The following is a 72,089-nucleotide window of genomic DNA, read 5'->3' on the forward strand; positions in this document are numbered from 1 at the left end:
TAGATTATTGAAAACAGATGCTAAGGTCCTATACTTTGCTGTTCATGGTTCAGAAAGGATGAATGACTGATATGAATAGATGAATCAATGAAGATAAAGGGAGGGCAAATAAGATGGAAGTTACACGAATATTCCTCCTTGCAAGGGTTCTGGAGATATCTTCAAAATTATGTGAGCTCATAGCCTAAAGGCCACCTGTCTTCAACCACACCATTCCATTTAAAGGGAATTCAGAATATTTTGCAGGAAGAATAAGCCGATAAGAGCCCTAGGTGAGAATTCCATTTCATACTTGGCATACTGTTGGATAGTTGTCAAGCAAGAGACCTGAGAAACTCGGTATTATACACCACTAGAATCTTGTAATGTTGTTTCACTTTTCATTTTGGTTTTCAAATGAAGACGGTTATATTAGAAATAATTACAGTGTAACAAAATCCTTTGTGTAACAGCAAATAGGAGCCAAGGCAGTCCAACTGATTGCAGCAGAGTTGAGCAATCATCTAACCAATATAATTTTGCTAGTAAATAATTTGTATTGTATAGTTAGCATGATGATCACCCCAGCTGTTATAGCTGATTCACGGAAACAGATTTCACGCTCCAAATTCATCATGATGCTGATTGGGCACCAGTCACTTACATTTGCTAAATTTTATGAGAAAATTTCCTCACCCACGAGGACTCGAACCAGCACACATTCCATAATGTGAGTCCAGAAATGATGCCTCAGATCATGATGCTATTGCGCGGGACATTTACACAGTAGTCCAGCACTGTGGGGTAACAGTTTGCCTGACTATGAAATCGAACCTGTGCCCGAACACAACTCCAGAATGGCAGACAAGCGGTCTTAGCCGACTGAGCTATGCCAGTGGCTCTCAGTGTCTTAAAATATATGAAAAAATAATTTATTTAAAGTTGAAAATGGAAATTGAAAATAAATTTCAGGGAGAACAACACAGTTTCAGACCAGAAAGATCAACAATAGACCTCATATTCACGTTTAGACAATAGGGAACAGATGGGAATACAAAGAAGTTACTTTCATTGCATTTAAAGACATAAGTAAAGCTTTTGACTCAATTGACAGGAATAAAATGTGGAAAGCTTTAGAGAAACTCAGAGTTAATAGAAATATGATTGCATGAATTAAAAATATATACCGTATTCACATTGCGTAAATTGTGTAAGAGTAGAAAATAATAGAATTTAACACAAGAAAGTCTTATCATACATATTCTGAAGAAAATAAATGTTGTGTGAAATGTCAAAAGGAGTTAGACAAGGAAGTGTACTCTCTCCATTTTTTTAAATCTATGGCAAATCCTCGGCCTCATCTCGCCAAATACCATCTCGCTCTCACCAATTCCTTCAACTCTAAATAAACTCGTAGTTGATACAGCATCATCAGATAACCAAGTAAAAAGAAAAAGATATTGAGACAATAAATATCCTTATAATTTCTACTAACTTTTTTGTAACCCTTTTTGTAAATAGGTCTAAAAATTCCTTTTTTCCAATCTTGTGGTATTTTTCCTTATTCTCATTAAATGATAAAGCCACTGCATTCCCATTGGTCCAGCCGCTTTCATCATCTCAACTGTCACCTCATCTTCACTGGGTGCTTTCCCGTTTTTTATTTTTTCCAAAGCTATTTCTAAAACCAACATTGTCAAATTTTCTTCTTCATGCTTCTGTCAAACAATTTTTCTTCTCGATTTACCCTATGTCCACGCCATGGGAGGTGGGCAATGCTCAAGTAGGGGATCGCTTGTCAAGGTGACGTATATCTGGGACATAGTCCCTGGTACCTCCAAGATAAATGTAAAGGATTGACAAGAACCCTGAGAATGAGCAGCTAAGGGATCCAGTGAAGCTACGCCAGGTCCAGCAATTCGGTAGTGGATTTTAGAATGCTTTCGAAAGAAGAACTAGCCTTGGAAATGGGACTGTTAACCATAAACGACATGGCAAAAATTCTAGATTTCGGGTTGGAAGTGATTTCCAGTGTCATATAAATTAGTAAGGACAGTATGCCTTCTTCTTCATTTCTTATCTGTAACACTTCCTGTACCGATAATTTGGAATTAATTTTTCACAACATCATGGATCATTGGACGACTTGGAATGTTAATGCCAGGGATTATTTCCTCATATTGTCCTGGAATTTCGCGAGGCTAACTCATTAACATGTAATATTGTACATAAATACTCACTCTTCGGTACTATATCGGTGTGTCTTTTGAGTTATAAATTATAAATGCGAACATACACATACAAAACCTAATCTTGCCTTGACTTCACTAAACGCAAAGTAAGCTGTAACTGAGACAAAATCACTGTTAGCAATGTTGTCTAATTTACTTATTGATGACATATGAAGAGTATACAGAAAAAAAAGATGAATGTCACTGATATTAAGGGTGATGTCAGTATCTAATTCAATAGTTTACTACAAATTTCAGTGTTGTTCTTATCAAATCTGGTAAAAAGGAGAATTATCATCACGGACAGTCATCCTTTCCTTAATTTTCAATACGAACAGCTGTAAATTTTGCAGTGATATATTGAATTAGAGCATTATCTCACTCTTCACATTCTCTGTGTCACCGACGTATGCGGTGAATCAACTGATAGTCAAGTTTTCTCATTGTGGCAAGGAAATAATCTACTCACCCATATATGCTCTACAGGCTTTATAACCCTGGACATCTTCCCTTGCTCAAGATTAAAGAAGTTGAACATATTTAAATTTGGAAAATTTCTAAAATACCAGTATCTCAGTTTCCACTATTACGTTTCACATCCATTTAACTTAAACCTACCTCTCTTTTGCAACAAAAGAGTTTAAGCAATATTTTCTTTCGAATTTAATATAAATTAACACTGACCAAAATTTCAAAATTACAGTATTCAATATAATAAGAAGCACTGGAAGTAATGGAATTTAAACTTTTTAATAACCAAAATTTCATCCATATGATAACGGTATAGTGTGTGGAATAAATAGGTATTTTTGACAATTTTTGAGGTTATATACAAGAAATGTGAAAGTGAATTTAATTATTTTTTTATTACAGTTAATCACCATAAAGGAGCCATAGATTATTGTCACCTGGAAGACTGAGCTATCTGACGCAACTCTCCTCACTCCTGAAGAGACGAAATGAACGAAAAGAACAAAAATATTGTTTAATTGCATATTAAGGTCTTGTGGTACTCTGTGTCCTGGTTGTAATTCTGGATGTCCAAGCAGAATCTTAGGTTGTGTGCTTCTTCAGTCTCGATGAACAGTATCATATGAAGATCAAGCTGCTTAGCTTCCCAAGATGGCCAATCTATTCTATGCTAAGAGATCCCATCTTTCAAACAGGTTATATGATATAAAATGATAATAACGACGTGTAGGCAAATAAAATAATTAATAATAATAATAATAATAATAATATTAATGATAATAATAATAATAGTAACAATGATATATTTTGAAATACTTCAAACTAACTTTCTAGAAATGTTTACTTATGTTTGTTTTAAATGAAGCTTTCAAACGAAGCTAGTTCAGCAAACAAAAGCATGTTTCAGAAGTACGTACAGTTATGCCACTTAAACATGGACTATGTGAGAAACTTTCAGAAGCTTGCAAATAATTTTTCATCTTGGAGAGGTGAACCTTGCTGCAGTCTCTTTCATAGCCAGCAGAAAAGCGTATCAAGATTACATCTCTATAAATCCTTGCTGGCAATGATATTGACTACGTGTGTCCAAAATTTAGATAAATTGTTCACTATTTAATTGTTACATAATATTAATATTAGCACTATTTTTCAAGGTATACATGGTTTCAATAATGATTTGGCTAATGATTTTATTAGAAATTAGTTGTTTTTGTATATAAGAGTTATCAATTCATGACATATTTGTACCTATTAAATGTGATTGATTGCTCATTTATATTGTAATTTTGTGTGAAAAATATAGCAAGCATGCTCTATACAACAAGAGCACATATTATAGTTTTGTTTCAAGTTTCACATAATAAAGAAACATAAGATGATGAATGTATTTTTTATTATGTTGATGGGACCTGATCAGTAAGTTATCCTGCATTTTCATTCCCTCATGCAATGCTACTAACTTCCATATTGAGAATTTCAGGAAAAGAAAACTATTTTAACATCCCTTATATCGATATAGATGTTTACGACAGTTTATCTGTCTGCAGTTTACCTGACATTCTACCTGCAGCCTTTCCTCTCAAGTTATTAGACGAAATTTGTTGATATACAATATTTACAAATCAACTTGCCTGAATAATATGCACATCAAATGTTTAACTTTTACCCAAGTGGGAACCATAGCTTATTTTAGACCTTGTTTGCTTTAAGTTATAACAGTGAATTCGTCCATTACAGAAACTACAATAACTACATGCTGTTTTTGTAGGTGAGTTGGTGATATGTTGTTCCCTAACTATGCAGACTTACAGACTAATTTTCTAATTAACCATTCACTTCATTAAGAAACGCATAATAGTTTGTTTTTTGTTTATTTTAATGTATTCAATTGCCCCCTTCAGTCTGCAGAGTTATATTATCACTACCTCTCTGTGCTCATAGTTTAGAAATAAATGAAAAATTGTCTATAGTATCTTCTAGTAGGCTAGAAGAAGGATTGTCGAGTGAATTTGCTGTACCGGTATGTAGTAATATATGTATAGAACTAATATATATTTATTTTAAATACATACAATGCAACATCTCATCAGTCACATCTTGCCTCCTCAACTTTCAAACCCACCACCCGACACTGCAACAGCATCATAAACGTGATCATAATTTGCAAAAATAAAATTCTGTGAATGACCGTGAATACATCTAACTTTGATATTGGTAAATTGGAAAACTTATATCCATCAGTTAATGAATTGAAGAAGCAGTGCTCCTCAGTGCCATCCCTGGTCCTCACGAGTTTATTGATAATGTTTTTGTTAAAATTGTGGTTTTCCCAATTCAGTATGTAGCCAGAGACTGGCTTGCTAGGAGCAAAGAAAGAAAACTATGTCTCTTTGCGTGCCTTGTCGACTATTCATCAAACTTCCAGTAGCCCATCACCTACATCAACATTGTCAGAAGTTCTCGTGGATCCTCAGAAAATTCTAATTCCGCCACTGCACATCAACCTTACATCTAATGAATAGTTTTGTCAAGGCAGTCAGTGAAGAAAGTAGAGCTTTTGCTTTTCTAAATCAGAATTTTCCACGTGTCATTGAGGCCAAACTAAGAGAAGTTATTTTTGATTGCCCAGAAATCAGGGAGCTTACGAATGATGCTAAATTCTATGATAATATATGAAAGATAAGGATGCTTGGCTTGCATTGAATTCTAGTATTAAGAACTTTGTGGGCAATCACAGGAGCCCAGAATACGAATATGGTGTTCAACTCTTGCAATGCTAGCAGACTGCTGGTGTACGTATGTCCATAAAGATGTAGTGGCACTTCCTCAGCGCGCATTTAGATTACTTTGTTGAAAAGTGTAGGAGGAGGAGGAGCAAGTTGAGTGCCTTCATAGAAACATTCGAGTGATGTGGAGAGGTACCAGGGTCATTGGAATGCGAACATGGTTGCAGACTATTGTTGATGCCTCAAGAACATCTCGTTCCAGATACAAAACAGGCATGAAAGTCCCTGAAGATGTCCTTTCTTCCACAACAGCAGTAGCCTAATTGTGTTTAATTGCAATGTATTTTATTATTCCTGCAAATTTAAGTCTGATATGAAAACGTACTTAGCATGTTTCATAACTATAGGATATAATTTATTTCTGAAATATTATCTTTTTAAAAATGCTATAGCAAGAAAACCTCACCTGATTGAGCAAAATGAGCTATATTTTTTAATTCGCTCTTAAGAGGCCTTTGAGGCTTAGCTTGCCCAAAAAATATGAGTTATTGGGTCAAGTGAATAAAGTCTAGCAAATGCTTTTACTAGTACATTTTAGGCAAAAGCTACTAATATTAGTGAATAACATCTAAGATAAAGCTTTTGCTAAATAGAAAGATCTAGCGGTACTAGTAAAAGCTAAATTTTCCAGCATATACTAGAAAAAGTGTGAATAAAACCAAGCATTGTCTTGATTTTATTAGCAATTGCTTAAAAAATTTTAAGTGTGGGTCAACGCAGACTTAAAGGCTTCAGTCTTTTTCTAAACTTTCATCTGAGATGGCGGGATTTATGCAGTTGAGGTCTCCCAAGTTCTACAGGGAACGAGTAAGGACCAGGGAAGAAGACTACTATGATTTCTATACGTTTAATGAGGGGAATGTGGAATGGATTGCTAATTATTTTCTTGGTGCGACGAACGAATCCAGAGGTGGTGCCTTGTCTTCCAAGCAAAGGACGGAAATCTTTCTTCGCTCTGTAAGTGACCCTGGATTTCAGGAAGGTATTGGAAAGGACATTGGAGTGCATAGGACGACTGTCTGCAAAACGGTGAGTTTTGTATTTGGCAAAATTGTGAAAAGTCTCACTTATGGATTAAATTCCCTAGAGGTAATAATGAACTCAATACTGCCAGAAAAGAATGGGCAGAAAAGTATCAATTTCCCAGTGCCGTAGGAGACGTAGATTGTACTCATGTCCACATTGTGAAGCCATCACATAATGGGGATGAGTATATAAACAGAAAGGGCGAGGCTACTATCAATGTGCAAGCTGCCTGTAATTCTAGGGAACAATTTACAAGTATAGATGCTCAATGGCCGGAATCAGTCCACGGTAATAGAATTCTGAAACGCTCTGATATCTACCGTGCAATGAACAACCAGGAGGATTATGTACTTCTTGGTGACAGTGGTTACGGAATAACTCCCTGGCTGTTTACACCGTATATACGACCCAACACTCCTCAAGAAATAGCCTACAACAACTTGTTTACAAAAGAGCGGGTAATAATCGAGAGGTGCTTTGGGCAACTAAAAATAAGATTTCCTATCTTAAATCATGTGAGAGTTAAACTGGATAAGGTACCTGCTATAGCAGTTAGTTGTGCCGTACTTCATAACATAGCCAAATACTTGAGGGATCCCAACCACTTTGAAGGAGATGAAGGAAATCAGATTGATGAATTTGAAGATGATCTTAAAGAAGGATTTGAGACATCTGGGACAAAGGAAGAGAGATGACATAAAGGAAGTTATTTATAATTTAAGACTTTACTTGTATTTCAATCCAAACTTATGAAAATGTCATTGTTTTTACAATTATTATTAATTTAAATTCAAGAGATGTTTTCATTCTGTGACCATTCACAAAACTGTATAAGTTAAGTAATTACTCTCACTGTTACTTAGCCTATCGTTTTTCAGTCCCTCTAATATTAACATCTCTTTTTCTTTTTGAATTTTTGTCAGCTGTAATTGTTCCAATAAAAGAAGTCAAGTCACTTGTCGTCAAATTCTTCGTTTCCTCTGTTTTTGTGAGAAAGAACTTGGACTTTTTTTAGGTGGCGATGGTGGGGAAAATTCTGAAGTAACTTGGGGTGCCTCAGAACAATTACCAACAGTTAGGACTCCTAAAATGAAAAAAAAAAAAAACAGTAATGTAAACTTTCAAAATTTTTAATGTCTCATACTTGTTTAAATAAGTAAATAAAATTATTTTGACTCGTATGGAATTTTACTGAAGACAGGATTTTGATCCAAAGTCAGTAAATCTAGAAGCTCTTTTTCCCATGGCTTTAGGACGATTTTCTTGTTACCTGTCACTGTTTTATCCGTTTTCTTTTTTACCACTGCTTTCATATTCTGGACTTTCTCCTTCAATTGCTCCTGAAGTAGTTCTTGCTGATATTCATTCACGATCTCTCCCCATGCTTGTTCTTTTTTACCTTTGATCATAGGAATCTGTGATTTATTAAAAATCACAGGATGCTTGCTCAAAATAGTCACAAGCCTTGCTCGGGAATCGCTTCCACAATCGTCAGGATATTTACTTTCGGAAGAAGACATTTTTAAAACTACACATCTGAACTAACCCAGAGTCGAACTAAATAAATATTAAAGAAAACATCTGAATTAACCCAACACAGAGTCAAACTAAAGAAAACAAGTGTTAATTAAAGTAATTTCAACAATCGATAATTGTATTGTCGTCAATACATGCCACACTGCAAATACAGGTGTATAGCCAGCAAAAGCTGAGATTTTCCAGCACTTTCTACCTAGCATTAGCAAAAGATTATTCACACAATGTTAAGCTAATGCTAATGCTAGTACTGAATGCTAGATAGCAATTGCTTTTGCTAATACTTAATTCTAACAGCTAATGCTTACTTTTTATTCACTTGGCCCATTATATCTAGTAACAGTATACGTCTGTAATAACAATGTAGCATAAGACTTGGTTTCATTCCGATCCTGCCATATATTAAATTCACTGTTGGCAGTCATTCTACTGTGAGAGGCTTGTCACAGAAAGCCTCGTAGCGAGGCGCAACAGCCTCGCTCACAGGCAGAGACACTCGCAAGCTTGAGGGGAGGTTGAGGAGGAGGAGAGTATCGATTCACTATGACTTCGTAGGTCTTGATAGCAGGATGCGAGGCTAGCCTCAATTGTGATATAATATACCGCTGCACTACATTTCTTTTTCTGTGAATGTGCCGCATTGTTGACTGTTAGTTTAATCAAAAGTGCATGCGTGTGTTACATAATAATATTGTGTAAAATGGCTCATATTGAAATAACATTGAGGTCATTATTTGCAGAATTGAAAGAGAAACCGTTTTCAAGTTGGGCGTATGAAACAAAATGAGCTTAAAAAGATATTAGATCAACACTACATTTACATATTAAAATAGCTGATGGAGGAAGACAAAATAGAAAATTTAAATTTTCTGGTATAAGAAATATCCTTGGCTAACAGAGTTATAAGTTATATTGTTATATCTGTATTCTGTTTTGGGGTGAAAATGAGTCCATCATCATCTACCTGTAGGGTTTGTGTCACAAAGAATTGTTATAGAAAAACCGAGAAACATCTGTTGTGTAAAAAGATACAAGGTAGGCAGATATTTTCAGCCTACCCGATATTTACACCTTAGCTTCGCCACTGGCTTCCATCTAGGTACCTGATGAAATTAAGTTAAAAGATATACGTTACGGAGCTGTGAAAAGTGGCTTATTTGCTTTCATGAGTTAACTCTGATATATTTTATTTTTCAACTTAGGTCTAAATACCGGTAATATTATTTTGGCATATTAATACATTAATGTATTCTACATATTATTTGTGGATGCCATATTTTTTTTTCAATTTCTTGAAAGTTTTCTTTCAGTAAAATTGGGAATTAGCACTTAAAATCTTCCCTCCTATACATAAATATCCTCAGCTTCGATTAATGGTTTCTTTATTATCTCGAAGATTAAGCTACCTTGTACCTTCTTTTCACACTAGCGATTTTTAACTGCATATGCGAAGAGGCCATGATCAAATCACCGAATTTATAACTTGTTTAATGCAAGCCTGTGGTCCAGGCAATAGTCTCGAGATTTCCCCAGGTAAGTTACTCCAATTACCTTGTGGCATCCTAAAAATTCTCCATAATAATAGTTACAATAATAATCATAATCATCATCGACATCATTCATTACTAGAATAATGAAGAGACACTGTCTGTGGTGTACGTTGAATAATCCCTAAGGAACTAAGTGGTCTAGTTTTCTCGATACTAATGACATCTATGAGCCACTTTCGTAAAGTCAGGGTGAACAGTGGCAATTTAATATAACTGCCATTACAAAAATAAAAAAACTGGTGCCAGAAATTCAAAAGAAAGATAGCAATGGCGAATAAAAAAAACATCTTCTAGGAAATTTGGAAAAGGAACTAAGTAAGATACTAGTGGAGTGCTTTGTATGGAGTGTGGCATTCTATGAGGCAGAAACACGATCATTATGACGAAGTGAAGAGAAGTGACTTGAAGCATTGGAAATGTGGAAATGGAGAGGAATGGAACATGTGAAGTGAACAGACAGAATAACAAATGTAGCTGTGTTGGGAAGAGTTGATGAAGAAAGAAATATGCTGAAACTGATCAGGAAGAGGTAAAGGAATTGCCTGGGTCACTGGCTGAGAAGAAACTGCCTGCTCAAAGATGCACGGGAAGGAATGATGAACGGGAGAAGAGTTCGGGGCAGAAGAAGATATCAGCTGATAGACGACATTAAGATAATGCATCATAAGAGGAGACAAAGAGAAAGGTAGAAAATAGGAAAGATTGGAGGAAACTGGGTTTGCAGTGAAAGACCTGCCCTTGGGCAGAACACTGGATGAATGAATGAAAAACATAGCTACAACTATTCCGATCACCCTTCTTCATTGTGAAACTTGCGCATTACGTAATACAAAATTACTATGAGGATTAACATAATTGGTGGAAAAAATATACAGCTTCTGCAATTCAGACCTGTGAAGATTGGAAATATTAAAGTGATAGATAACGTAGAATTTATGTTCTTGTGACAAGGATTAAGCTATGCTTTCAGTACTCCTTTTGTTCTTATCTGAAATACATTCTAAGAGTAGACCTACAATTTCTTCAGTGACACCAAAACAGTTTAATTAATTTAGGTTCCGAATGAATTCGTTTCAGAATTTTATTTAGGCTACTAAATTACTATGATATAACAAACTAAAACTAAATCTTTCGTCCGATTTCTGGAATTGAAGATTGGGAAATAATCGTTCAAAATATTTCCCTACTTGTTTTATAACATACAAGAATGTGAAATGAATCATGCTCATTAATTACGAATTTGTAGATATGAATACAAATTATATAGGTATAATACACAGAGGCTATAACTCTTTTTGTTAGAGCGATTAAATTTCCTATAAATACGTGAAACAGAAAAAAAATTATTAAATATACATCACCAATTACCATACCTGATATGAGAAAATTCGCACATTAATGTTGGCGACACTGAAGGAGAATGTAAAGACGCTTCCATCGCGTTTTTGACCCCTTGATGAACAGATCTCTTTTAAAGTAATTTGTGAAATTCATACTTATTTAGTTTAAAGTCTTCAGCTACTAGTCCACAACACAAAATATGACTGAAAGTACTAAGAAGAAGGTGACGAAGGCTGATTTGTCTGTTAAGATGGAGGCAGCAACACACAAAACAGAAACAGACCTGGGGCTCCCTTTGGCGAACAAATCTTTTAACAGGTTAGTTATATAAATATATTGTAATATATTCCGTGTATGTAATGAATATAATTAGTTTAGGACAATTTCACTTAGATTCTAAATATTGCCAAGAGAATTTTCCATACAAATATTATTGTATAGGTTTTGATATGTACCTGGAATATAGTTTCTTTCTAAGTAGGTTATTTCAGTAAATAACGCATTTATCTCTTACACTAGACGCTGTTGTCTATGATTTTATTGTTCAACATAATCTGATCGATAGTCAGAAATACAATAAGTTAATCACAGTTAATATTATATTGTGACTCAGTTATCATGAACTTTAAATGTGATTAGTATGTTTCAAACCGTGCATTACAGGTGTTTTATAATAGGCTATATAGAATTCATAGGCCTCCATAATTCTCTATATAAAACATTGAAGTTGGAATAATATATTTACTGCTTACAAGACGCACTAATAGGTCTACATAGTACTCCATATATCATATTGAAGTTGGAATACCATATTTGCTGCTTAACTTATAAGACGCACTTTTCAAGCTAATCATTTGTCTACAATACAGGGGTTCAATAGCTACTCATAATACTCTATATCAAATACTGAAGTTGGAATACTATATTTTCTGCTTACAAGACGCACATTTTAAGCTAATCATTTGTCTACAATTCGGGGTGCAATACGCCTACATAATACTATAGGCCTATGTAAGATATTGAAGTTGGAATACTATATTTGCTGCTTACAAGACGTAGCCTACCGGTAATTTTCAAGCTAAAAATTTGTATAAAATACGAGTTGCAACCGGACTACCTAGTACTTCATATCAAATATTGAATTTGAAATACCATATTTGCTGCTTACAAAAAATTTTTTTCAAGCTAATCATTTGTTTACAATACAGGGCGCAGTTCATATTCCGAAAATTGAAATATCCGATGTAATTTTCATGCCTATGTTCCATATGAGTCTGACCTACGACGTTATATAGGACCATTAAAATCTTGTTCTCCCGAAAGTTCAATATATAGAGAAGTGGCCCTTAAATTGCTGGCGTCTTATAGGCCGGCATAGGCCTATATGCCTATAGGTTAGTGTTTATTTGGCTACTGAAAATTCAATGCCTGTTCGATAACTTGACTATTCCGGAAGTGTCTAGAGCCACATAAATGGGATAGATCACACTTAAGGCGGAGTCAGAAATATATTAATCACCGTATATGCTATATTGTCACTCAGTTCTCATGTAGGCCTACTTTAAATATAATAAGTATATTTAATACTGTATTGGAGGTGTCTTATAATAGATAGACTCCATAGGCCCACATAATACTCTTTATACAATATTGAAGTTGGAATACTATATTTGCTCCTCATAAGACGCACTTTTCAAGCTAATCATTTGTCTACAATACGGGGTGCAATAGATATAGAAAACACTCTATATCAAATACTGAAGCTGAAATACTATATTTGCTGCTTACAAGACGCATATTTCAAGCTAATCATTTGTCTACAATACGGGGTGCAATAGATATAGAAAATACTCTATATCAAATACTGAAGCTGAAATACTATATTTGCTGCTTACAAGACGCATATTTCAAGCTAATCATTTGTCTACAATACGGGGAGCAATAAGCGTAAATAAAAGTCTATGCTTATATAAGATATTAAAATTGCAATAATATATTTACTGCTTACAAGACGCACTAATAGGTCTATACATAATACCCCATATAACATGTTGAAGTTAGAATAATATATTTGCTGTTTATAAGACTCAATTTTCAAGCTAATCATTTGTCTACAATACAGGGTGCAATAGGCCTACATAAATCTATAAGCCTATGTAAGATATTGAAGTTGGAATACTATATTTGCTTGTTACAAAACGTACCTATAATTTTCAATCTAAAAATTTGTATAAATTATGGGGTGCAACAGGCCTACATAATACCCTATATCAAATATTGATTGTGAAATACAATATTTGCTGCTTACAAAAAACATTTTTTAAGCTAATCATTTGCTTACAATACAGGGTGCAATTCATATTCCGAAAACTGAAATGTCCAATGTAATTTTCGTGCCTATGTTCCATATGAGTCTGACGTATGACGTTATATAGGACAATTAAAATCTTGTTCTCCCGAAATTCAATATATAGAGAAGTGGTCCTTTAATTTCTAACGTTTTATAGGCCGGTATAGGCCTATATGCCTACAGGCTAGTGTTTATTTGGCTACTGAAAATTGAATGCGTGGTCGATAACTTGATTATTGCGGAAGTGTCTAGAGCCTCATTAATGGGATAGATCAGACTTAAGGGTGGATTCATTACTTCCGAAGACAGCATGACTGGCGTAGGACATGGAAAGTGCAACACATTATCTGATAATAGTGCGATAGGGTGATGCTAAAGACGTTTCGAGCCGGATCATAGAAAGCCAAATGCTACCAGGCGCCTTCTGAACTCCCTTCCACTAATCTCATCAGAGGTGAACGATCATCCACAGTGTTGTGAGTACGATGATCCCTCCCTGACGTTATAGATCTTTCCAATATCAGATATCACTATTCGTGGCACAAATTCCTGACGTTGCCATGTGGGTATCAGTTCCATACACTGACTGAAATCTAATGAGAATAGCTCTTCCCTCGTGAGGACTCGAAACAGTGCACATTTCGTTGCCTATCGCTAGAATAAGACATGGCTCTTTAGGTTTAGAATACGCATGCCGGCAAGGGACAATAATAGGATGATAGACTGGGTAATTTCATTGCTGAGCTGGGACATATGGAACGCTGAATTTATTAACAATTTATAGGATAATGTGCAGGAGAACACAGCTTCTTGGGTAGAGGAGATAATTATAAGGGGAATTTTTAACGCCAGTGATAAAACGATAAGTAGAAAAACATTAGACTCTCTGAAATAGGATATAGGCTATCAGGCGAAATTTACTAACTTTGATGGTATGATGATAGGCTAGAGATCTCCATTTCTAATGTTGAAACTCCCAATCCTCGATATATGCTAATGTGAAAGCAACATTTCTGAGCTGCTATATATATATATATATATATAATTTATTTATTTATTTATTTATTTATTTATTTATTTATTTATTTATTTATTTATTGATATATCATTCAGACGCTAAATAACCTAGATGTTGATACAGCTTTGTAAAATAACCCAAGAAAATAAAAAATACATATATGATGGAATGCATTATCTTCAATTATATCAGGATAAGCTGTAAATTGGTATTTATATTGTGGGAATATGTATGAAAATATCATTACCCCCGATGGTATATGGAGGCCTGTAGGAATGAATGACAAATAAAACCATAGCTACAACGATACCAGTTACCCAGCATTATCATTTGGAAACTTGCGCATGACGTAGTACAATATTACTATCAGTATTAGAACACTTGGTGGCAAAAATATAAAGGTTTAGCGTTTCAGAACTGTGAAGTTTGGAAATATTAAAGCGCCAACTAACATAGAATTGATTGTTCCAATGACAAGGAATAATCTATGATTTCAACACTCCTTTTTCTCATCTGAAATACATTCTAAGAGTAGGCCTACACATTTTTCAGTGACACCAAATCACTTCAATTAATTAGGTTCAGAATGAATTACTTTCAGAATTTTATTTACTGAATTTATAGCAAACTGAAACTAAATCCTTCGTCAGATTTCTGGAATTGAAAATGGGGAAATAATCGTTTAAATTATTTCCATACTTAGTTTATAACATATAAGATTGTGAAAGGAATCATGCTAAATTGTAGATATGGATATAAATTATATGTAATAATAGGTATATATAATACATAGAGGCTATAACTCTTCTTCTTAGAGCGATTTTATTTATTATAAATATGTAGAAATACACATCACTAGTTTCAATATCTGATATGAGAAAACGCGCATATTAATGTTGTTAACACTGAAGGAGTTTGTAAAGACGCTTGCGTCACGTTTGAACCCCTTCAAGAATACATGCTATTTTCAAGTAATTGTTAAAATTTATTCATACAGGGAAATGTCTTCACCTGTCACTGCAGAAAATATGCCTGAAAGTAATAAGAAGGTGCTGACGAAATCTGATGTATCGGGAAAGATGGATGAGAAAGAAGAACCTAAGACAGACATAACTAGAGAAGACATCCCTGAAAGTAGTGTGAGGAAGCCGACGAAGGCTGATTTATCGGTAAAGATAAACGTGTCAGGAAAACGGAAGGTGGAAAATGACCTGAGGCGAGCTGTATTAATCAAACTTTTTAACAGGTTAGTACTATATATAATTATATTGTAGCATATTTCGTGTATGTAAAGAATATAACTAATTTAAACAATTTCACTAAGCTTCTAAATATTATCAAGAGAAATTTTTATACAAATATTATTGCATACGTTTTGATATGTACCGGAAATCCAGTTTATTTCTAAGTAGTCTATTTCAGAGAATAAAGCATTTATCTCTTGAAATAGAAGCTCTTGATTATGATTTTATTGTTCAACATAACCTGGTCATTTGTCAGATATACAGGGACATCATTTTATTTTTACTAACATTTTTAATATTAAACTGGCTATAACTTTAGAGAACCGGAAACACAGATTTCTATCCGCTTCCACGACTGTAGTTCGATGATACTGGCGTAAAACGCAAACAAATGACTCCACTAGGTATAGGAGGGAAGAAAAGTAGATCATCCATTTACGTAAACTAGGATTTTGAGTTCTATAATTTGCATTAGGTTTTTTTTTAATCTTAATACAGTACTGTATTAAGAATAAGTGTTTTTACTCACGAACTGAGTTAGCCATACGAACGTATTCATAATGCAGTGTATATTATACTTTCTACAGCACATTAGCGTACAATATAGAGAATCAAGTTAAATTGAAAAATAATCATAATATGGATATTTAAACACATTTTTGAAAATGGTGGTCGTTCATTTCGATACAGGCTTCAGTTCTTTTGTGCATATTATCGCACTATAGACTATTGTACCTAATTCCAATTGCCAGTTTCGTCCTTCGTACTAGTAACTCATGTTGAAATAATTTTGTACCTACTCTATAAAAGAGTACCTTACGTACTGTAAATTCAATCTTCACTTCTGCCCGACCCGCACAGATAAAATTACTCAGACATGCTATCTACTGTCCGTCCAAATGGTTATACCGCAGGGTGGTAGAAAGGGAGGAAATCACGTGACAGTTAATTACTTAACGAGGCCCTTTTATTTAATTTCAAAGGCATTTTTTTCAAAGGCATATTGGTTCCGTTAAGTACAATATTAATTGAAAAATGAGTTCTATTCAGTCAATACTTAACATAAAACACAATAAAACATGTTATAATAACATTTACACAGATTTATTTAAGTTATTTTAAACAGTTAAATGGGTATAATATTACGTAGACGTCCAATTCCTAACAGAAATGAATGTAGGTACTCAGAAAAGAGCTAAGACAGCCCAACCACTAGCCTTTACAGGACATTTTACGTAGGAAAATGAACGACAGTACCTGTGCGAAAATGATTCAATATTGAAAGCTCTTTCATCACTGGAAAACGCGAATATGTTTTTGGAACGTACTGTTTACCCTGAACGTAAAGCAACTGTGACTGTATATGCTGTCTTGGTTCTGTGTGGAGGATGGTTGAACTGCATTAGTAGAAGGGGTGGGAGTGAAGTACATTGAAAAACTCAAGTACAATGAAAATTGAAGTAAAAATAAAATGATGTCCCTGTATATTAATCACCGTATATACTATATTGTTACTCAGTTCACATGTAGCTAGTTTAAATGTGATAAATTAAGTATATTTCATAATGTATTGGAAGTGTTTTATAATAGATAGAATCCATAGACCCACATAATACTCTTTATAAAATATTGAAATTGGAATACTATATTCGCTACTTACAAGACGCATTTTTTAAGCTTAACATTTGTCTACAATACGGGGTGCAATAGCCCTACATAATACACTATATCAAATATTGAATTTGGAATACTATATTTGCTACTTGTAAGACGCACTTTTAAAGCTAAACATTTGTCTGCAATACGGGGTGCAAAAGGCCTAAATAAAAATCTAGGCATTTATAAGATATTGAAGTTGAAATACGATATTTGCTGCTTACAAGAAGCACTTTTCAAGCTAATCATTCGTCTACAATACGGAGTTTAATTAGCCTACATATAAAATATTGAATTTGGAATACTATATTTGCTGCTTAAAAGACGCAATTTTCAAGCTAAACATATGTACACAATATGGGGTGAAACAGGCCTACATAATACTCTGTATCAAATATTGAAGTTGGAATACTATATTTGCTGTTTACAAAAAACTTTTCTCAAGCTATTCATTTGTCTACAATACGGGGTGCAGTTCATATTTCGAAAACTGAAATGTTCAATGTAATTTTCATGCATGTGTTTCATATGTGTCTGGCGTATGACATCATATAGGACCGTTGAAATTATGTTCACCCGAATGTTCAATATATAAGGAGTGTTTCTTAAATTGCTAGCGACTTATAGGCCGGCATAGGCCTATATGCCTACAGGCTGGTGTTTATTTGGCTACTGAAAATTCGATCCTTGGTCGATAACTTGACTATTCCGAAAGTGTCTAGAGCCACATAAATGGGATAGATCACACTTAAGGCGGGATTCATTACTTCCGATGACAGCATGACTGGCGTAGGACATGGAAACTGCAACTCATTATCTGATAATAATGCGATAGGGTGATGCTACAATGGTTTCACACCAGATCATAGAGAGCCAAATTCTACCAGCCGCGTTTGAACTCACTTCCACATATCTCTTCAGAGGTGAACTATCATCCACAGTGTGGTGAGTACGACGATCCCTCCCTGACGTTATAGGTCTTTTCGATATGAAATTTCGCTACTCGTGGCACAAATTCGTGACGTTGCCGGGTGGGTATCAGTTTCATACACTGGCTGAAATCTAATGAGAATAGTTCTTCCCTCGTGAGGACTCGAAACAGTGCTCATTTCTTTGCCTATCACTAGAATAAGACATGGCCCTTTAGGTTTAGACTGCGCAACAACGGCGAAAGACAATGATAAGGTGATAGACTGGGTAATTTCATTGCTGAGGTGAGTCATATGAAAGGCGGAATTTATTACCCAATTGATATGATATGTGCAGGAGAACTCAGCTTCTTGGGTAGAGGGCATATAAGGTGAATTCTTAACTGCAATGATAAGAGGATAAGTAGGATTATACTTTCTGAGAATGGAATACAGGCTATCAGGCGAAATTTACTAACTTTGATGGATAATGATAAGCTAGAGATCTCCATTTCTAATTTGTGAAACACCTAATCCTTGAGGTAGGCTGATATGAGAACAACACTTCTGAGCTGATATATATCAGGTGGAATGCATTATCTTCAATGATTATGCCAGGATAAGCTTTAAATTATTATTTATATTGAGGAAATATGTATGAAAAAATCATTACGCCCGATGGTGTATGGAGGTCTGTAGGAATGAACGGGAAAGAAAATCATAGCTACAGCAATTCCAGTCACCCTTCATTATCATTTTGAAACTTGCGCATTACGCAGTACAATAATACTATCAGGATTAAAATACTTGGAGCCAATAATATAAAGATTCAGCGTTTTAGACCTGTGAAGTTTGGAGATATTAAAGCGCCAGATAACATAGAATTGCTTGTTCGTCAGACAAGGAATAATCTATGCTTTCAGTACTCCTTTTGTACTTTTCTGAAATTTTTCTAGGACTAGGCCTACACCTTCTTCAGTGACACCAAATCAGTTTCGTTAAATAAGGTTCCGAAAGAATTCCTTTCAGAATGTGGACTGAATCATGCTAATATGTAGATATGGATATAAATTATGTGTAATAATTATATATATATATATATATATATATATATATATAACATATAGAGGCTATAATTCTTCTTCTTACAGTGATTATATTTACTATAAACATGTCAACAAGAAGACATTATGAAATATACATCACCAATTTCCGTACCTGATGTGAGAAAGTGCGCACATTAATGTTGATATTACTGAAGGGGTTTGTAAAGAGGCTTGCGTCACATTTTAACCCCTTCAAGAATGCATACTATTTTCAATTAATTGGTAAAATTCATACATACAGGAAATTGTATTCAGCTGTGCCTAAGGAATATAGGCCTAAAACTATTAGGCAGGGGCTGCCGATGGCTGATTTATCGGTAAAGGTGAATAGACGACAAAAGGAGACAGCAAAAAATGTCCCAAGTGGAACTTTGGCCATCAAACCTTTCTTCAGGTTAGTACTATATAAATATATTGTAGCATATTTCGTGTATGTAATGAATATAATTAATTTAAGATAATTTCACTTTGTTTCTAAATATTGCCAAGAGAATTTTTTTATACAAATATTATTGAATACGTTTTTATATGTACCGGAGAACCAGTTCCTTTCGAAGTAGTCAATTTTAGAAAATAAGGAATTTATCTCTTAAAATAGAAGCTGTTGACTATGATTTTATTGTTCAACATAACCTGGTCGTTAGTCAGAAATTTATTAATAATCGTGTATACTATACTGTCACTCAGTTCTCATGTACTTTATGTGTGATAAGTATGTTTCATACAGTACTGGAGGTGTTTTATAATAGATATAATTGGTTAAATTTGCTGCTTACAATACGCAATTTTCAAGGTAATCATTTGTCTACAATACGGGGTGCAATAGGCCTACATAATACTCTATATATTCAATATTGAAGTTGGAATGCTATATTTCGTTGGCTTAGTGGGCACATGTTGTAAGTACTAATTTCTTAATTTTTTAGAAAAACAAATTTTAATATTCAATACCCAATTTCACAACAATTAACATCTAATCTCAGAAAGTAAACATAACTTAAAAAAATGTGCATTGTCTGTTATTAATTTGCAGTCCAACAATACAGTCCTCTAACAATGCATTCAAATTAATCTTGTATGAAATAAATTTTTGTGTACACTTAACACATTTATCAAAGTAAATATGTTCACTTACCACTTTTCTGTATTATTAAATGAAATACAAATACGTTTAATAGAAGGCAATAATATTAATTTAACTTCAACAGTGCACTGAGAATATCTGGAACACACATTTGCTTAATTTTCATTTATCTTCTAATTCGTCTTCCTCCTCTGACACCTCTGAAATTTGGTTAGTAGTTGAAATACGTTCAATGAAATGTTTGTATTTCAGGGATCACTCTGCTCCGTTATTTACTTACAAATGTCTTTTATGGAACTGGGACGTTCATTTCCGTCCTCACATAGCCTGATATCGGTCCTTATTCTGAACAAGATTAATACAGTCCCTACCATCATATCCCACCTCCCTCAAATCCATTTTTATATTGTCCTCCCATCTACGTCTCGGCCTCCCCAAAAGTTTATTTCCCTCCGGTGTCCGAACTAACACTCTATATGCATTTCTGGATTCACCCATACATGCTACATGCCCTGAACATCTCAAACGTCTGGATGTAATATTCCTAATTATGTCATGTGAAGACTACAATGCGTACAATTCTACGTTTTGTAATTTTCTCCATTATCCTGTAACTTCATTCTTCTTAGCCACAAATATTTTCTTAAGCACCTTATTCTCGAACATCCTTAGCCTCTGTTCCTCTCTCTAAGTGAGAGTCCAACTTTCACAACTAAACAGAACATCTCGTAATATAACTGTTTTATCAATTCTAAATTTCAGGTTTTTTCATAGCGGACTGGATGACAAAAGCTTCTCAACCGAATTATAACAAGCATTTCCTATATTTATCCTCCCGAGTGTCAGTTACATTTGTTACTGTTGCTCGAAAATATTTGAACTTTGCCACCTCTTCAAAGGATAAATTTCCAACTTCTTTGTTATATTAATGTACTAATGATTATCTTTTTACGTCGTGTATTTACTCTTGTATATCTTTGAATTGATTATTCCTCAAACATCTCATTAATCTTTAACAGGATCCATTCTTTCATTAAGGTGCATTCTTGTACATAATTCATGTGAATTGTAACCTTGATCACAATTTTGTATTATAATTTTATTATTATTTATTGCTTATAAAATATGTATTTTGATTCCAACTATAACCCTAATATACCTCAGGGTCAAATAGGGTTTATTAAATTGGATTATAACAAAAAAATCCAATTTTTATATTTCTATTTCGTTCTATGTTCTGGTCACGAGACATAATCATACACTCTGTTCTGTATTAGTGATAAAAGACTTTTCTTCTTCTGTTCACTTACCGGCAATTTATTGCTGTACATTGATTTTAGAGAAACGTTAGACCAATTCACTAGGTTTTTCTCCTGCAGTCTTGTTCTTTTTTCTTTGGCTTATGTCAAATTAAAAAAATAATGTTCCTTCGAAGAGGTCATATTTGTACTGAATAATCTCTTTTGCTCTTCTGCACTCTGATCCATTTCATTTTCATCCACTATTTCTTTTTTTACCATCAAACGTTTCTGTAACATTATTTACTACGATCCTTGTCAGCTCCTTAAGCTCATAGAAGTCATCATAGTGCATTACAGTAACTTGATAAGGGGAAGCATTTCTTTTGCTGCTGAGATCAGAAGCGCCCATTCACGAGTGGTGTACACTTTCATGTGCTTCCTTTTACGTTCATTTGTTGCATGCATATTTTCGACTTCCCAGTAAGAATGTCCTGATTCTATAATTTCCTTCCGTTTTACCACATACAACATTGCAGTAGTGACGAACTGATTCCTGTTCTGTCCTCCACAAGTGTCACTGAATGTTGTTAAGTAAGTAACAGACACAGGCAAACTGTAAATTTATTTCAGCAGACAACAACCAATCTCTACACTGCCTTTTCTCCCACTACACTCGTTCTAAAGGAAACAAAACCCATCATTTTCTTGGTATCCATTATGGTGGAATTGTAAACATTAAGTTTACGTGTATAGTAAATGTCACATTCACCTGCATGAGGTACACTGAGAATAGCTTGCATATCGAAAGTGATGGATCTGAAGGTTATACCCCCATCTGCAATGGATTTTATATTGTCCTCGGATTTCATTTGCATTGCCTGATTTTCTCGTTTTTTGTGGTTGTCCCACTCTTCTTGTAAGGGCTCTGTATTACTGACTGTTTGATGTGCGTTGCATTTAAAGAATTGGTCCTTCTTTCGAATATGAAAGAACAGTGGTGGATCATTGATTTGAAAATACTTCGATAAACGAATTTAGAGACAGGTGTGACACTCCTTCCATGACGGTACTGGTCCCGATATAAGCGGTACATAAGTGCCAAATTCAAATCATGCGCTAAATACAGCTTTCAAGAATATTTACGACAGTAATGGACTCTAAACGAGGAAATGAATCAATAAGAGTTTTTATATGAAGATTTTGTTCTTTAGTGTGCTGATTGTCTTTGTGTTAAATTCAGTAACACTGCACTAGAAATAAAGCTTAGAACTGAAAATAATCATCTGTAGTTAAATCAACAATGAATGAAAATGCCACCAATCAAATCACAAATGTTGAATAAGTGTAGAAAAGTTTAACCTTAACAACACAAATGTTGGAACTGTGCACTTAACACATTTATCTATTGGTTCTTAAATACACAGAAGTGGCAAGCGCATTTATCACATTTGTGCACGTGGGCTACAGTAAATACAGCATCTTGCCAACTCAGAACTATTCACTTCTCACATTTGTACACAGTAAAGATACAATTTAGAGGACTCCGATTTTGTACTTAACTCTATTTGACCCAGAAATATACTTATCGCATGTGTGCACTAAGCCACCTATTTGCTGCTTAAAAGACGCACTTTTCAATGTAATCATGTGTCTACAATACGGGGTGCAATAGGCCTACACAATACTCTAGAGCTATATGAAGTACTGAAGATGGAATAATATATTTGCTCCTTACAAGCAATTTTCAAGCTAAACATTTGTATACAATACGGGGTTCAACAGAACTACATAATACTCTGTATCAAATATTGAAGTTGGAATACTATATTTGCTGCTTACAAAAAATATTTTTCAAGCTAATCATTTGTCTACAATACGGGGAGCAGTTCATATTCCGAAAACTGAAATGTCCAATGTAATTTTCATGTCTATGTTCCATATGAGTCTAGCGTACGTCATCATATAGGATCATTAAAATGATGTTCTCCCGAGAGTTCAGTAGGCATATACAGAGGAGTGTTCCTTAAATTGCTATCGTCTCATAGGCTGGCATAGGCCTATATGCCTACAGGCTAGTGTTTGTTTGGCTACTGAAAATTCAATGCATGGTCGATAACTCGACTATTCCGGAAGTGTCTAGAGCCTCATTTCTGGGACAGATCACACTTAAGGCGAGATTCATTACTTCCGACGATAGCATGACTGATGTGGGAAATGGAAACTGCAACTCATTATCTGATAATAGTCCGATGGGGTGATCCTACAATCGTTTCGAACCAGATCATAGAGAGCCAAATTCTATCAGCCGCATTTGACCTCACTTTCACATATCTCATCAGACGTAAACGATCATCCAACATATGGTGAGTACGACGATCCCTCCCTGACGTTATAGGCCTAGGTCTTTTCGATATGAGATTTCGCTACTCGTGGCAAAAATTCGTAACGTTGCCGGGTGGGTATCAGTTCCATACACTGGCTGAAATCTAATGAGAATATTTCTTCCCTCGTGAGGACTCGAAACAGTGCTCATATCGTTGCCTAGTGCTAGAATATGACATGGCCCTTTAGGTTTAGAATATGCAACAACGGCCAGGGACAATGATAGTATGATAGACTGGGTAATTTCATTGCTGAGCTGGGACATATGGAACGCTGAATTTATTACCCAATTGTTAGGATAATGTGCAGGAGAACTCAGTCTCTTGGCTAGAGGACATATAAGGTGAATTTTTTTAAACCAATGATAATACGATTAGTAGGATATCATTATACTTTCTAAGATGGGATATAGGCTATCAGGTGAAATTTACGAACTTTGATGTATTGATATCTCCATTTCTAATATGTGAAACACCTAATCCTCGAGATAGGCTGCAATAAAAACACTTCCGAGCTGATATGTATATATATATATATATATATATATATATATATATATATATATATACATATATACATATATAAGGTGGAATGCATTATCTTCAATGATATCAGGATAAGCTGTAAATTGTTATTTATATTGTGGGAATATGTATGAAAAAATTACTACACCTGAAAGTAGACCTATATGGAGAACTGTAGGAATGAATGACAATGAAAACCATAGCTACAATGTTTCCAGTCACCCTTCATTATCATTTTGAAACTTGCGCATTACGCAATACAATATTTATATCTGGATTATAATACTTGTTGTCAGAAATATAAAGATTTTGCGATACAGAGCTGTGAAGTTTGGAAATATTAAAGCGCCAGATAACATAGAAATGATTGTTTTTTTTTTTTTGACAAGGAATAAACTATACTTTCAGTATTGCTTTTGTTCTTGTCTGAAATGCATTGTAAGGGTAGGCCTACACTTTCTTCAGTGACACCAAACTTTTTCAGTTAATTAGGTTCCGGACGAATTACTTCCAGAATTTTATTTACTGAATTTATAGAAAACTGTAACTAAATGATTCGTCAGATTTCTGGAATTGAAGATGGAGAAATAATCGTTAAAAGGATTTCGCTGCTTAGTTTGTAACATAGAACAATGGGAAATGAATCATGCAAATATGTAGATATGGATATACTGTAAATTATATGTAGTTATTTATATATATATATATATATATATATATATATATATACATACATATACATATATATAGAGGCTATAACTCGTGTTCTTAGAGCGATTATATTTAATATAAATATGTATAAAAGAAGAAATTATTAAAATTACATCACCAATTTCCGTATCTATTGTGAGAAAATGTGCACATTAATTTTGGTAATACTGAAGGAGTTTGTAAAGACGCTTGCGTCATGTTTGAACCCATTCAAGAATAGGCCTACATACTATTTTCAAGTAATTGGTAAAATTCATACATACAGGGAAATCTCTTCATCTGTAACTACAGAAGACATGCCTGAAAGCGATCAGAACATGCCGAAGAAGGCCGATTTATCGGTAAAGAAGAATAACCGAGAAATACCGAAGACAAAAAATGACCCAAGGCCAACTTTGGCTGTCTCGAGTTTAAACAGGTTAGTACTATATAAATATATTGTAGCAATTTTCGTGTATGTAATGAATATAATTAATTTAAGACAATTTCACTTAGTTTCTAAATATTTCCAAAAGAATTTTTTATAGTAATATTATTGCATACGTTTTGACATGTACCGGAAAACCAGTTTCTTTCTAAGTAGGCTATTTCAGAAAATAACTGAATTATCTCTAAAAATAGAAGCTGTTGACAATGATTTTATTGTTCAACATAACCTGGTCGTTAGTCAGTTATATATTAATTACCGTATAATATTGTCACTCAGTTTTCATGTAACTACATTAAATGTGATAAGTATTTTTCTTACAGTTTTGGAGGTGTTTTATAATAGATAGAATTCATAGGCCCACATAATACTATTTATAAAATATTGAAGTTGGAATACTATATTTGCTCCTTAAAATACGCACTATCCAAGCTAAAAATTTGTCTACAATACGGGTTGCAATAGTCCTAAATATAACTCTTGGCCTTTATAAGGTATTAAAATTGGAATTATATATTTACTGCTTACAAGACGCACTAATAGGTCTACATAATACTCCATATAACATATTGAAGTTAGAATACCATGTTTGCTGCTTATAAGACGCACTTTTCGAGCTAATCATTTGTCTACAATAAGGAGTCTAATAGATATACATAATACTCTATATCAAATACTGAATTTGGAATACTATATTTGCTGCTTACAAGACGCACATCAAGCTAATCATTTGTCTACAATACGGGGTGCAATAGGCCTACATAAAACTATAGGCCTATGTAAGATATTGAAGTTGGAATACTATATTTGCTTCTTACAAAAAGTACCGGTAAATTTCAAGCTAAAAAGTTTATAAAATACGGGGTTCAACAGGCCTACATAATACTCTATATCAAATATTGAATTTGAAATACAATATTTGCTGCTTACAAAAAACATTTTTCAAGCTAATCATTTGCTTACAATACAGGGTGCAATTCATATTCCGAAAACCGAAATGTCCAATGTAATTCCCATTCCTATGTTCCATATGAGTCTGACGTATGGCGTTATATAGGACCATTAAAATCTTGTTCTCCCGAAAGTTCAATATATAGAGAAGAGGTCCTTTAATTGCTAGCGTTTTATAGGCCGTTATAGGCCTATATGCCTACAGCCTAGTGTTTATTTGGCTACATGCTTGGTCGATAGCTTGACTATTGCGGAAGTGTCTAGAGCCACATAAATGGGATAGATCACATTTAAGGCGGGATTTAATACTTCCCACGACAGCATGACTGGCGAAGGACATGGAAAGTACAAATCAATATCTGATAATAGTGCGATAGGGTGATGCTACTGCCGTTTCGAAACAGATGATACAAAGCCAAATTCTACCAGCCGGGTTCTGAACTCTCTTGCACATATCTCATTAGAGGTGAACGATTATCCACAGTGTGGTGAGTACGACGATCCCTCCCTGACATTATAGGTCTTTCCGATATCAGATTTTGGTACTCGTGGCACAAATTCGTGACGTTGCCGTTTGGGTAGCATTTCCATACACAGGCTGAAGTCTAATGAGAATAGCTCTTCACTCGTGTAGACTCCAAACAGTGCTCTTTTCGTTGCCTATCGTTAAAATAAGACTTGGTCCTTTAGGTTTAGAATACGCATGCCGGCAAGAGACAATGATAGGATGATAGATTGGATAATTTCATTGTTGACCTATGACATATGGAACGCTGAATTTATTAACCAATTGATAGGATAATGTGCAGGAGAGCTCAGCTTCTTGGGTAGAGGACATATATTATAAGGTGAATTGTTAACGCCAATGATAAAACGATAAGTAGAAAAACATTAGACTCTCTGAGATATGATATAGGCTATCAGGCGTTCCATTACTCTTTCATCGTATGATGACGCAGAATATCTGCATGGAAATAGCATATGTACTTCGGTACATTAAAGTAATATATATGAAATTTACTAACTTTGATGATATGATAATAGGGTAGAGATCTCCATTTCTAATGTTGAAACACCTAATCCTTGAGATAGGCTGATATGAGAGCAACATATCTGAGCTGATATATATATATATATATATATGTATATGTGTGTGTGAGTAAGATGGAATGAATTCAATTATATCATGATAAGCTCTAAATTATTATTTATATTGTGGGAATATGTATGAAATATTTATTACTCCCGATGGTATATAGAGGCCTATAGGAATGAATTACAAAGGAAACCATAACTACAACGATTCCAATCACTCTTCATTATAATTTTGAAACTCGCTCATTATGTAATACAATATTTCTACCAGGATTAAAACACTTGGTGGCAAATATATAAAGATTTTGCGATTCAGACCTGTGAAGTTTGGAAATATTAAAGCGCCAGATAACATGGAATTGATTGTTGCCATGACAAGGAGTAATTTAAGCTTTCAGGACTCCTATGTTCTTATCTGAAATGCATTGTAAGAGTAGGCCAACACTTTTTTCACTGACAACAAATCTTTTCAGTTAATTGGGTTCCGGACGATTTAATTTCAGAATTTTATTTATTGAATTTATAGCAAACTGTAACTTAGTGATTCGTCAGATTTCTGGAATTGAATATGGGAAAATAATCGTTAAAAAATTTCATAGAAGAATGGGAAATGAATCATGCAAATATGTATATATATATATATATATATATATATATATATATATATATATATATATATATATATATATATAGAGGCTAAAACTCTTCTTTTTAGAGCGATTATATTTAATATAAGTATAAAAGAAGAAATTATTAAAATTACATCACCTATTTACATATCTATTGAGAGAAAATGCGCACATTAATTTTGGTAACACTGAAGTAGTTTGTAAAGACGCTTGCGTCATGTTTGAACCCCTTCAATTATAGGCCTACATACTATTTTCAAGTAATTGGTAAAATTCATACATACAGGGAAATCTCTTCAGCTCTAACTACAGAAGACATGCCTGAATGTGATCAGAAAATGCCGACGAAGGCTGATTTATCGGTAAAGAACAATGACCGAGAAAAGCGGAAGACAAAAAATGACCCAAGGCCAACTTTGGCGGTCACACGTTTAAACCTGTTAGTGCTATATTAATATATTGTAGCATATTTCGTGGATGTATTGAATATAATTAATTTAAGACAATTTCGCTTAGTTTCTAAATATTGCCAAGAGAATTTTTTATACAAATATTATTGAAAAAGTTTTGATATGTACCGGAGAACCAGTTTCTTTCGAAGTAGTCAATTTCAGAAAATAACGAATTTATCTCTTAAAATAGAAGCTGTTGACTATGATTTTTATTGTTCAACACAACCTGGTCGTTAGTCAGAAATTTATTAATAATCGTGTATACCATACTGTCACTCAGTTCTTATGTACTTTATATCTGATAAGTATGTTTCATACAGTTTCAGAGGTGTTTTATAATAGATAGAATTCATAGGCCCACATAATACCCTTTATAAAATATTCAAGATGGAACACTATATTTGCTCCCTAAAAGACGCACTTTCCAAGCTAAAAGTTTGTATAGAATACGGGGTGCAATAGTCCTAAATAAAACTCCTGGCCTATATAACATATTAAAATTGGAATAATATATTTACTGCTTACAAGATGCACTAATAGGTCTACGTAATACTCCATATAACATATTGAAGTTGGAATACAATATTTGCTGCTGGTAAGACGCACTTTTCAAGCTAATCATTTGTCTATAATACGGGGTGCAATAGATATACATAATATTCTAATATATCAAATACTGAATTTTGAATAGCCTACTATATTTGCTGCTTACAAAAAACATTTATCAAGCTAAACATTTGTCTACAATACGGGGTGCAATAGATATACATAATACTCTAATATATCAAATACTGAATTTGGAACACTATATTTGCTGCTTACAAAAAATATTTCTCAATCTAATCATTTGTCTACAATACTGGGTGAATTAGATATACATAATACTATGATATCTCAAATACTGAATATGGAATACTGTATTTGCTGCTTACAAAAAACATTTCTCAAGGTAATCATTTGTCTACAATACGGGGTACAATAGGCCTTTATAATGCTATAGGCCTATGTAAGATATTGAATTTGGAATACTATATTTGCTGCTTACAAGACGTACCGGTAATTTTCAAGCTAAAAATTTTATAAAATGCGGGGTGTAACTGGCCTACATAATACTCTATATCAAATATTGAATTTGTAATACTATATGCTGCTTACAAAAGAAATTTTTTAAACTAATCATTTGCTTACAGGGTGCAGTTCATATTCCGAAAACTGAAATATCCAATGAAATTTTCATGCCTATGTTCCATATGAGTACGACGAACCCTCCCTGACGTTATAGGTTTTTCCGATATCAGATTTTGCTACTCGTGGCACAAATTCGTGAGGTTGCCATGTAGGTATCAGTTCCATACACTGGCTGAAATCTAAAGAGATTAGTTCTTCCCTCGTGAGGACTCGAAACAGTGCACTTTTCGTTGCCTATCGCTAGAATAAGACATGGCCCTTTATTTTTGGAATACGCATGACGGCGAGGGACAATGATAGGATGGTAGATTGGGTAATTTCATTGCTGAGCTGGAACATATGAAACTCAGAAATTATTAAACAATTGCAAGGTTAATATGCAGGAGAACTCAGCTTCTTGGGTAGAGGACATATAAGGGGAATTTTTAACTCCAATGATAAGAGGATAAGTAGGAAAACATTATACTTTCTAAGATGGGATATAGGCTATCAGGCGAAATTTACTAACTTTGATGAATGATGATAGGCTAGAGAACTCCATTTCTAATGAGTGAAACACCTAATCCTCGAGATAGGCTGATATGAGAACAACACTTCTCAGCTGATATATATTTGGTGCAATGCATGATCTTCAATGTTATCAGGATAAGCTCTAAATTATTATTCATATTGTGGGAACATGTATGAAAATATCACTACGCCCGATGGTATATGGAGGCCTATAGGAATAATTGACAAATAAAACCATAGCTACAACGATACCAGTTACCCAGCATTGTCATTTGGAAACTTGCAAATGACGTAGTACAATATTACTATCAGGATTAAAACACTTGGTGGCAAAAATATAAAGATTTAGCGTTTCAGACCTGTGAAGTTTGGAAATAATAAAGTGCCAGCTAACATAGAATTGATTGTTCCAATGACAAGGAATAATCTATGCTTTCAATACTCCTTTTTGTTTTCTGAAATGCATTCTAAGTGTAGGCCTACACCTTTTTAAGTGACACCAAATCAGTTCAATTAATTAGGTTCCCAATGGATTACTTTCAGAATTTATTTACTGAATTTATAGCAAACTGAACCTAAATCCTTCGTCAGATTTCTGGACTTGAAGATGGGGAAATAATCGTTTAAAATATTTCCCTACTTAGAATGTGGGCTGAATCATACTAATGTATAGATATGGATATAAATTATATGTAATAATATGTATATATAATACATAGAGGCTTTAAGTCTACTTCTTAGAGCGATTTTATTTACTATAAATATCTAGAAAGGAAGAAATTATTAAATACACATCACCATTTTCCATATCTGATGAGAGAAAATGCCCATATTAATGTTGATAACACTGAAGGAGTTTGTAAAGACGCTTGCGTCACGTTTGAACCCCTTCAAGAATACATGCTATTTTCAAGTAATTGTTAACATTTATTCATACAGGGAAATTTCTTCAGTTGTTACGGCAGAAAATATGCCTGAAAGTAATAAGAAGGTGCTGACGAAATCTGATGTATCGGGAAAGATGGATGAGAAAGAAGAATCGAAGACAGATTTAACTACAAAAGATATGCCTGAAAGTAGTGAGAGGAATCCGACGAAGGCTGATTTATCGGTAAACATGAGCGAGTCAGATAAACGGGAGGCGGAAAATGACCTATGGCGAGCTGAATTGATCAAACGTTTTAACAGGTTACTACTATACATAATTATATTGTAGAATATTTCGTGTATGTAAAGAATATAATTCATTAAAGACAATTTCACTTAGTTTATAAATATTGCCAAGAGAATTTTTATACAAATATTATTGCATACGTTTTGATATGTATCGGAGAACCAGTTTCTTTCTAAGTAGTCTATTTCAGAGAATAACGCATTTATCTCTTGAAATAGAAGCTCTTGATTGTGGTTTTATTGTTCAACATAACCTGGTCATTTGTCAGATATATATTAATCACCCTATATACTATATTGTTACTCAGTTCTCATGTAGCTAGTTTAAATGTGATAAATTAAGTATATTTGATAATGTATTGGAGGTGTTTTATAATAGATAGAATTCATAGGCCCATATAATACTCTTTATAAATTATTGAAATTGGAATACTATATTCGCTACTTTCAAGACGCATTTTTCAAGCTTAACATTTGTCTACAATACGGGGTGCAATAGCCCCACATAATACACTATATCAAATATTGAATTTGGAATACTATATTTGCTTCTTGTAAGACGCACTTTTAAAGCTAAACATTTGTCTGCAATACGGGGTGCAAAAGGCCTAAATAAAAATCTAGGCGTATATAAGATATTGAAGTTGAAATACGATATTTGCTGCTTACAAGAAGCACTTTTCAAGCTAATCATGCGTCTACAATACGGAGTTCAATTAGCTTACACAATAATCTAGTTCTATATAAAATATTGAATTTGGAATACTATATGAGGAGCATCGTTTCAAAACGTATTAAGTCCCCCAGTGGACGAAATTAAATTGGTTACTTTCTATTAATTTATCTTTCATGCTCTGAAGTCTGATGGTTCCAAGTCGTCATATTTGTAAACTGTTAAACCAGTACTTAAAAATGGTTTTGTGTAGTGTTTTGAAAACTTCTCCGGTTTACGAGTAATCCAGTTTTTCGTCGTTCGTGTAAAAAAAATTGCAAGGGGTATATAATACGTTTTGAAACGATGCTCCTCATATTTGCTGCTTAAAAGACGCAACTTTCAAGCTAAACATATGTATACAATACGGGGTTCAACAGGCCTACATAATACTCTGTATCAAATATTGAAGTTGGAATACTATATTTGTTGCTTACAAAAAAAAATTTCTCAAGCTAATCATTTGTCTACAATACGTGGTGCAAATCATATTCCGAAAACTGAAATGTTCAATGTAATTTTCATGCATGTGTTTCATATGAGGCTGGCGTATGACATCATATAGGACCATTAAAATTATGTTCTCCCGAATTTTCAATACTTATATAGAGGAGTGGTCCTTAAATTGCTAGCGTCTTATAAGCCGGCATAGGGCAATATGCCTACTGGCTAGTGTTTATTTGGCTACTGAAAACTCAATGCGTGGTCGATAACTTGACTATACCGGAAGTGTCTAGAGCCACATAAATGGGATAGATCTCACTTAAGGCGGGATTCATTATTCCGATGACAGCATGACTGGCGTAGGACATGGAAACTGCAATTATTATCTGATAATAGTGCGACAGGGTGATGCTACAGTCGTTTCGCACCAGATCATAGACAGCGAAATTCTACCAGCCGCCTTCTGACCTTTCTACCACATATCTCATCAGAGGTGAACGATTTTCCACCGTGTGGTGAGTACGACGATCCCTCCCTGACGTTATAGGTCGTTCCGATATCAGATTCACTACTCGTGGCACAAATTCGTGACGTTGCCGTGTGGGTATCAGTTCCATACATTGGCTGAAATCTAATGAGAATATTTTTTTTTCCTCGTGAGGACTCGAAAGAGTGCTCATTTCGTTGACTATCGCTGGAATAAAACATGGACCTTTATTTTTAGAATACGCATGACGGCAAGGGAGAATGAAAAGATGATAGACTGGGTAATTTCACTGCTGATCTGGGACATATGAAGCGCTGGATTTATTAACCAATTGATAGGATAATGTGCAGGAGAACTCAACTTCTTGGGTAGAGGACATATAAGGTGAATTTTTAACTCCAATGATAAGAGGATAAGTAGGAAAACATTATACTTTCTGAGAATGGAATACAGGCTATCAGGCGAAATTTACTAACTTTGATGAATAATGATAAGCTATAGATCTCCATTTCTAATTTGTGACACACCTAATCCTCGAGGTAGGCTGATATGAGAACAACAATTCTGAGCTGATATATATCAGGTGCAATGCATTATCTTCAATGATAATATCAGGATAAGCTTTAAATTATTATTTATATTGTGGAAATATGTATGAAAAAATCATTACGCCCGATGGTGTATGGAAGTCTCTAGGAATGAACGGGCAAAGAAAATCATAGCTTCAGCGATTCCAGTCACCCTTCATTATCATTTTCAGATTTGCGCATTACGCAGTACAATAATACTATCAGGATTAAAATACTTGGTGCCAATAATATAAAGATTCAGCGCTTTAGACCTGTGAAGTTTGGAGATATTAAAGCGCCAGATAACACACAATTGCTTGTTCGTCTGACAAGAAATAATCTATGCTTTCTTTACTCCTTTTGTTCTTTTGTGAAATGCATTCTAGGACTAGGCCTACACTTTCTTCATTGACACCAAATCAGTTTAAATAGATAAGGTTCCGAAAGAATTCCTTTCAGAATTTTGTTTACTGAATTTATAGCAAACTGAAACTAATGCTTTGTCAGATTTCTGGAATTGAAGATGGGGAAATAATCGTTCAATATATTTCCCTACTTAGTCTATAACATAGAATAATGTGGAATGAATCATGCTAATATGTAGATATGGATATAAATTATATGTAATAATTATATATAAAGCACATAGAGGCTATAATTCTTCTTCTTAGAATGATTATATTTACTATAAATATGTAAACAAGAAGACATTATTAAATATACATCACCAATTTCCGTACCTGACGTGAGAAAATGCGCACATTAATGTTGATATTACTGAAGGGGTTTGTAAAGAGGCTTGCGTCACATTTGAACCCCTTCAAGAATGTATACTATTTTCAAGTAATTGATAAATTCATACATACAGGGAATTGTATTCAGCTGTGCCTGAGGAATATAGGCCTAAAACTATTAGGCAGGGGCTGCCGATGGCTGATTTATCGGTAAAGGTGAATAGACGACAAGAGGAGACAGCAAAACATGACACAAGTGGAACTTTGGCCATCAAACCTTTCTACAGGTTAGTACTATATAAATATATTGTAGCATATTTCGTGTATGTAATGTATATAATTAATTTAAGACAATTTCACTTTGTTTCTAAATATTGCCAAGAGAATTTTTTATACAAATATTATTGAATACGTTTTTATATGTACCGGAGAACCAGTTTCTTTCGAAGTAGTCAATTTTAGAAAATAAGGAATTTATCTCTTAAAATAGAAGCTGTTGACTATGATTTTATTGTTCAACATAACCTGGTCGTTATTCAGAAATATATTAATAATCGTGTATACTATACTGTCACTCAGTTCTCATGTACTTTATGTGTGATAATTATGTTTCATACAGTACTGGAGGTGTTCTAAATGGATAGAATTGATTATATTTGCTGCTTACATTATGCACTTTTCAAGCTAATCATTTGTCTACAATGCGGGGTGCAATAGGCCTACATAATATTCTATATATTCAATACTGAAGTTGGAATACTATATTTCATAGGTTTAGTGGGCACATGTTGTAAGTACTAATTTCTTAATTTTTGAGAAAAACAAATTTTAATATTCAATACCTAATTACACAACAATTAACATCTAATCTCAGAAAGTAAACATAAGTTAAAAAATGTGCATTTTCTGTTATTAATTTGCTGTCCAACAATACAGTCCTCTAACAATGCATACAAATTAATCATGTATTAAATAAATTGTTGTATACACTTAACACATTTTTCAACAGTAATCTCACTAGACGTTTTGATTTATCCAGAGAAAATCAAAACTCGAGTGGGATTTAATTGACTATTACACGATTAGAAGAAAGTATATAAAGATTAGAAGTAACGAAGTTCTCCAGTACAATAAAATATTAATTGACTTACGAAAATACAACTGCCTTCAAATGTATTATTGTACCATCTCAACATTACAAATATTACGCTAGATGCATGCTAGATGGCAGTAGTGAGCAATGCCTTCTCGTGGAGAAGTTCTCGATCTACACGTATACACGATGGCAATGTTACTAGTCAAGAAGGCTTTGTTGATTCAGTTTCATTTTTATTATCAAAACAGTTGCATTCCACTTCAATTATCCGAATCCCAGTAATCAACGTCACTTGACAGATGATTTTCAAAAAATCTTAATATTAAACAATCTCTGATACGTGACTAGATTCATCAGATTTTTGTTTCTTAAATCATTTGGTTACTATCCCTCCTGGAATAATGAAAGTAGTATCTCGTACTCATCTCTTTTGTCTCTCTTTAATTTTGAAAGTTTGCAGCACAGAAGAAATAATATTGATATAAAATGCCTCCATAATTTATTAACAAGTTCTGTAAATAGTCATCTACTGTCCAGGATAGCAATACATGTACCAAGAGAGAACTATAGGACCAGTAAAACATTTAATTTAAACTATGCTAGGACATGTTATTATAAGTACTCTCCACTTCTTAGAATCTGTTCCTTCTATAATAAACTGAGCAATATTGACATCTTTCAGGATAGAACCACACTCATGAGAGAAATAAATACCGGTAGCGTTCAAAACACTCCATAAGTATTTTGCTAATAAATAGGTCTTAACTGGTTTGCATATTGTATATTTGGTCTTCCTTCTCAAATTATTTCATATCAATTATCATTACGAACTCGCTCCTAATTCTGACTTAACATAGGTCTAGTCCCTCATCAGTTGTTGTATTATTGTTACTAATCTGTGACTAGCTATTTGCATTTCATGTTTTCTTCATACTGTAAATACTTTTGTTTTTGTTACCCGATATTTACATGTAATATTTGCTTAATACCTTTTGTTGAGTAGTATTGGATTGTAACTGATTAAATTTAAATACCATTATTATATGTATCACTACTGTTATTTTCATTTTATCTACTCTGTAATTACATTGTTGAGTGAATTCAATAAATGAATAAATAAATAAATAAATAATATCATATAGCAGAAGCTATGACATAACCTAAATAATATACTGTACACAAGTGTTAGAAAAGTTTTAATTAACGACGATGACATAAAAAATAAACATGAATAATATTAAAAGGAATAATTATTGAATGTACAATTTCCAAATTTGAATGTGGTTGGTGGCTCAATTGATGTTATATTGGACGTGTGCGTAATAGAAGTGGAACTCGTTGATTTAGGCCTACATGGTGTATTCAACTTATTCAGGATTTCCGAATGAATAATTTTAAAAGGAATTATTATTGAATGTACAATTTTCAAATTTGAATGTGGTTGGTGGTTCAATTGATGTTATATTGGACGTGTGCGTAATAGAAGTGGAACTCGTTGATTTAGGCCTACATGGTGTGTTCAAATTATTGAGGATTTCCGAATGGTGCTCTTCATTTATTTGTAAATCGGATTTCAGAAGATGCATAGGTATGATCAGTGATTTTTTATTAATTTCTGTTCTTGAATGCCAATGCGAGTTATATATGAAACTGCTGTGCATCGACTGGAGTGGTTTGTAATTTTATGTATGTATTTTTTTTTGACGTCCAGACCAGCGCAGTTTCAAATGTTGGCAAACAAAGAAACAAATGCTAGGGACGCGATAAAATTAAACAAATGCTAGGGACGCGATAAAATTTAACAAATGCTAGGGACGCGATAAAATTTAACAAATACTAGGGACGCGATAAAATTGTGCGATAAGCAGCCATGATTGGTTGAAATACGTCCTTTCATACCGTTTTATTGGTCAAAAGTATTATGACGTAGTAAGAGTGTAATAGTCAAAGTAAATACTGTATGTTCACTTACCACGTTTGTGTATTATTAAATGAAATACAAATACATTTAATAGAAGGCAATAATATTAATTTATCTTCAAAAGTGCACTGAGAATATCTGGCACACACATTTGCTTAATTTTCATTTATCTTCTAATTCTTCTTCCTCCTCTGAGACCTCTGTAAGTTGGTTAGTAGTTGAAATACGTTCACTGAAATGTTTGTATCTCAGGGATCACTCTGCTCCGTTATTTATTACAAATGTCATTCAAGGAACTCGGAGGTTCATTTCCGTCCTCACATAAGCCTAACATCGGTCCTTATTCTGAGCAAGATTAATCCAGTCCCTACCATCATATCCCACCTCCCTCAAATCCATTTTTATATTGTCCTCCCATCTACGTCTCGCCTCCCCAAAAGTTTCTTTCCCTCCGGTCTCCGAATTAACACTCTATATACATTTCTGGATTCACACATACATGCTACATCCCCTTGCACATCTCAAACGTCTGGATGTAATGTTCCTAATTATGTCACGTGAAGAATACAATGCGTAGGCCTACAATTCTATGTTATGTAACTTTCTCCGTTCACCTGTAACTTCATTCTTCTTAGCCACAAATATTTTCTTAAGCACCTTATTCTCGAACATCTTTAGCCTCTGTTCCTCTCTCAAAGTGAGAGTCCAAGTTTCACAACCAAACAGAACAACTCGTAATATAACTGTTTTATCAATTCTAACTTTCAGGACTTTTCATAGCAGACTGGATGACGAAAGCTTCTTAACCGAATAATAACAAGAATTTCCTATATTTATCCTCCCGAGTGTCAGTTACATTTGTTACTGTTGCTCGAAAATAATTGAACTTTAACACCTCTTCAAAGGATAAATTTCCAATTTTTATATTTACATTTCGTACTATGTTCTGGTCACGAGACATAATCATACATTCTGTTCTATAGTAGTGATAAAAGACTTTTCTTCTTCTGTTCACTTACCGGAAATTTGTAGCTGAAAGTTGATTTCAGAGAAACGTTAGACCAATTCAATAGGTTTTTCTCCTGCAGTCTTGTTTTTTTTTTCTTTGGCTTATGCCAATTAAAAAAAAAATGTTTCTTCTAAGAGGTCATATTTCTACTGAATAATCTCTTTTGCTCTTCTACACTCTGATCCATTTCATTTTCATCCACTTTATCTTTTTTACCATCAAACGTTTCTGTAACATTATTTACTATGTTCCTTGTCAGCTCCTTAAGCTCATAGAAGTCATCATAGTGCATTACAGTAACTTGATAAGGGGAAGCATTTCTTTTGCTGCTGAGATCAGAAGCGCCCATTCACGAGTGGTGTACACTTTCATGTGCTTCCTTTTACGTTCATTTGTTGCATGCATATTTTCGACTTCCCAGTAAGAATGTCCTGATTCTATAATTTCCTTCCGGTTTACCACATACAACATTGCAGTAGTGGCGAACTGATTCCTGTTCTGTCCTCCACAAATGTCACTGAATGTTGTTAAGTAAGTAACAGACACAGGCAAACTGTAAATTTATTTCAGCAGACAACAACCAATCTCTACACTGCCTTTTCTCCCACTACACTCGTCCTAAAGGAAACAAAACCCATCATTTTGCTGGTATCCATTATGGTGGAATTGTAAACATTAAGTTTACGTGTATAGTAAATGTCACATTCACCTGCATGAGGTACACTGAGAATAGCTTGCATATCGAAAGTGATGGATCTGAAGGTTATACCCCATCTGAAATGGATCTTATATTGTCCTCGGATTTCATTTGCGTTGCCTGATTGTCTCGTTTTTTTGTGGTTGTCCCACTCTTCTTGTAAGGTCTCTTTATTACTGACTGTTGGATGTGCGTTGCATTTAAAGAATTGGTCCTTCTTTCGAATATGAAAGAACAGTGGTGGATCATTGATTTGAAAATACTTCGATAAACGAATTGAGAGACAGGTGTGACACTCTTTCCATGACGGTATTGGTTCCCATATAAACGGTACATAAGTGCCAAATTCAAATCATGTGCTAAATACAGCTTTCAAGGATCTTTACGACAGTAATGTACTCTAAACGAGGAAATGAATCAATAAGAGTTTTTATATATAGGTTTTGTTCTTTAGTGTGCTGATTGTCTTTGTGTTAAATTCAGTAACACTGCACTAGAAATAAAGCTTAGTACTGAAAATAATCATTTGAAGTTAAATCAACAATGAATGAAAACGCCACCAATCAAATCACAAATGTTGGAAATGTGTACAAACGTTTAACCTTAACAACACAAATGTTGTAACTGTGCACTTAACACATTTATCTATTGGTTCTTAAATAGACAGAAGTGGCAAGCGCATTTATCACGTTTGTGCATGTGGGCTACAGTAAATACAGCATCTCGCCAATTCAGAACTATTCACTTGTCACATTTGTACACAGTAAAGATACAACTTAGAGGACTCCGATTTTGTACTTAACTCTATTTGACCCAGAAATCTACTTATCACATGTGTGCACTAAGCCACCTATTTGCTGCTTAAAAGACGCACTTTTCAAACCAAACATTTTTCTACAATACGGGGTGCAATAGGCCTACACATTACTTTAGACCTATATGAAATACTGAAGCTGGAATACTTACAAGCAATTTTCAAGCTAAAAATTTGTATACAATACGGGGTGCAACAGAACTACATAATACTCTGTATCAAATATTGAAGTTGGAATACTATATTTGCTGCTTACAAAAAACATTTTTCAAGCTAATCATTTGTCTACAATACGGGGTGCAGTTCATATTCCGAAAACTGAAATGTCCAATGTAATATTCGTGCATAGTTTCATATGAGTCTAGCGTACGACATCATATAGGATCATTAAAAGTATCTTCTCCCGAGAGTTCAATAGGCATATATAGAGGAGTGTTCCTTAAATTGCTATCGTCTCATAGGCTGGCATAGGCCTATATCCCTACACGCTAGTGTTTGCTTGGCTATTGAAAATTCAATGCGTGGTCGATAACTTGTCTATTCCGGAAGTGTCTAGAGGCTCATAAATGTGATAGATCACACTTAAGGCGGGATTCATTACTTCCGACGATAGCATGACTGATGTGGGACATGGAAACTGCAACTCATTATCTGATAATAGTCCGATAAGGTGATGCTACAATCGTTTTGCACCAGATCATAGAGAGACAAATTGTATCAGCGTCCTTTTGACCTCACTTTCACATATCTCATCAGACGTAAACGATCATCCAACATATGGTGAGTACGACGATCCCTCCTTGACGTTATATGCCTAGGTCTTTTCGATATGAGATTTCGCTACTCGTGGCACAAATTCGTGACGTTGCCGGGTGTGTATCAGTTCCATACACTGGCTGAAATCTAATGAGAATATTTCTTTCCTCGTGAGGACTCGAAACAGAGCTCATATCGTTGCCTATCGCTAGGAAGAGACATGGCCCTTTAGGTTTAGGCTACGCAACAACGGCGAGTGACAATGATAGGATGATAGACTGGGCAATTTCATTGCTGAGCTGGGACATAGGGAAGGCGGAATTTTTTACCCAATTGATATGATAATGTGCAGGAGAACTCAGCTTCTTGGGTAGAGGACATGTAAGGGAAATTTTTAACTCCAGTAATAAGACGATTATTAGGAAAACGTTATACATTCTGAGTTGGGATATAGGCTATCAGGTGAAATTGACTAACTTTGATGAATGATGATAGGTTAGAGATCTCCATTTCTAATGTGTGAAACACCTAATCCTCGAGGTAGGCTGATATGAGAACAACAATTCTGAGCTGATATATATCAGGTGCAATGCATTATCTTCAATGATAATATCAGGATAAGCTTTAAATTATTATTTATATTGTGGAAATATGTATGAAAAAATCATTACGCCCGATGGTGTATGGAAGTCTGTAGGAATGAACGGGCAAAGAAAATCATAGCTTCAGCGATTCCAGTCACCCTTCATTATCATTTTCAGATTTGCGCATTACGCAGTACAATAATACTATCAGGATTAATATACTTGGTGCCAATAATATAAAGATTCAGCGTTTTACACCTGTGAAGTTTGGAGATATTAAAGCGCCAGATAACACACAATTGCTTGTTCGTCTGACAAGGAATAATCTATGCTTTCTTTACTCCTTTTGTTCTTTTGTGAAATGCATTCTAGGACTAGGCCTACACTTTCTTCATTGACACCAAATCAGTTTAAATAGATAAGGTTCCGAAAGAATTCCTTTCAGAATTTTATTTACTGAATTTATAGCAAACTGAAACTAATGCTTTGTCAGATTTCTGGAATTGAAGATGGGGAAATAATCGTTCAATATATTTCCCTACTTAGTTTATAACATAGAATAATGTGGAATGAATCATGCTAATATGTAGATATGGATATAAATTATATGTAATAATTATATATATAAAGCACATAGAGGCTATAATTCTTCTTCTTAGAGTGATTATATTTACTATAAATATGTAAACAAGAAGACATTATTAAATATACATCACCAATTTGCGTACCTGATGTGAGAAAATGCGCACATTAATGTTGATATTACTGAAGGGGTTTGTAAAGAGGCTTGCGTCACATTTGAACCCCTTCAAGAATGTATACTATTTTCAAGTAATTGATAAATTCATACATACAGGGAATTGTATTCAGCTGTGCCTGAGGAATATAGGCCTAAAACTATTAGGCAGGGGCTGCCGATGGCTGATTTATCGGTAAAGGTGAATAGACGACAAGAGGAGACAGCAAAACATGACACAAGTGGAACTTTGGCCATCAAACCTTTCTACAGGTTAGTACTATATAAATATATTGTAGCATATTTCGTGTATGTAATGTATATAATTAATTTAAGACAATTTCACTTTGTTTCTAAATATTGCCAAGAGAATTTTTTATACAAATATTATTGAATACGTTTTTATATGTACCGGAGAACCAGTTTCTTTCGAAGTAGTCAATTTTAGAAAATAAGGAATTTATCTCTTAAAATAGAAGCTGTTGACTATGATTTTATTGTTCAACATAACCTGATCGTTATTCAGAAATATATTAATAATCGTGTATACTATACTGTCACTCAGTTCTCATGTACTTTATGTGTGATAATTATGTTTCATACAGTACTGGAGGTGTTCTAAATGGATAGAATTGATTATATTTGCTGCTTACATTATGCACTTTTCAAGCTAATCATTTGTCTACAATGCGGGGTGCAATAGGCCTACATAATATTCTATATATTCAATACTGAAGTTGGAATACTATATTTCATAGGTTTAGTGGGCACATGTTGTAAGTACTAATTTCTTAATTTTTGAGAAAAACAAATTTTAATATTCAATACCTAATTACACAACAATTAACATCTAATCTCAGAAAGTAAACATAAGTTAAAAAATGTGCATTTTCTGTTATTAATTTGCTGTCCAACAATACAGTCCTCTAACAATGCATACAAATTAATCATGTATTAAATAAATTGTTGTATACACTTAACACATTTTTCAACAGTAATCTCACTAGACGTTTTGATTTATCCAGAGAAAATCAAAACTCGAGTGGGATTTAATTGACTATTACACGATTAGAAGAAAGTATATAAAGATTAGAAGTAACGAAGTTCTCCAGTACAATAAAATATTAATTGACTTACGAAAATACAACTGCCTTCAAATGTATTATTGTACCATCTCAACATTACAAATATTACGCTAGATGCATGCTAGATGGCAGTAGTGAGCAATGCCTTCTCGTGGAGAAGTTCTCGATCTACACGTATACACGATGGCAATGTTACTAGTCAAGAAGGCTTTGTTGATTCAGTTTCATTTTTATTATCAAAACAGTTGCATTCCACTTCAATTATCCGAATCCCAGTAATCAACGTCACTTGACAGATGATTTTCAAAAAATCTTAATATTAAACAATCTCTGATACGTGACTAGATTCATCAGATTTTTGTTTCTTAAATCATTTGGTTACTATCCCTCCTGGAATAATGAAAGTAGTATCTCGTACTCATCTCTTTTGTCTCTCTTTAATTTTGAAAGTTTGCAGCACAGAAGAAATAATATTGATATAAAATGCCTCCATAATTCATTAACAAGTTCTGTAAATAGTCATCAACTGTCCAGGATAGCAATACATGTACCAAGAGAGAACTGTAGGACCAGTAAAACATTTAATTTAAGCTATGCTAGGACATGTTATTATAAGTACTCTCCACTTCTTAGAATCTGTTCCTTCTATAATAAACTGAGCAATATTGACATCTTTCAGGATAGAACCACACTCTTGAGAGAAATAAATACCGGTAGCGTTCAAAACACTCCATAAGTATTTTGCTAATAAATAGGTCTTAACTGGTTTGCATATTGTATATTTGGTCTTCCTTCTCAAATTATTTCATATCAATTATCATTACGAACTCGCTCCTAATTCTGACTTAACATAGGTCTAGTCCCTCATCAGTTGTTGTATTATTGTTACTAATCTGTGACTAGCTATTTGCATTTCATGTTTTCTTCATACTGTAAATACTTTTGTTTTTGTTACCCGATATTTACATGTAATATTTGCTTAATACCTTTTGTTGAGTAGTATTGGATTGTAACTGTTTGAATTTAAATACCATTATTATATGTATTACTACTGTTATTTTCATTTTATCTACTCTGTAATTACATTGTTGAGTGAATTCAATAAATGAATAAATAAATAAATAATATCATATAGCAGAAGCTATAACAACCTAAATAATATACTGTACACAAGTGTTAGAAAAGTTTTAATTAACGACGATGACATAAAAAATAAACATGAATAATATTAAAAGGAATAATAATTGAATGTACAATTTTCAAATTTGAATATGGTTGGTGGTTCAATTGATGTTATATTGGAAGTGTGCGTAATAGAAGTGGAACTCGTTGATTTAGGCCTACATGGTGTATTCAACTTATTCAGGATTTCCGAATGAATAATTTTAAAAGGAATAATTATTGAATGTACAATTTTCAAATTTGAATGTGGTTGGTGGTTCAATTGATGTTATATTGGACGTGTGCGTAATAGAAGTGGAACTCGTTGATTTAGGCCTACATGGTGTGTTCAACTTATTGAGGATTTCCGAATGGTGCTCTTCATTTATTTGTAAATCGGATTTCAGAAGATGCATAGGTATGATCAGTGATTTTTTATTAATTCCTGTTCTTGAATGCCAATGCGAGTTATATATGAAACTGCTGTGCATCGACTGGAGTGGTTTGTAATTTTATGTATGTATTTTTTTTGACGTCCAGACCAGCGCAGTTTCAAATGTTGGCAAACAAAGAAACAAATGCTAGGGACGCGATAAAATTAAACAAATGCTAGGGACGCGATAACATTTAACAAATACTAGGGACGCGATAAAATTGTGCGATAAGCAGCCATGATTGTTTGAAATACGTTATATCATACCGTTTTATTGGTCAATATTATTATGACGTAGTAATAGTGTAATAGTCAAAGTAAATACTGTATGTTCACTTACCACGTTTGTGTATTATTAAATGAAATACAAATACATTTAATAGAAGGCAATAATATTAATTTATCTTCAAAAGTGCACTGAGAATATCTGGCACACACATTTGCTTAATTTTCATTTATCTTCTAATTCTTCTTCCTCCTCTGAGACCTCTGCAAGTTGGTTAGTAGTTGAAATACGTTCACTGAAATGTTTGTATCTCAGGGATCACTCTGCTCCGTTATTTACTTACAAATGTCTTTCAAGGAACTCGGAGGTTCATTTCCGTCCTCACATAAGCCTAACATCGGTCCTTATTCTGAGCAAGATTAATCCAGTCCCTATCATCATATCCCACCTCCCTCAAATCCATTTTTATATTGTCCTCCCATCTACGTCTCGCCTCGCCAAAAGTTTCTTTCCCTCCGGTCTCCGAATTAACACTCTATATGCATTTCTGGATTCACACATACATGCTACATCCCCTTGCACATCTCAAACGTTTGGATGTAATGTTCCTAATTATGTCACGTGAAGAATACAATGCGTAGGCCTACAATTCTATGTTGTGTAACTTTCTCCGTTCTCCTGTAACTTCATTCTTCTTAGCCACAAATATTTTCTTAAGCACCTTATTCTCGAACATCTTTAGCCTCTGTTCCTCTCTCAAAGTGAGAGTCCAAGTTTCACAACCAAACAGAACAACTCGTAATATAACTGTTTTATCAATTCTAACTTTCAGGACTTTTCATAGCAGACTGGATGACGAAAGCTTCTTAACCGAATAATAACAAGAATTTCCTATATTTATCCTCCCGAGTGTCAGTTACATTTGTTACTGTTGCTCGAAAATAATTGAACTTTAACACCTCTTCAAAGGATAAATTTCCAATTTTTATATTAATATTTCTTACTATGTTCTGGTCACGAGACATAATCATACATTCTGTTCTGTAGTAGTGATAAAAGAATTTTCTTCTTCTGTTCACTTACCGGCAATTTGTAGCTGAACGTTGATTTCAGAGAAACGTTAGACCAATTCACTAGGTTTTTCTCCTGCAGTCTTGTTTTCTTTCTTTGGCTTATGACAATTAAAAAAGAAATGTTTCTTCTAAGAGTTCATATTTCTACTGAATAATCTCTTTTGCTCTTCTGCACTCTGATCCATTTCATTTTCATCCACTTTGTCTTTTTTACCATCAAACGTTTCTGTAACATTATTTACTATGTTCCTTGTCAGCTCCTTAAGCTCATAGAAGTCATCATAGTGCATTACAGTAACTTGATATGGGGAAGGATTTCTTTTGCTGCTGAGATCAGAAGCGCCCATTCACGAGTGGTGTACACTTTCATGTGCTTCCTTTTATGTTCATTTGTTGCATGCATATTTTCGACTTCCCAGTAAGAATGTCCTGATTCTATAATTTTCTTCCGGTTTACCACATACAACATTGCAGTAGTGGCGAACTGATTCCTGTTCTGTCCTCCACAAATGTCACTGAATGTTGTTAAGTAAGTAACAGACACAGGCAAACTGTAAATTTATTTCAGCAGACAACAACCAATCTCTACACTGCCTTTTCTCCCACTACACTCGTCCTAAAGGAAACAAAACCCATCATTTTGCTGGTATCCATTATGGTGGAATTGTAAACATTAAGTTTACGTGTATAGTAAATGTCACATTCACCTGCATGAGGTACACTGAGAATAGCTTGCATATCGAAAGTGATGGATCTGAAGGTTATACCCCATCTGAAATGGATCTTATATTGTCCTCAGATTTCATTTGCGTTGCCTGATTGTCTCGTTTTTTTGTGGTTGTCCCACTCTTCTTGTAAGGTCTCTTTATTACTGACTGTTGGATGTGCGTTGCATTTAAAGAATTGGTCCTTCTTTCGAATATGAAAGAACAGTGGTGGATCATTGATTTGAAAATACTTCGATAAACGAATTGAGAGACAGGTGTGACACTCTTTCCATGACGGTATTGGTTCCCATATAAACGGTACATAAGTGCCAAATTCAAATCATGTGCTAAATACAGCTTTCAAGGATGTTTACGACAGTAATGTACTCTAAACGAGGAAATGAATCAATAAGAGTTTTTATATGTAGATTTTGTTCTTTAGTGTGCTGATTGTCTTTGTGTTAAATTCAGTAACACTGCACTAGAAATAAAGCTTAGTACTGAAAATAATCATCTGAAGTTAAGTCAACAATGAATGAAAACGCCACCAATCAAATCACAAATGTTGGAAAAGTGTAGAAAAATTTAACCTTAACAACACAAATGTTGTAACTGTGCACTTAACACATTTATCTATTGGTTGTTAAATAGACAGAAGTGGCAAGCGCATTTATCACGTTTGTGCATGTGGGCTACAGTAAATACAGCATCTTGCCAACTCAGAACTATTCACTTCTCACATTTGTACACAGTAAAGATACAACTTAGAGGACTCCGATTTTGTACTTCACTCTATTTGATCCAGAAATCTACTTATCACATGTGTGCACTAAGCCACCTATTTGCTGCTTAAAAGACGCACTTTTCAAACTAAACATTTTTCTACAATACGGGTTGCAATAGGCCTACACAATAATTTAGACCTATATGAAATACTGAAGCTGGAATACTATATTTGCTCCTTACAAGCAATTTTCAAGCTAAAAATTTGAATACAATACGGGGTGCAACAGAACTACATAATACTCTGTATCAAATATTGAAGTTGGAATACTATATTTGCTGCTTACAAAAAACATTTTTCAAGCTAATCATTTGTCTACAATACGGGGTGCAGTTCATATTCCGAAAACTGAAATGTCCAATGTAACATTCATGCATAGTTTCATATGAGTCTACCGCACGACATCATATTGGATCATTAAAAGTATCTTCTCCCGAGAGTTCAATAGGCATATATAGAGGAGTGTTCCTTAAATTGCTATCGTCTCATAGGCTGGCATAGGCCTATATGCCTACACGCTAGTGTTTGCTTGGCTACTGAAAATTCAATGCGTGGTCGATAACTTGTCTACTCCGGAAGTGTCTAGAGGCTCATAAATGAGATAGATAACACTTACGGCGTGATTAATTACTTCCGACGATAGCATGACTGATGTGGGACATGGAAACTGCAACTCATTATCTGATAATAGTCCGATAAGGTGATGCTACAATCGTTTTGCACCAGATCATAGAGAGACAAATTGTATCAGCGTCCTTTTGACCTCACTTTCACATATCTCATCAGACGTAAACGATCATCCAACATATGGTGAGTACGACGATCCCTCCTTGACGTTATAGGCCTAGGTCTTTTCGATATGAGATTTCGCTACTCGTGGCACAAATTCGTGACGTTGCCGGGTGTGTATCAGTTCCATACACTGGCTGAAATCTAATGAGAATATTTCTTCCCTCGTGAGGACTCGAAACAGAGCTCATATCGTTGCCTATCGCTAGGAAGAGACATGGCATTTTAGGTTTAGGCTACGCAACAACGGCGAGGGACAATGAAAGAATGATAGACTGGGTAATTTCATTGCTGAGCTGGGACATAGGGAAGGCGGAATTTTTTACCCAATTGATATGGTAATGTGCAGGAGAACTCAGCTTCTTTGGTAGAGGACATGTAAGGGAAATTTTTAACTCCAGTAATAAGACGATTATTAGGAAAACGTTATACATTCTCAGATGGGATATAGGCTATCAGGTGAAATTGACTAACTTTGATGAATGATGATAGGTTAGAGATCTCCATTTCTAATGTGTGAAACACCTAATCCTCGAGGTAGGCTGATATGAGAACAACAATTCTGATCTGATATATATCAGGTGCAATGCATTATCTTCAATGATATCAGGATAAGTTGTAAATAATTATCTATAGTGTACGAATATGTATGAAAATGTACTACCCCAGATGGTATATGCAGGTCTGTACGAATGAATGACAAGAAAACCATATCTACAAAAATTCCAATCACCCTTCATTATCATTTTGAAACATGCGCATTACGCAATACAATATTACCATCAGGATTAAAATACTTGGTCGCAAAATTATAAAGAATTTGCGATTCAGACCTGTGAAGTTTGGAAATATTAAAGCGCCAGATAACATAGAATTGATTGTTCCTTTCACAAGGAATAATCTATGCTTTCAGTACTCCTGTTATTCTTAACTGAAATGCATTCTAAGAGCATGCGTACACTTTCTTCAGTGACAGCAAATCAGTTTAAATAGCTTAGGTTCCGAACGTATTCCTTTCAGAATTTCATTTACTGAATTTCTGTGTCATAGCAAACGGAAACTAAATTCTCCGTCAGATTTGTGGAATTGAAGATGGCGAAATATTCCTTCAAAATCTTTCTCTATTTACTTTATAGCATAGAAAAATGTGAAAAGAATCATGCTAATATGTAACTTATGTGTATATATATGTATGTATGTATATATATATATATATATATATATATATATATATATATATATATATGGAGGCTATAACTCTTCTTCTTAGAGCTATTATATTTACTATAATTATGTATTAAATATAAATCACCAATTTCCGTACCTGATATGAGAAAATATGTTGGTAACACTGAAGGAGTTTGTAAAGACGCTTGCGTCACGTTTGAACCCCTTCAATAATACGTACTATTTTCAAGTAATTGGAAAAATTCATACATACAGGGAAATGTCTTCGTCTGCTTCTACACAAATCACTCCTGAAAGTAATAAGAAGACGATGACGGAGGCAGATTTATCTGTGAAGATGAATGAGGGAGAAAAAGGCAAGACAAAAAAAGACTGAAGGCGATCTCTCCCGATCAAATGTTCGAAAAGGTTAGTACTATATAAATATATGTATTATAGAAAATTATTTTTATGTAATGAATATAATTAATTTAAGATCAATTCACTTAGTTTTTAAATATTGGCAAGAGAATTTTTTATACAAATATTACTGCATATGTTTTGATATGTACAGTAAAACATGTTGCTTCTAATTATGATATTTCAGGAAATAACGCATTTATCTCTTAAAATAGAAGCTATTGACTATGATTTTCATCTCAACATAACTTGGTCGTTAGTAAAAAATATATTAATCACCGTATATACTACATTTTCACTCAGTTTTCATGTACTTAAATGTGATAAGTATGTTTCATGCAGTATTGGAGATGTTTTATAATAGAATTCATGGGCACACATAATACTCTTTATAAAATTTTGAAGTTGCAATAATACTATATCTGCTGCTTACAAGACGCACTTTTCAAGCTAATCATTTGTCTACAATACGGGGTGCAGTTCATATTCCGAAAGCTGAAATTTCGAATGTAATTTTCATGCGTAATTTTCATATGAGTCTGACGTATGACGTCATATGACCATTAAATTATATTTTCCAAAATTTTCAATAGATAGAGGAGTGCTCCTTAAATTGCTAGCGTCTTACAAGTCGGCAAATAGGCCTACAGGCCAGGGTTTATTTGGCTACTGAAAATTCAATGCGTGTTTTATAAGAAATTCATTACTTCCAATGAGAGCTTGGTGGGCGTTAGAACATCATTTCTGAGGTGTGAGACATGGAAATTGGAATTCATTATCTGATAATAGGGCTGTAAGGTGATGCTACATCCGTTTCGCACCATAGCAAAACAAAGAAAATCATAACTACAACGATTATAGAGAGCCAAATTCTTCCAGCCGCCTTCTGACCTCACTTCCGCATAATCTCATCAGAGGTGAACGATAATCCAAAGTGTGGTGAGTACGACCGGTATGGCATAGTTGCGCCCCGCGGTCAATTGGGAGGCCTAGGCATGGCATAATTGCGCCCCGAAGAAATCAGGTAATAGATGGGACATGGTATAGTTGCGCCCCGAAGAAATCAGGTAGCAGATGGGACATGGCATAGTTGCGCCCCGATGAGCATAGTACACACGAAAGTGATTGTCATAAAATAAATACTGTAAATTACTTAAAAATATTACAGTGATAGCTGCATTGAAATCAGGTAGGCCTAGCGTATGATCAATTTACTATTTAAAATAACACTTTTTTATTGATCACACACAATAAATGAACTGAATTTTTTGTTTCTACATCGATATCTTAACCCTACGGTACATGGTTTCGAAAATTGAAACTTAGAACCATTATCGATTATTAACTCTTCACCCTTTTCACTAAACTTAACATTCATTTTAAATTAACCTCACTATACGCCACAGACGGTGTGAAAATCACTAATAAAATGTCAAGACTGCTAAGGCCCCATATTCCAACGGCTCACTCATTCGAATATGTCAGTTAATAAAGTACTGCCAACTTCATGGTGTTCATTTTAACGGTAGGCTATTGATAATTACTACATAAACAGTAGAAAAACAGTTAATAAAGTACTGCCAACTTCATGGTGTTCATTTTAACGGTAGGCTATCGATAATCACTGCATAAACAGTAGAAAAACAGTTAATAAAATACTGCCAACTTCATGGTGTTCATTTTAACGGTATCGATAATGAATATAAATCGAATAAGAAATCAATAAGGTTGGTTGATTACGAGGCTCGAGTTTCCGTAGTTTCTTTTTCTCTACCTATTTCATCGGGGCGCAACTATGCCATGCCCTTTTCTCTACCTGAAGGGAACGGGGGCGCAACTATGTCATGCCCTTTTCTCTACCTGATGGGAACGGGGCGCAACTATGCCCACAAAACAGGGACCCTTTTTTATATGCTGCATTTTATCTGACCGTGTGGCGCAACTATGCCCTGCCCAGTACGACGATCCCTCCCTAATGTCTTTTCGATGTCAGATTTCGCTACTCATGGCACACATTCCGGATTCTCTTATCTGTCATAGTGCTTGAAGACCTACTGTCTTAACATCAACTACAAAAGCAGAACTTCCCAGTAGTTTTGCAATAATTATTGGTTGTACACAAGCAGTTGGAAATGGAATGGAATTGAAATTGAATTTACGGAAGGGGAGCACTATGGACCACCACTGCGACTTGTTACGATCTATTGCGCTAACCCTCAAGCTAGGCGCAGTTCCAAACCCACACCGGCTGACTACACTAAGGTTTGCTGCGTACCGAGGTTTCGAACAGACAACCCTCCCTCGTCCCTGGGTCAGCCCCCTCCGGCGATCGGGGAATGCTGTGGAATGATGACGAAATGGAGAAAGGTTGAAAGAATGATGTAGATGCCTAATCTGGGGAGACGGGAGAACCCCGAGAAAAACCCCAACTGCGACCTTGTCCACCATAAGTGTCACTGTGGATTTTTCAATGAAAAATCGCAGACTTGACCGGGACTCGAACCCGGGCCGGAGGTCTGACCACTTAGCCACCTCAGGGGTACACAAGCAGTTTACAATCCATATTGAGAAGATTATGGAAGAGTTCGTGAATTTTACTTTCATTCGCCGGGACACTTTCGCAACTGACGTAAGCAACAAGGGAGCACTGTGGTGTATGTTACGTTGATGTTCTAAGGCAGTGGTCGTCAGCACTCGCTGAAATGGTTAAAGTTCGAGGAGTGCAACGAAATATGCTCCGTCGTGCAGAAGGATAAGGAGAAAGCATAGCCGCCATCAGCCATGGGTGTACGCTAGTACAGTGTCATATCCGCGGGTAAGAGACTCTAACCCCAGGGTGCACTTTCCTGATGACTGCCGTTATAAGCTTTTCTTATGACCAAAATAGAGATAGGTCTATTATTACTATTATTATTATTATTATTATTATTATTATTATTATTATTATTATTTATAAATATAACACATTTGATTTACATGACAGAATAACTTTACAATAGGCCTATTTGTCCCACATGTCAATCATGAATGTCAGCGCTATGATACCAATGGTATGGTTTTCTGCGGGAGAAAAATAAAGCTGTACAGCAGTCTTGCGATGGTGACTAGTAATTTCGCGCGAGAGCTCTTTTATGCCCGTTGCCCGCACCCGGAGCTCTTTTACCTGTAAACATTGCAAAAAAAGGATGTACAGATCTTAGAACACAGCGCATCATGACGGAACGAAATCGCTTAAAGCTTTCAAGGAAGAGTGGAAGATACAATATTTATGCTTCGAACATGGTGATGAAGTCCAGTGTTTGTTGTGTAAAAAAAATATCATTTGCAAAAAAAAAGCAACATTAAAAGGCATTATGAGACGCAACATGTAAAAAAAAAAGTATAGGCATTATTCAGGAGAAGAGAGAAATAAATTGATTTCGGAATCGACATCGAAGGTAAATTAATTTACATTTGGGTCAGTAGATTGTATCTAGATTCCTTTTATTTCTTTATTTTAAATGTATTTTTGATGTTTTATTTGTTGCTTGTTTCTGGATATTTACTTTTATTAGACTACGTGTTTCTTTAATTTAGAAATAATATTCTATCTTTGATTTCACTTTAACTTATACTATTACTAAACTCAAAAAAAAAAAAAAAAAATCACTTTTATTCCAATAACTCTTTTCAAGATTTTGAGCAAATATGAACTAAACATTTTGAAAACTTTGATGCAAGGAGCTTTTTTAGTAACGTCAATATAAAATATACTTGAAAATATAATTTCAAAACTATTAGACCTAATTGAACCAAATTTTGTTCAGATGATATTATTATAGATCTGTTTATATAGTTTAAATTTCACAAATTTTGGCCGAAAATTGTGGAAGTTTTAAAAATCATACATAACACCATAAATGATTGACCACAAAAATTACGATGGCTCTCAATATCTTAATTTAATCAATTTGTTTTTTCGTGTTATATGCATCTCACAAATCACTCTAAGAAAACTCATTACATAATCACGACTGGAGAGTAAGGACTATATTTTCACTATCACACAATCAATATACTCTATTTCAATCAATATTGCCATTATTATTTTTTTAACAAATACTCAAAAGTACTTAGATATCACACACGTCGAGCAGGTAGACCCTATTAGTTTCTCCTAAGCAATGAAGTGAAGTATTTACATAATAAATAATTGCTTTTAACAAGAAAATGGGTTACATACAATTAACTTTTCCTATTTCTCTTTTTGTTCCTAAAACACCCTTCCCTTTGCGATTTGTTTATATATGTACAGTTTCCCTGAAAAAGGATGAGACGATTGAATATTCCTAAGTCTCAGATGTAAGACACTGCGCATGATCGGAGACCAGAGCACTGATACACAAGATAACGAATATTGAGTTACTTAAATTCAGGCTATTTGGTTTGTTACTAGCATCGTTCCGAAATTCACTTCAAAAACTGCAAAAAATATGATAATATTACGTAAATAAAAGATATATATATATACATAAATCGTGTAGTTAAATCGACAATGACTCTTCATGACTAGATCGACACTCCGCACAGAAAGGAAAGCTTTCGTGTCGTTTCAATAGCTCTGACGGTAAGACTTCTGCGTGTTGTGTAGAAGAGTGCGAGTTCGATTCTTAGTCTACACAACGATTTTTTTTGTCTAAATAACGTTGAAATAGCTAAGTATCGTTGAAATAGAGTTTTACAAAGTCCTGAGATTAAGTGTTAATGATCGCAAACAATACAAAATTACAAGTTATAATATTATAAACGTTAATCTAATGAATACATTTATACACACACACACACACACACACACACACATATACTGTACAATGTAAATGCATATATATTAAAAACTAACAATTAAAATGAAATTAAAAATATATATAATAATAGACAAACTTTTACAAAGGTTTAGAGTCCTTAGGCTATGTCATTTCTTGAGTAATTATTACAATATTTTATTAATAGCTTTCCCATATGTGTAATGTGTAAGTAATGCACTCGCACAAAACAATTTTTGTTAAAAGTGTGGCTTTGGATTATTTCATTCTCACCCCTTCATTTAATTTTAACTATTTTATCTACGTGTTTGCAATAGTGTTTCATTTAATGTGAATTCAATTTTATTCATGTTACTAGCCGTACCCGTGCGCTCCGCTGCACCCGTTAGAAATAAATATAAAGTAATTACATAATTAAAATAGGACATTTGATCCAGGGAACATTCGTGTTTGATATAAGGATAAATCGTTTATTATGTTACTTAATTTAAATTGTGTTTGCATAATTAAAATGCGATCATTTTGATCCAGAGACCACTCATTTGGTCATTAAAATTATTACAGGAAACGAATGTACAGAATAGCCTATCACGTTTTCTGTGCATAAGAAGCTATTTTAATCTTACCTGTCCTCGATTCACTCAGAAGTTACTGTAATAACATTATAGCATTATGTCCATCTAGAGAAACTACACTTTCCAATGGTGAATTAATAATTAATTATACAAATCGGTTAATTTAGCTTCTGATATTATTTCATACAAACACAGAAACATTATCTGTAGGCTATCTTTCATAGCTTTCGATTGTTGCTGTCCAAGGCCCCTTATAGACGAAGTCATTTGTTTTTTAATTCATTACAGTTTATGGCAGTTATTTTAATTTTAAAACTCATTTACCTCATTAAATATCAGTCCTATCAAAATTTTTCAAGGAATAAAACTTATCGGAAATTATTTTTAAAGAAACGTTTGTTATGTAACATTTGTCACAAAAATTAATAATAAGCGAGATATTTCGATTTATTTAATTCAGGCCCCCTTATAACCCCCTTTTAAATAATGTATTTTGAATGCCATATAGCCTAAAATCTAAGTTACAACGAACTTAATTTATATTCCAATTTTCATCGAAATCCGTTCAGCCATTATCGCGTGAAAAGGTAACAAACATACAGACAGACAGACAGACAGACATACAAACAAAAATTTCAGAAAAGCGATTTTCGGTTTCAGGGTGGTTAATTGTATATGTTAGGACCAATTATTTTTGGAAAATCGAAAATTACCAGAAAAATTTCGGCTACAGATTTATTATATTATTAGTATAGATGATTGAATGAAAAAGCACTGTTGCAGTTATTGACTAATTACATGTATTAATACTAATTATTGAATGCATCTGTTAAGTAACCAATTGCAGTATCTTTTGCAAAATCTTGAATGTTTAAGTTGTCAATAATATTTCTGTACTATATACTATAATACGTTAAAAGAATTTGCAATAGATTTGGGATCCTCTACTTTATAATCATTGGTCTTAATGAAAAAATATTTTCTTTCTTAGGATATCTACAATTTTAAATTTAATAATATTCCGAATAGGTTTAATTGCATTATCTGAATTTTGTACTTTTCTATTCAAATATATTCTATTTCCCTCTTTCACAATTTTTGATAAATTACACTGTACTTCTTGCAGTATTTAAGAACATGAGGATCATTACATTGCAACTCATTACATATAGATTCTTCTTTTTAATATATGAGATTTTGAAGTCCCTGCGTTATCTACATGTTTTTACTTTTGAATTTTTTCACAACATTGAGTCGAGAACATCCACTGAAGTGATTATGAAATTAAGTGAAAAATTCAATATATTTACTCTTAATATCAGTAGTACCAGTATCATATGTTTTTTATCAATAAAATCTTAGATTTCTTTCATTGCCTAGAAAAAGAATAATTTCAATAATTAATTAATAGATTGCTATGATCAACATACATAGTGCTTGTAAACGTAAATTATATTCTTAGATTTTTATATACTCTAGGAAAAATTTTAATTTTAATGATCAATAAACATCTACATCATTAGAATACATGGCAAATTAGTTCTATTTTGCTCTTTGCAATAGTGCAACAAATTAATAGACTTTCTTAGGAAATCTAGAACAAAAATTAATTACAATGATCAGTAGCCTGTTAATATTATAATAGACCCACCTGTGTAGCTCAGACAGCAAGGCACATGGCTGCTGATTTGGAGTTGTGCTAGGCCATGCGTTCGATTCCTGCTTCAGCTGATTACCTGGTTGGATATTTTTCCAAGATTTTCCTCAATCATAACGTGAATACTTAGCCTCATCTCGCCAAATACCATCTCGCTATCACCAATTCTATGAAAGTTAGTATACGGTGTTGTTAAATAGCCGATTAAATGAGCCATTCAGAGGAGAAGTGGTGTAAGTCAATCACTTTTGCTCTGCACGGCTCAAATAAATAATATACAAAATACAATTCCTACTTTCTCTTTTCTCTCTCTCTCTCTCTCTCTCTCTCTCTCAATCTCTCTGTTCTTCGTATAAATATTTACAGGCAAAATTTATATTCATGTCATTTAAATTTGTATAATAACGACCGAATCATTAGCCTAGGTTATATGAGCCGTTCAGAGCAAAAGTGGTGTAAATCAAAATTGACTTACACCAGTTCTGCTCTGAACGGCTCAAATAACATTAGAATATACCGGTATTGGAAGTGAGTAAAATATCAGTGTTTACAATCATGTAGATTTAATTTTGTTGCTGATTAGTATATTAAATTCTTATCTATCTTTAATTTCCTAGGGAAAAATTTAATTATAATAAGATTGATATACACAGAAGTTTTGTTACAGAAACAGAGAGATATTTTCAGTGAAGCAATTTAAGGGAGATATTATTACAGTATATGAAGTTCAACCTAACCATTCATAAGGTTCATCTCCCTTGTCACCTTCCAGTATATTTATTATTTCGGTGCAGGAATTGAAGTTATCTGCCATTAAATGCATCGATGTTCATTTTTTCAGTCTCTGCGCCGCAGGCCTGTTCACCAGTTACTTTATCTACCCAGAACCCATGCAGCACCCAAACGCATATGAGGCACTTCTGGACCTATTTGATCTAATTCTATAAGTATTTAACTCACTAATCAGATTTTATCTTTTTTAACATATGAAATTAATCTTCATATATGTTAATTCAGTTTTATGAATATCAAATGTGTGTAAAGCAGTCTGCTTTCCTTAATTAAAAATATGAATTATTAAAGAGCATTGTTTATATTGATTCAGATTTAAATATGGCAGTAGTGTAAATTTAATGTGTGACCTTCAATGTTTTTTTTACAGTATTGAATAAATTTCTAGTTTTGAAATATAACCTAGTATCGTATTTATTTATTTTAGATTTAAGTACACACATTTGTATAACAATAGTCTCATAGAGTGTAGAAATTGCATTTCTCATTACATAAGTAGACAATTGAAAATTTCTCCTCTGTTCCATGTTATGGATGTTAAAATAATCCCCATACTTGGTTATGAAATTAGAAACTTTGTGACAACTAAGACACAGTGAATGTCTTTGATATCTAATAGAACATTGACTCTCAACCTCTTTTAATGTCGTACAACCATTTTTAATTTAGGATATTAGATGTACCAATAACCAAATTTATAATGGTAAATTGTAAAGTATCGTCCCCAGAATTATAATAAATATTCCTCTGCTCCAATACCAATAGTACATTGCTTTATTGGGGCATGTTTAATTTTAAAATGTTACTATTTCAATTTATTCAATGAGTTTTTCCACAAAATATACAGAAAAATGATATATATGTTTATATTTTATGATAATTTATATTTTTATTTCACACTTTAAGTAGTCTACTATCCACAGTGTTTCATGTACCATCAGTGGTACACATACCATAGGTTGAGAAACGCTGTAATAGAGCCACACAACCTTATTCAACAATTCTTATATAAGGTGAGTCAGTAATTAAATAATAATCAATGGTCATTTCCATTAAACATAGATGTTATGCAATTTCTGTACAAGATCTGAAAATTAATAATGAAACTCTTTTTTTTTTTTTTTTTTTTTTTTTTTTTGTGGACAAAGTTCTGACACTAACACGAATTTTTATTCTACACGGAAGAGTTGTAATTTGGGACTATAGTACAGTAGTCTTTGAGATTTATATTTGAAAATTTCAGTAGCTTTATTGGCTGAGAGACTGAAAAGTATATTTTCTGTGCAATGCAACGCGCAAGTAGAGATTCCTATGGTGTATATTCTTGAACAGTGTGATTCTTACATTTGTACACACGACTCCCATAAGCTGGCTTCTGGCAAGCAATAGAATGTAGCTAGGATTGTGTCATGCACTTGTACGGAGAAGGGGTTCTGACTACATGATACACGTGCATGGAACAAGAAAACAGCTCTTATAAATAAATTGAATTAAAAAAAATGAATCTCAATTACTACATTACTAGAGATGTTCGAAATGTTCTCCATTAGTGTGAACGCAAGAGTTGTAGCGTGAGGTAATGTTCCTATTCAACCACAAGAGTTCTTTCAATAATTTCTCTACTAATTGTATCCTTTACGCGTTAACACTCCACAATTTTTTGGAACTCCTTATTCAGTACCGAACCTGTCGTTAGTCTTCATGCTAATTCATACTTAAAGAACTTGCAACACACGGAAAAACGCAGTTCAGTAGTTAGACGAAAATCCACTAATGACAACAAAAATACACTTATGTGTTACAAAAAGGAATAAGCATATACTCATGAAGGCCAAGACTGCTTGGTCTGGAAATAGAATTGGCAGCTGTTATCACATGTCTTCCAGCAACAGAGCTGCATTCAAAGAACCACGTTTCACTAGGGTTTGTAGCTGCACATTTTTGGGTGTACATTGTGGAGATATGACTTTTTTTTCTCCTTGTGAGTGCATGGTATGGTCTCAGCTCTTGTGTTGTCACGTGCAAGGAGTGGGAATGTGGGAACTGCATGTATAACTGTAAGAATCCACTGTGAGGTGAACTTGCTTCACTTGTCTTCTGACAAAATGGCAATCTGTTTCAGTGTTCTCGTAAAGTGATACAATCTATTGCCAAACCATTAAGCAATAAATTAATTTTAACATTCATTTAGAAAGATCTTACTTTCCTGTATATATTAAACCTTAAATTAGCAAATGTTTAATTTTTGTACTTGAAGCACTTGTATTCTGAGCATCTCAAATGGTAAATGAGGTTAGTTATTAATATATTGAACCATTTTTATTGACCTCAACGAAGAGGATAATTTTTCACACCTTCCATTACTTGAAGAGGAAGGTACATCTATCATTCCAAATGTTGAGAGTTTTATGGAAAAACACCCGACTAAATCTCTCCTAAATAAATGGGAAATTTAAATTACAGTAAGTCTATTATATAATCACCCATCACCATAAAAAAGACAGCTTGTTACGAAATCGGCATTGGACTGGTTCTCTGACACGACCACAGCAAAGGAATAAGGTATGAGATTAATTTTTTATTTAACTTATTCAGTTTCTTTTGAAATGTTATTTCTGATCTTAGTGTATCCACCATCTGTCTGCCCTCTTCCAGTCCTCATCACTAAACACTTCTCAAGATTTAGATGTAAGCCATATTTTTCTAATTTTCCCTGCCATTCTTTCAGCTTATTTATAATTTCAACTTATTTTCTTCCCATATTAATATATTATATGCAAATCTCAAAATTTTCTGATTTTCTTCTGTGTCTTTATTTTTAATATTTTTTAGAATTTCATCTAATGCAACATTAAACAAAAATGGAGAGAGTACACTTCCTTGTCCAACTCTTTTTGACATTTCAAACAACACTGACTTTTTTATTTTCTACTCTTACACAATTTATGAAATGTGAATAAATATTTTTAACTCATGCAATCATATTTCTATTAATTCTGTGTTTCTCCAAAGCTTCCCCTATTTTATTTCTGTCAATTGAATCAAAAGCTTTAGTTATGTCTATAAATGAAATGAAAGTAACTTCTTTGTGTTCCCATCTCTTCTCTATTAATTGTCTGACAGTGAATATGACGTCTATTGTTGGTCTTTCTATTCTAAAACCGTGTTTTTCTCCCTGAAATTTATTTTCAATTTCTATTCTCAACTTTAAATAAATTATTCTTTCACATATATTAAGAGATTGAGAGTCACCGGGGTTTCCCCAACCATAAGGTAGATGTCAGGTAATCTATGGCAAATCCTCGGCCTCATCTCGCCAAATACCATCTTGCTGTCACCAATTCCATCGACGCTAAATAAACTCGTAGTTAATACAGCGTCGTCAAATAACCAAGTAAAAAGAAAGATATTGAGACACTAAATATCTTTATAATTTCTACTTTTTTTTTCACCCATTTTGTAAATAGGTATAATAATTCCTTTTTTCCAATCTTGTGGTATTTTTCCTTATTCTCATTAAACAATTAAGCCACTGCATTCCCATTGGTCCAGCCGCTTTTATCATCTCAACTGTCACCTCATCTTCACCGGGTCCTTTCCGGTTTTTCATTTTTTCCAAAGCTACCGGTATTTCTAAATCCAACATCGTCAAATCTTCTTCTGCATGCTTCTGTCAAACAATTTTTCTTTTTTGAGGATTTACCATATGTTCATGCCATGGGAGTTGGGCAATGATCAAATTGGGGATCGCTTGTCAAGGTGACATATATCAGGGACATAGTCCTTGTTATCTCCAAGATAAATGTGAAGGCTTGACAAGAACCCTAAGAATGAGCAGCTAAGGGCTCCAGTGAAGCTACGCCAGGCCCAGCAATTCGGTAGTGGATTTTAGAATTTCGAAAGAAGAACTAGCCCTAGAAATAGGACTGTTAACCATACACGACATAGCAAAAATTCTACATTTCGGGTTGGAAGTGATTTCCAGTGTCATACAAATTTTCTTTAGTAAGGACAGTATGCCTTCTTCTTCATTTCTTATCTGTAACACTTCCTGTACCGATAATTTGGAATTCATTTTTCACAACATCATGGATCATTGGACGACTTGGAATATTAATGCCATGGATTATTTCCTCATATTGTCTTGGAATTTCGCGAGCCTAACTCATTAACATGTAATATTGTACATAAATACTCAGTCTTGGGTACTATATCGATTTGTCTTTTAAGTTATAAATTATAAACGCGAACATACACATACAAAACCTAATCTTGCCTTGACTTCACTAAATGTAAAGTAACCTGTAACAGACAAAATCACTGTTAGCAATGTTATCTAATTCACTTATTGATGACATATGAAGAGTATAAAGGGAAAAAAAAAGATGAATGTCACTGTGATGTTAAGCGTGATGTCAGTATCTAATTCAATAGTTTACTACAAACTTTAGTGTTGTTCTTATCAAATCTGGTAAATAGGAGAATTATCATCACGGACAGTCATCCTTTCCTTAATTTTCAATACGAACAGCTTTAAATTTTGCAGTAATATATTGAATTAGAGCATTATCTCACTCTTCACATTCTCTGTGTCACAGACATATGGGGCGAATCAACTGACAGTCAAGTTTTCTCTTTGTGGCAAGCAAATAATCTACTCACACATATATGCTCTACAGGCTTTATAACCCTGGACATCTTCCCTTGCTCAAGATTAAAGAAGCAGACCGTATTTAAATTTGGAAAATTTCTAAAATACCAGTATCTCAGTTTCCACTATTACCTTTCACATCCAGTTAACTTAAACCAATCTCTCTTTTCCAACAAAAGAGTTTAAGCAATATTTTCTTTCGAATTTAATATAAATTAACACTGACCAAAATTTCAAAGTTACCATATTCAATATAATAAGAAGCACTCGAAGTAATGGAATTTAAACTTTTTAATAACCAAAATTTCATCCATATGATAACGGTATAGAGTGTGGAGTAAATAGGTATTTTTGACAATTTTTTGAGGTTATATATAAGAAATGTGAAAGTGAATTTAATTATTTTTTATTACAGTTAATCACCATAAAGGAGCCATAGATTATTGTCACCTGGAAGACTGAGCTATCTGACGCAACTCTCCTCACTCCTGAAGAGACGAAATTAACGAAAAGAACAAAAATATTGTTTAATTGCATATTAAGGTCTTGTGGTACTCTGTGACCTGGTTGTAATTCTGGATGTCCAAGCAGAATCTTAGGTTGTGTGCTTCTTCAGTCTCGATGAACAATATCATATGAAGATCAAGCTGCTTAGCTTCCCAAGATGGCCAATCTATTCTATGCTAAGAGATCCCATCTTTCAAACAGGTTATATGATATAAAATGATAATAACGACGTGTAGGCAAATAAAATATTTAATAATAATAATAATAATAATAATAATAATAATAATAATAATAATAATAATAATAATATTAATGATAATAATAATAATAATAATAGTAACAATGATATATTTTGAAATACTTCAAACTAACTTTCGAGAAATGTTTACTTATGTTTGTTTTAAATGAAGCTTTCAAACGAAGCTAGTTCAGTAAACAAAAGCATGTTTCAGAAGTACGTACAGTTATGCCACTTAAACATGGACTATGTGAGAAACTTTCAGAAGCTTGCAAATAATTTTTCATCTTGGAGAGGTGAACCTTGCTGCAGTCTCTTTCATAGCCAGCAGAAAAGCGTATCAAGATTACATCTCTATAAATCCTTGCTGGCAATGATATTGACTACGTGTGTCCAAAATTTAGATAAATTGTTCACTATTTAATTGTTACATAATATCAGGGGCGTATTTTGCGGACTACCGGGGTTACCGGCGGTAGCCCAAGGAAATTACAAAAGAAAAAGTTTATAATATAACATAATGTAATAATTTTGTATTATTAATTTTACCACAGTAATTAAAATTAAAGTAATTGTTAGATTTATATGCGCTCTCTGCTCTCGAAAAGAAACAAGTTGTCAAGGCGGCATCGCTGGAGAAATCGCTTGCTACGTGAGGTAGCCTGTGACCATACTGCGCACGCTGTCCTTCGCACAACTGCCCACCCCCCGCTCTCTTCTGTTTCCATCGTGGACTGTAGGCCGGGTGAGTTGCCGCTCTCATGATCGGTTTCTTCGCAGGCGCGAAGCAACAATACGCTTAGCACACTAGCTCATGAATGTAATTGTGTTCTTGCAGTGCAGTATTTTAAATTTGTGATTTGTTCGAGTGTCTAAGAGTTATATTAATTGGGAATTATTAAGTTTTTAATTTCCCAATTAAGTGATATTGTGAAAAATATGGCAGAACAAGTTTCTGGAGAGGTTTGTGTTGAAAATGACTGTGTAATAGAAGGTTTATTAAAAGTGCCTTTTAACCGTCGTACATACAACGAGGAAGTTGAAATTGTGAAAATGGAAAGACCAACTCCTGAGTTAAATTTGTCCATGGAACAGCGTGAGTACACACGCCATTTCACTTCAACATCATATGGTAAGTGGAAATGGTTGTGTGGTAGTTCTAAACTGTCTAAACTATTTTTCTGGCCATGTTTGTTATTTAGCCGCGAAACTAATGTGTGGTCAAAAGAGGGTTTTCTAATATCAACTCCCTTCGAACGGCAGTCCTAAAACACGACAAATCAAAAGCTCATATTTGTAGTAGCATGAACTTTGCAAACTTTGGGAAGACAAGAATTGATTTACAGCTAGATAAGCAAAAAGCTCTACATATCAACCAACACAATGCTCCTGTGGAGAAAAATCGGGAGATTTTACTGCGTCTTATTAACGCAGTCTGCTTTCTAGGAAAACAAGAATTGGCTTTTCGGGATCATAATGAGAGTGTGGAATCAGACAATAGAGGAAATTATATCGAATATTTAAGTTCCTTAAGTGCATTTGACAATTTACTGGCCAATCATCTTGAGAGTTCAACAGTATTTCGTGGTACTTCTCCCGCAATTCATAATGACTTAATATTTGCTATAAGTGGGGTTATGATAAAGAACATAAAATCTGAAATAGAAGAAGCACCTTTTGCGGCCATTGTTGTTGATGAAACAAGTGACTGCTCTAATCAGAGTCAATTGTCCACTGTTTTAAGATACGTCGATAGTACTACCAATGTTCAAGAATGGTTTATAGGATTCACAAATGTCAGTTCGGGCAAAACTGCTGCTGCTTGGTTTCAGCATGTGGAAGGTGTTATAGCAGAATACAATGTCGGCAATAAGTTAATTGCACAGACATACGATGGTGCTTCAGTTATGGCGGGAAATATTAATGGCATAAAAACAAAAGTTCAAGGAAAGTATTCTCAAGCACTATTTGTCTATTGTTACAGCCATGTTCTCAATTTAGTTTTGCAACAAACTACTTCATCCATTTCAGAATGCCGCATTTTTTTTCAAAACACTGTCGGGTTTAGCTGCATTTTTCTCATCATCTCCTAAAAATCAAAAAATCTCAAGAATTTATGAAAAAGAAACTCCCAAAAGTAGCACCAACTAGATGCAATTTTACATCTCGGCTTGTAAATACAGTAAAGTAATACAGAGAACAACTGACTGCTTTCTTTGAAAATATCATTTGTAATGACTCTGAAGAAAACTGGGTTGATGATATAATTGTGCAGGCTCAAGGATATTTGTATTTTTTTCACACAGTTTCAGAATATATTTCTTCTTGAAGTCAATGCTAGAGTGTTCGCACATACAGATGTGCTCTACAATATTCTTCAGACAAAAAGTCTAGACATAGCATACTGCTTGCAAGAGGTATCAAAGTTAAAAAATACTATATTCGAGTTCAGACGTAGTGGGTTTCCGTCCAGATGGAGTAATATGGAAAATGAAAATTCTTCAGCCAATACAATGGAACCACCATTAAAGCGAAGAAAAGGAGATGATGAATTGAAATACAGGCAGTTGTACTACATCTGAATGGTAGAGGCAAGGAGCACCTTTCGGTTCTTATTGCTAATAGCATCAGAGGCAGCCATGTTAAAAAGCAGAGTTGTAATATTCCTGTGTTAGTTAATGCTAGGGCTTCTCCTTTTTTAGGTTAAACCTCCCACCAGTAAGGTGTTTGAAACAAGTTCAACTAAATTGTAAATGCTCTGATGTTTCTAGTAATGAACACAGTAACTTCACTATTTTTCATCAAAATATTAGGGGATTAAAACAAAAAACTGATGAATTGATCACTTCTTTAGCAACTCAAAAGCATAAACCTCAGATATTATGTATAACTGAACATCATATGAAGCAACAGGAAATACTACAACTGTCTTTACATGGATATGTATTAGGTTCTCATTTCTGTAGACATGTCTTCCAAAAAGGGGGTGCCTGTATTTTTATCAGAGAGGATCTATTATTTAGTAAAATTGATATATCTGATTTTTGCCTTGAACAAGATATTGAAATCTGTGGAATACAAATTGGTTATGAGATATCAAATTTAATTATCTTATGTGTTTATAGGGCGCCAATGGGAGATTATAAGAAATTTACAACTAACTTAGATTCATTATTGAAAAGACTTTATAAACCACATACTGAATTTGTAATCTGTGGTGACATAAACATAGAATATCTATCAGAAAGCTCACGTAAAAGAAAATTAAACTCACTTCTTGAAACTTATAATCTTAGTCACACAGTAAGTTTTCCAACCAGAACACAAGCTGGAAGTAGTACTGCTATTGATAATATATTTATAGATAAAAGTAGATTGAATTCCTATTCAACAGTACCATTAGTCAATGGCCTGTCTGATCACGATGCACAAATTCTAAGTGTTTTCAATATGAGTGAAAAATTCCAAAGTGTTAATCTAAAAATAAAAAAAAGGATTATAAATGCTGAATCTCTTCATCATTTAAATACATGTCTACAAAATGAATCTTGGGAAAATGTATATAGTACCGATACCATTGATATTAATACTAAATTTAATGCATTTTTCACTACATTTACGAATTATTTCAATGAATGTTTTCCAGTCAAGATGGTGAAAAAATGTAAAAGTAAAAACATGTGGATAACTCAGGGAATTAAAATATCATGTGCTAGAAAAAGGAATCTATATTTAATGAGTAGGAATAGTGATGATCCTCATGTTCTTAATTACTACAAGAATTACTGTAAAACTTTGACAAAAGTTATAAAAGATGCAAAGAAAATGTATCTGAATGAAAAAATACAAAATTCAGATAATAAGATTAAAACTATTTGGGATATTATTAAAAATGAAACTAATCGATATTCAAAGAGTGAAAATATTACTTGCATTAAAATCAATGATAGTAAAATAGATAACCCAAAATCAATTGCAAATCATTTTAACGACTTCTATATAAATATTATTCAGAACTTAAACATTCAAGATTGTGCAGAAGATGCTGCACTTGGTTACCTAACTGATGTATTTAACACTGAGTTTTTAGGTCTCAAATTTATTCCCACTACCGCAGCAGAAATCATGCATGTGATAAAACAACTAAAAACAAAATATTCCTCTGGATATGATGAAATTCCAAGTAAAGTTCTGAAAACTTGTTCTGAAATATTATCCCCTCCATTAAGCTATCTATGCAATTTGTCAATGCAATGTGGTATTTTTCCAGAAAGACTCAAATATTCAATAGTAAAACCAATATACAAAAAGGGAGATAAATGTACTATTGCTAATTACAGACCCATATCATTATTAACAACATTTTCAAAAGTGTTTGAGAAAGTTATGTATAATAGATTATATCATTACCTGGAGTCCAACAATATATTAGTTTTAGAACAGTTTGGATTTAGAAAACAAAAATCGACAGAGAATGCTGCTTTTAGTTTGGTGGATGAAATACTAAATTCATTAAATTCGAAACTAAATGTAGGTGGGATTTTTTGTGACTTGGCTAAAGCATTTGATTGTGTAGACCATAGTATATTAGTAAAAAAATTGAAGTTTTATGGTATTAAAGATGAGATGTTGGGTTGGTTTACATCGTACTTATCAAATAGAAAACAAAAAGTAGAAATAAATGTACCAAATAGTCATAAAGTTACTTATTCAGAATTTAGAAATATTAAACATGGTGTTCCGCAGGGGTCAATTTTAGGTCCATTGTTGTTTCTAGTTTATATTAATGATTTAGCCTTGACCATAAACAATTTATCTAAAGTAATTTTATTTGCAGATGATACAAGTGTAATTATTTCAAGCAAACAATACGATCATTTTATAAACACTTCTAATACAGTGCTGAATCTAATGAATGAATGGTTCCATGCAAATAAACTAGCACTTAATGTTGATAAAACCAGTGCAGTCAAATTTAGTACACACAATAGTGCTCAGGTTTCCTACAGTATTCGATTAAATGGAACTCATCTCAAAGAATCTATAAGCACAAAGTTTCTTGGTTTAGAATTGGATAATCACTTGAACTGGAAAACGCATATAGAATGTATTACTCGTAAATTGAGCTCTGCCTGTTATGCATTAAGATCCTTATCTACTATTGGTGATATAAACTTACTTAAAGTGTCATACTTTGCATATTTTCACTCTGTAATGAAATATGGATTAATATTCTGGGGTAACTCGTCTGAAGCTAAACACGTTTTTGTTTTACAAAAGAAAGCTATAAGAATAATGGCCGGTGTGCATAAAAGGACCTCATGTAAAAATATTTTCCGAAACTTAGAAATCTTGACTTTACCTTGTGAATACATTCTTTCCCTAATGATGCTGTATATTAAGAACCAAGATAAATTCAGTACTAATCAAGACATTCATCATTTTAATACAAGACATAAATCAGATCTTCATCTACCCTCTGTTAGTCTAAGCTGTTTTAAAAAAGCAGTTCGCTATTCATGTATAACAGTCTTCAATGCACTGCCTAATTATCTTAAAGATTTGAAGAACAACGAGAAAAGGTTCAGAAAAGAATTAACCAAATTTCTACATACTCATACCTTCTACACAATTGATGAATTGTTTATGCTTGTGAACTGAATTATTCTACTTAAATGACATGTACAATTTTATATAGCTCAACTAAAATATGTTTTTATATTGACTTAATCTGTTTACTATGTATTGTATTTTTTTTAGCATAACTGATGAATTGTATGTACTGAAAATTGAATAGTATACTGTATAGGTCAACTGATGAATTGTTTAAGCTTATAAATTGAATTAATCTACTTCATATGAATTGTATAGCTTAACGAAAATAAGTTTGTAAATTGAACTAATTTGATTGTATATGTTTGTATAGTTTGGCTGATGAATTGTATATGTTCTTAAAATGATTACTAGTCTGTGTAGCTCTACTGATGAATTGTATATAGACCTACTGTAAATTGAATGGTAATATGTATAGCTCAACTGATGAATTGTTTATGATTATAAATTGAATTAATCTACTTGATATTAATTGCACAAATTTGTATAGCTTAATGAAAGTATGCTACTTTGTATTGTATATATTTGTATAGTTTTGGCCGATGAATTGTATATGCTTTAAATTGAATAGTAATCTATATAGCTCTACTGATAAATTGTTTGTGTTTGTAATTTGAAGTAGTTTGCATGATATGTATTATCAATTTCTGTATATCACAACTGGTTGAATTGTTTATGCCTTAAATTTAATTAAATTGTTTTGTATTATAATATAGCTCAACTTATGAATGATCGTTTGGGTTTGTAAATTTAATAATCTGATTGGCTATGTATTGTATACTTTTAGTAGAGCCATCGATGTAGCTCAGTCGACAGACTCGCTGGGCTGCTGATCCGGAGCTGCGTTCGGGCTTGGGTTGGATCCCCCTTTGGACTTTGGTTTCTTCGGAGGTTTTCCCCAGCCGTGGGACTGAAGCCGGATGGTCTATGGCGAGTCCTTGGCATCAACCCCTTTGATTTGATTACCCCCTTTGATTTGATTACCTGGTTGGGTTTTTCCGAGGTTTCCCCCACCGAAAAGGCAAATGCCGGGTAATATTTTGGCGAATCCTCGGACCTCATCTCATCTCACTAAATCTCGCCAAAATGTAAAAAAAAAAATGTAAAAAAATTGTACAAAATTGTAAAAATTGTAGAAAATTACTAAATTGTAAAACTATAAAAATTTGTAAAAATTGTAATTGTAATATTGTAAAATGTTGACATGTTCCACATCTTAAAGCTTCATTGCTCATGTAAGATCTATGGAATAAAATAAATTAATGAATGAATGAATGCATACTAGATCATATGCACATGAAATTACTGACAGATTTTCTGATTATGGAAAGCTTCAGTTCACATATCTTCTAGATTCTCAAAAATGTTCTGCTTATAGAGAAAACTTCCCGAATGAGGCACTAAACAAATTATTTCAGTCCTATAACAGTCACTTTGATCAAGTACGTTTGAAAAATGAATTAAGTGTAATATATTCAGCAGAAGTCTTTGATTTTTCGAACAAACCTATCCATGAAATATTATCTGCCATATATGAAAACCAACTGAACCAAGTTATTCCTGAAGTCCTTAAATTGGCAACATTAATTGTGACAATACCAGCTACGTCAGCATCAGTAGAAAGAACATTTTCTGCGTTGAAGAGAATAAAATCCTACTGTAGATCAACTCATACACAAGAACGTTTATCCGGCTTGGCACTGATGTCCATTGAAAAGTCATTTCTACAGAAACTTCGCAAGCGGCCAACTGTAATTTCAATGACGAAGTCATCAAAGTATTTTCGTCCCAATCAAGACGTCTGGAATTCATATATAAATAGGTAAGGAATTTTATTATAGGGACTTTAAAATATATTTTGTGTAATAATAGGGTCAGTGGTAGCCCAAGCCCTTAAACCAGTATACGCCACTGCATAATATTAATATTAGCACTATTTTTCAAGGTATACATGGTTTCAATAATGATTTGGCTAATGATTTTATTACAAATTAGTTGTTTTTGTATATAAGAGTTATCAATTCATGACATATTTGTACCTATTAAATGTGATTGATTGCTCATTTATATTGTAGGCTAATTTTGTGTGAAAAATATAGCAAGCATGCTCTATACAACAAGAGCACATATTATAGTTTAGTTCCAAGTTTCACATAATAAAGAAACATAAGATGATGAATGTATTTTTTATTATATTGATGGGACCTGATCAGTAAGTTATCCTGCATTTTCATTCCCTCATGCAATGCTACTAACTTCCATATTGAGAATTTCAGGAAAAGAAAACTATTTTAACATCCCTTATATCGATATAGATGTTTACGGCAGTTTATCTGTCTGCAGTTTACCTAACATTCTATCTGCAGCCTTTCCTCTCAAGTTATTAGACGGAATTTATTGATATACAATATTTACAAATCAACTTGCCTGAATAATATGCACATCAAATGTTTAAATTTTACCCAAGTGGGAACCATAGCTTATTTTAGACCTTGTTTGCTTTAAGTTATAACAGTGAATTCGTCCATTACAGAAACTACAATAACTACATTCTGTTTTTGTAGGTGAGTTGGTGATATGTTTTTCCCTAACTATGCAGACTTAAAGACTAATTTTCTGATTAACCATTCACTTCATTAAGAAACGCATAATAGTTTGTTTTTTATTTATTTTAATGTGTTCAATTGCCCCCTTCAGTCTGCAGAGTTATATTATCACTACCACTCTGTGCTCATAGTTTAGAAATAAATGAAAAATTGTCTATAGTATCTTCTAGTAGGCTATAAGAAGGATCGTCGAGTGAATTTGCTGTACAGGTATGTAATAATATATGTATAGAACTAATATATATTTATTTTAAATACATACAATGCAACATCTCATCAGTCACGTCTTGCCTCCTCCACTTTCAAACCCACCACCCGCCAATGCAAGAGCATAATAAACGTGATAATAATTTTCAAAAATAAAATTCTGTGAATGACCGTGAATACATCTAAATTTGATATTGGTAAATTGGAAAACTTAAATCCATCAATTAATGAAATTGAAGAAGCAGTGCTCCACAGTGCCAACCCTGGTCCCCACGAGTTTACTGATAATGTTTTTTGTTAAAATTGTGGTTTTCCCAATTCAGTATGTAGCTAGAGACTGGCTTGCTAGGAGCAAAGAAAGGGAACTGTGTCTCTTTGCGTGCCTTGTCGATTATTCATCAAACTTCTAGTAGCCCATCACCTACATCAACATTGTCAGAAGTTCTCGTGGATCCTCAGAAAATTCTA

The 72,089-nt window shown here is 33.7% G+C and overlaps 1 protein-coding gene and 1 long non-coding RNA gene across 5 annotated transcripts in view; both read left to right on the forward strand.

Annotated features, from left to right (window-relative positions):
• Positions 1-4,060, forward strand: part of CaMKI (Calcium/calmodulin-dependent protein kinase I) — a 940,598-nt gene extending 936,538 nt beyond the window's left edge. For 3 of the 4 annotated variants that reach the window (XM_069837369.1, XM_069837370.1, XM_069837372.1), the window contains one exon: positions 1-4,060. This exon is cut by the window's left edge and continues 19,428 nt beyond it. The gene's annotated coding sequence lies outside the window, so the exon portion shown is untranslated. The other variant, XR_011334309.1, reaches the window with a different exon arrangement.
• Positions 4,061-48,299: 44,239 nt separating this feature from the next.
• On the forward strand, positions 48,300-58,084 carry LOC138707281 (uncharacterized). The gene is made up of 3 exons (XR_011334149.1): positions 48,300-48,407; positions 49,830-49,982; positions 57,849-58,084. It is a non-coding gene; the product is annotated as an uncharacterized lncRNA (long non-coding RNA).
• Positions 58,085-72,089: the final 14,005 nt, after the last annotated feature.

This window comes from Periplaneta americana, chromosome 10 (genome assembly GCF_040183065.1).
Source record: "Periplaneta americana isolate PAMFEO1 chromosome 10, P.americana_PAMFEO1_priV1, whole genome shotgun sequence".
Taxonomy (NCBI): Eukaryota; Metazoa; Arthropoda; class Insecta; order Blattodea; family Blattidae; genus Periplaneta; species Periplaneta americana.